At 55.0% G+C, this 53,937-nt stretch overlaps 2 protein-coding genes across 2 annotated transcripts; one reads left to right on the top strand and one right to left on the bottom strand.

Annotated features, from left to right (window-relative positions):
- Window positions 1–4,523: 4,523 nt before the first annotated feature.
- Window positions 4,524–13,097, top strand: FGFR3 (fibroblast growth factor receptor 3). Its single transcript, XM_008569166.1, has 17 exons — window positions 4,524–4,568; window positions 4,859–4,912; window positions 6,819–6,988; window positions 7,062–7,185; window positions 7,268–7,458; window positions 9,142–9,292; window positions 9,496–9,553; window positions 9,825–9,957; window positions 10,347–10,492; window positions 10,926–11,047; window positions 11,128–11,238; window positions 11,321–11,511; window positions 11,684–11,806; window positions 11,886–11,956; window positions 12,209–12,346; window positions 12,574–12,679; window positions 12,868–13,097. Exons 1-17 carry the CDS (start codon window positions 4,538–4,540, stop codon window positions 13,012–13,014), a joined length of 2,067 nt encoding a protein of 688 aa, XP_008567388.1. The 5' UTR covers window positions 4,524–4,537; the 3' UTR covers window positions 13,015–13,097.
- A 4,124-nt stretch (window positions 13,098–17,221) lies between these two features.
- Window positions 17,222–43,604, bottom strand: LETM1 (leucine zipper-EF-hand containing transmembrane protein 1). Its single transcript, XM_008569160.1, has 11 exons — window positions 43,458–43,604; window positions 38,987–39,130; window positions 35,832–36,035; window positions 30,128–30,247; window positions 29,185–29,316; window positions 28,538–28,681; window positions 27,720–27,851; window positions 23,342–23,476; window positions 22,282–22,469; window positions 21,180–21,318; window positions 17,222–20,213 (listed from the first exon to the last, which is right to left on the bottom strand). The coding sequence occupies exons 1-11, from the start codon at window positions 43,509–43,511 to the stop codon at window positions 20,064–20,066; spliced, it is 1,542 nt and encodes a 513-aa protein (XP_008567382.1). The 5' UTR covers window positions 43,512–43,604; the 3' UTR covers window positions 17,222–20,063.
- Window positions 43,605–53,937: the final 10,333 nt, after the last annotated feature.

Genomic DNA, 53,937 nt, shown 5'->3' with positions numbered 1-53,937 from the left:
CCGGCCTCGCGGGAGGTGGGAGCCGCGCGGGGCGCCCGGGCAGATGGCGCCGCCCCGCCCCGCGCCCCTCTCTGCGGCGGCGGCTGCAGCCGCCCGGAACAATGTCATTTTTTTATGAATGAAGGTGGGCCCGGCGCTTGAATGTGCGTGTCATTCAGCGGCGTGACAGAGGCCGTCCGGAGGTCAGCGCGCGCTTTTAACGCCTGCTCGGGCGGCCCCAGCTTCCAGGGGCGCCGAATGGGCGGCCGCGGGGGGAGCCCCGCATTAGCATTCGCATTCAGATAAAGATATTACTCCCTATGGCCCGGCAATGTCAACGAGCCCCGGGCGGGGCGGAGGCCCGCGCTGCTGAGCCTCTCGTGGGCCCCCTGCGGAGCGGGGCGGTGGCCTCCCTGCGTCCCCCCGACGGCACCTGGAAGCGCCTGCGGGCCCCATCCTGGGCGCAGAGCCTGCGGAGGCCGTGGTCCCCGCACCCCGTGAGGACCGCCGGGGGCGCAGGGCCTCCTCCCCCGCCCCCGGACTCGGGCTGGTGAAACAGGTAGTGAGTTGATAGGTCAATAAACTTAATCCGGTTCTTTAACAAGATGGGCCGGCCTGTAAAAATACAAAGACTTGGTGAAATTTACAGAGGACCCGGCTGGCGCTTTCCCCAGGAGCATAAATTATGAGCCAGAGCGGGCTGGGGTCAAGGGCCCAGCCTCGGCAGCCTCCGTCTCCACTTGGGACATGTCCTCGGTGGGGGACCTGGGGGTGGCCCCACCCCACGCAGGAGGAGTCTCGGGGGGGGGGTGCAGGGCCGTTCCCAGAGAGCCTCTGGCTGCATGCTCCCCAACCCTTCCTCTGCAGGGCTGGACTTTGAGCCCCGCCAGCCTCTGGGTGGTTCATTAACCTGAGCTGAGCCTCTGGCCTCTGGTGCTGAGTCTAAGAGCCCATTGTCACCGCTCCCCAACCCCCTCATGGCCTCAGGTCTCACTTGGGCCAGAACTGGGGCCTGGGGCGCCCTTTTACAGATGAACCTAGGGGGTGCCCAGGATTTTGAGTTCTCCCTGGGAGGAAGGGAGGCCAGGGGCCTAGCCTGGGCGATTTACAAGTGAATGAGCTGTGCGTGCAGCCACCTCTGGCTGGGGGGTGGTCTGCCAGCTGCCCCCAGGCTCCTGGCGCCCTCCTCAGCCTCAGCACCTCACCTGTCAGAGGGGACAGATAATGGCAGGGTTGTTGGGAGGATTAGGCCGGATAATCCTAATAAGCCCTCATTAGGCCTCCAGATCCTTTTTTTTTCTTTTTTTCTGACTTTGTTACAAAACTTTGCAGAGTGTCTTCGGCTGGGGAGGCCTGACCCTCGCCCTTGGCTTCAGGGCTCCTTTGGGGTGCCCCTCCTTAGGGTATTTTCAAGTACTTCCCTTACCGAGAACTGTGGAGAGCTTCATGTGTGTTCACACCAGAACACTTTCTTCCCTGACCCCAGACCCTCATCTCACCCCAAACCAAGTCCCTTGGGCAGCCAGCTTCAGAAAGGAGTCTGAGTTTGATGCTTGTTCTCTGGGGTCGTCCCCAAAACCCTTAGGATGGAGCACTGCTCCACCTCCATCGCACCCCTGTGCCCCCCATGCATCGGGGGCCTCAGCTGTAGTGACCCAGAACTGGAGTTACGCTTCCCTAGGCAGGGGACACAGCCCTACCAACAGGGTGGCCTGGCCCTGGCCTGATGGACATCCGCCCTGGGGCAAGAGACCCATGGCAGGGAGTCTCTCTCACCCCCCACTTTTACATGCTCAGTGGTGGTCTCTCTGGACCCCTTTGTGCAGGGTGGCATTTTTCCTTTGCCACAGTGGGGGAAACTGAGGCATGGGGCAGTGAGTGGCAGAATCAGGGAGACTCTGTAACTGGGAAACATGCCCCCAGGCCCAGCACCCCTTGTGCTACAGCAGTGGGCTGTTCTTGGTATGTGGCTCCCTGGTGGGAGCAGGTACTGTGAGACCCAAAGGTGGGGGTCCCCACCCCACCACAGGCACAGCAGGAGTTTTGTTCTCCATCATGTGTGGACTTCAGTGCCTGTGTGGGTGTAGGTGGGGTCCCCCTTTTGTTGGTCAAGAAAGAACTCTTCCTGGGGCTGCTGCGAGAAGTGGGGGTATGGGCACCAAGTATGTCTGGCAGCCCAGGGGCATGTGGGGGTTCAGCTGACCTGTGCCCCACCGCCACCACCCCAGGGTGGGCCAGACCCTGGCCCCGTAGGTCCCACTCATGCCCAGTCTTACACTGTCCTTCCCTCAGCCTCTCTCTGCCTGAGGTCCCTAACTCAGCCCCTGCCCGCTCTCCCCCAGACTCTGTGGGCCCTGGGATGGCATTGTAGGAGGTAGAGACAGCTGTCTGTTGCCAGCGGCTGAAGTTCGGGTCCCTGGCCCTGCTGTGCTGGCACCTAGTGGGCAGGGTGGGGGGTAGGTCAGGGGTTGGCCTTCAGCCAAATGCAGGGCCTTCCCCCATTCCCCTGGCACACCAGCGGGCAGGCCTTGCTGTCCTGGGGGCTGCTTGGTGCCCCCCTCACCCCAGTCCCTCACTGGACCAGGTTGAAGCGAATAGTTGTGCACATGGCTTGACCTGTTGTCGCCAGCCAGACCAAACCGGAACCAACTGGCTGTTGCCCTTGGGCCAGGGCCTGGGGCTGAGGCTGCTCAGCCTTCTGGGGGGCCTCAGGCAGCTCCTAGCACTGGGTGGTCCCACAGGACAGGGTGGCCAGGACTAGAGGGCTGGAGGTGAGGCGGGGCCCTCCTGACTGTAAGGCCCCCTCAGGTGCTGGCCCTGAGCTGTGTCCCTGTGGGACTCAGGCTCCCACGGGTACTCTGGGGGACGAGTGTGGAGCCTTCTGGCTGGAAGGATCCTGGTGGGCGCTGGGCATGTGGGGCCGACTTATGTGAGATGGGCAGAACTGGGCCAGGCCCAGGGAAGGAGGGACTGGCGTGGCTAGAGTGGGCAGTTAGGCCCTCGAATCTAGGCCATACGTCGACAGAATGACAACTAATGGTGCAACTGGCCTACCCGGGTCTGGGGAAGGAAGCCTGCCCAGGGGGACCACCCACCCCTGTACCGGGCCCCAAGCCCAGGCCACCCGCCTGCACTGGGCATTGTCTGGCCCTGGTGGGGAGGCCTGGCTGGGGGTAATGGTCAGCCCCATGAGTTCCTGGGCCCCCGGCCTTGGTGGCCTCTTGGGAGCTGGGCAGCCATTGGGCAGGGGGAGGGATACAGGGGTCACCTGCACACATCTGCCATGGGACATGTGTCCCCTAGCTTCTCACCATCAGGGTGAGGCGCCCAAGGCTCCCCCACCTGCTCTGGGGCTCCAGCTCTGACCTGCTCGCCTGGGTTCTCATCTGTGAGACGGGGGTCCCTCACCCCCTGCAGGCAGGAGCCCACCACCAGCCGTCCTTGTGGACCCACCCGGCCCCTTCAGCCTACTGACTTATGAGACCTAACTGGCCAGACCTGGTGTCCTGCCTGTATCTGAGACGTTTTCTCAGTGTGTGCTTTCCTTAGCCGACAGCCGTGAGGCGCTCACATATGACCTGCAGGGCACAGAACGGTCCCCGCCCACCTGGGGCTGTCATGCCTGTGCTCAGCTTCAGGTAAAGGGCCTCCCGTGTGCACTGTTGAGTGCGGTCTGTACACGATGCCGCCCGGCCCTGCCTCCTCGCCGGTCACTGCTGACGCGTGTTGTTTCCTCACCGTCCACCTGATCTGCTCTGGAAGCCAAGATGAGGGATTGGGGAGGGGTGCTGAGAGGGACCCCTCCTCTGAGTTCCATTTTAGCCAGAGGTCGGCCAAGTGTGGCCTGTCCCTGCCTGCTTTTGTGCCTCTGGGAGCTGAGACTGGATTTTACATTTCCAAATGGTTGAAAAAATCAAAAGAGGAGTAACAGCACATGATGCTTTGAAATGGGGAACTTCAGCGTCCACGAGGAGAGTCGTGGTGGCGCCGGCCGCAGCAGTCACCCATGGGCTGGGGCTGTCAGCGGAGGCCGCTTTCACACGGCAGCGGTGCGGCCGAGTCTCTGGCACAGAGGCCGGGTGGCAAAGCAGAAAGTACTGATGCCCCTGCCCAGTAAGACAGGAGCAGTTTGCCACCACCGGTTAGAGCCGCGCCTGGCGGGACCCCGGGCTCTGGGAGCAGATCCTCCTCTCAGGGCCTGCTGTGGCCCCTGCGGGCGTGTTTGTGGAAGGGGTGCCCTGGTGTATCCTGTGGGGGCATTGAGCCCCATGTGCCTGGTTTCAGGATGCCTGCCTCACCATTGCCCATGTCACCAGCAGAGCTCCCGGGGCCTGAGCCCGACCAGCAGGAGCAGTTGGTGTTTGGCAGTGGGGACACCGTGGAACTGAGCTGCCACCTGCCCGGAGGTGGTCCCGTGGGGCCCACTGTCTGGGTCAAGGATGGCGCAGGGCTGGTGTCCTCGGACCGCATCCTGGTGGGGCCACAGCGGCTACAGGTGCTGAATGCCTCCCACGAGGACACGGGGGTCTACAGCTGCCGGCAGCGACTTACCCAGCGCATGCTGTGCCGCTTCGGCGTGCGTGTGACAGGTGAGCGCAGGGGCCGGGGCTGTGAACTTCTCTGGGGTGCCGCGCAGCCCAGGAGATACCAGGTGGTGTGGCTGCAGCTCTTCCGCCCCGAAGGTCTCACTGGTCCTTGGTAGAGAGGAGGGTCCCCCCAGGAGGTGCTGTTTGAACGAGGGGCCCCAGCCCTGCCTGTGAGGGGCACCTGGGTTCCTCCTGGAGCAGGTCAGAGACTGAGCCCCGGTAGGGAGGCAGCGGGCATCTGGACGTGGGCGTCACGGCACCAGCACCCATGCGCACCCTCTCCATCACTGCAGATGCTCCGTCCTCGGGAGATGACGAAGACGGGGAGGACGAGGCTGAAGACACAGGTGAGACTAGATTCTGGGCACACACGGCTGCTTCCCATCCACCAAGCCCTGCCCTTAACAGGAAGATGGGAGACCAAGGCCTGGGGACACACCAAGGATCACAGTCCCTTCAGGGTGGAGGAGGGCCTGGGCTGTCGAAATGGCTCTGTGTGCCTGGCCCGGGGCTCTGGATGGCAGGCTGAGGACGGGAGGGGAACACCATTGCTGCAGGTGGGGATACTGAGGCACAGGGCTCTGGGGGTTCCAGGAGTGGCGAGGAGGCCAGGGCTTGCCTGTAGGGGACTCTGGTGTTGACTCTGGGTGAGGTGGGCCATCGTAGAGGTGAATACAGTGGGGCATGGAGGGCTCAGGTGGCTGCCGGGGGGTGAGCGGACCGAGGGGTTAAGGGTTTCAGAAGGTGACTGCCACAGTCTAGCAGGAGGGGAGGGTAGACATGGGGGGGCTGGGACTCATAAATGGGGTGCTGGTGGTGTTTCCCAGGGGATGGGCTGTGGGTGCAAGAGAGTAGGCCTGGTGACAACGCCTAGGTATTCAGCAGCAGGGTGGACTTTGCGCAGCCGTGGAGGGGCCATCATGGGAGGTGGGGCTTCTGGTTTTAGAGGTGCTAAGATGTGCACGTGCAGATGAGTGTCATCCTGGGACAGACGTGGGGGAGCAGTTACAGTTTGGGACCCTCTGGGATGGAGCAGGCAGCGGGGGAGGAGGAACCAGCCAGGGGAGGGGCTGCGTGGAAGGCGAGGGGACAGATCCGGGGCAGGAGCCGAGCCCAGGGCCCGTATGAGCTCTCCGAGTGGGTTGCTGCCTCAGGACAGCTTGGGGACTGAGGCTGGGAAAGGCTCCCCGTCCTGCCGAGCTGCAGGCTTCCTCTCGTTCCCATTTTCCCTTTGGCTGCCAGGTTGTTAAGAGCCAGATTTCCGCTCGGCCACCCCCAGGGCCCCTGCCCCCACATCCTGGCACCCTCCCCGAGTTCCTGCCCTCCTGACCGTCCCAGGCAGGTGTTTGGTGTTTTTGCCCCGTGTGGTCTTGGGCTGTAAGGGTCACTGCAGGGCTGACTTTCAGAAGACGCTGGCAGTGAGCAGAGTTGTGTCATTGTGGTCTCTGGGTCCTGGGAAACAGCCCCTGCCACAGCCTGCTGGGCTCTCTGTCACTGTGTAGGTCTCCACATTGCCCAGGCTTTGGAGGGCAGCAGAGAGCTCTAGAGGTGCCTTGTCGCAGCAGTTGTCCACACTGCTCCACCCGTGCCTCAGTGTCCTCCTCTTGAGAGATGACTGTGTCCCTGCCCATGGGTGGCAACGAGGTCACCACAGGCATAGGGCTGCCTCCCTGCCGTGGGACTCCAGCCCAGCTTTCCCACATGTCCCTGCAGGAGGGCAGCCCCCACCCCAGCCCCCACCCCAGGAAGGAGAAAAACCAGTTGTGCTGTGAGGGGGAAACCAGGACGGGTAAAACACTGGGTTCCCGCCAGCCTGGAGCACTGCACAGGGTGGCGTGGGTCCGTCAGATTCTAGGGGGTCTGTGCTGCTTAGCTATCTGCAAGACTTGACTTTGCGGGTGGCTGGCTTCCACCTGCTGGTAAACTGCTCCCAAGGCCTGTATTGGCTCATTCACCCAGGTGGGCCGTCTGCTGGGTCCTGGGCCTCCTCCTGGGTGGGCATGCTGCAGCGTGCCTCCCTGGGTGGGTGACAGCTCCCCTCGGAGACGCCCTTATGCCCTGAAGGCTCCCAGGCCAGGGTGGGACACCCTGAACCTCTCAGCAGGGGCAGCTGCGTGGGGGAAGCAGATGAGGAGGGGACACACGGCCCAATACATTCCCTATATGGGAGTGGAAACTGAGGCCGGGGGTGGGGTCAGATGGGCCTCTGCTCCCCGCCTTGGCTACGGCCTTCACGTTTACCTCCTCGGGCAGGGGCCCCTTACTGGACACGGCCAGAGCGGATGGATAAGAAGCTGCTGGCCGTGCCGGCTGCCAACACCGTGCGCTTCCGCTGCCCAGCAGCGGGTAACCCCACGCCCTCCATCTCCTGGCTGAAGAACGGCAAGGAGTTCCGCGGGGAGCACCGCATCGGAGGCATCAAGGTGGCTGGGCCAGGCCGGGTCGGGTGGGGCCTGCGCCGCTCACCTGCATCCACTCACCTGCATGTCCCCACAGCTGCGGCACCAGCAGTGGAGCCTGGTCATGGAGAGCGTGGTGCCCTCCGACCGCGGCAACTACACGTGTGTGGTGGAGAACAGGTTCGGCAGCATCCGGCAGACATACACGCTGGATGTGCTGGGTGAGTGCCAGCCGGGGCGGGGCAGGGTGCGGGCTGCGGTGGGGCAGCCCCTGAGCCCCTGTGCCCTGTGTGTGCCCCGTAGAGCGCTCTCCACACCGGCCCATCCTGCAGGCAGGACTGCCAGCCAACCAGACGGCGGTGCTGGGCAGCGACGTGGAGTTCCACTGCAAGGTGTACAGCGACGCGCAGCCACACATCCAGTGGCTCAAGCACGTGGAGGTGAACGGCAGCAGGGTGGGCCCCGACGGCACGCCCTACGTCACCGTGCTCAAGGTGGGCGCCGGCCGGCCGGCCCTGGTGGGCTGGGGGTGCTAGGGACTTGGGCCCAGGTGATGGAGCGGCTTCAGAGGAAGAAGTATGGGGATCCATGGGCTGGGGCGGGGAGCCGAGTCCCAGCGTGCGGCGCCCCTGCTCCCCACGGTAGGCAACCCCCTGTCCTGTGGTGGGACCCGGTTCTCCACCTGCTCTGAGGGTTGGCCTCAGCCACTGCAGCCCACAACTTGGAGACGGGCTTCAGAAGGCCTGCTGGGGTGGGCCCAAGCCCAGGTGACAGCGGTGATGTCCCAGGGCAGGAGTGGCAGCTGAGCTGTCCCTGCACCTTCTGGACCAGTGGCTGCTCCCAGAGCTGGCCCTGATTGGCAACGTCTGCCATGTGCGGTGTGTAGGGCCTGCTCACCACCCTGCCTCTCCCAGGCCCTTAGCTTCGTTCCCACGGCTGCAGGGGTGAGGGTCATCGAGTTGGGGTGGTTACGACACTCCAGGCTCAAAGAGAAACATCTGTTCAGAGATAAGATGGACTATCGGGTGCGGAGCAGGCACTTGGGGCGAGAGCTGGGGTCCAGGCCCAGCTGGGAGAGGCCACTGCTGGCCCTGTTGGGTGGTGCCTCCTCCCCGTGAGCTTAGGTGTGAGCTTAGGAGCGTGTGTTGTTTGACCCACTCACTGTTGCAGCAACCCAGCCTAGTCCCCAGGGGTGGCCAGACGGGTCACCGAGAGGGTTCTGGGTTGGGGGTGGGGTGGGCACAGAGAAGGTGCATCTGTGAAAGCACAACCCATCACCACGAGGTGCCTCCATGCCTCCTCCAGGCAGCCTTCCGGGCTGACAGCCCAGCCCCCGATCCGTTCCTTGGGGGCCACCTTGGGGTGTGCCTGAGCCAGGTCTCTTGTCCCTGCAGTCCTGGATCAGTGAGAAGGTGGAGGCCGACGCACGCCTCCACCTGGCCAATGTGTCGGAGCGGGACGGGGGCGAGTACCTCTGTCGAGCCACCAATTTCATAGGCGTGGCTGAGAAGGCCTTTTGGCTGCGTGTTCACGGGCCCCAAGCAGGTAACGACTCTGTCCCATGCCTGCCTGGCACGCCGAGCTCCAGCTCCAACGCCCCGGCCATGCGCCCGCACGCCCCGCACACCCCTCCTGCTCGCTCCCCACCCTGCGGCTCGCGTTCCGTGTGTGGCCGCCTCGGCAACACTGGCAGCTCTGGCCTCTGCTGTGACCGCCAGCTTCAAGCCCCCGTGGCCTGTGCTGACCCCCTCCCGCATCCCTGTGCTTGCCCCAGAAGGTCCTCTGTGCCCGCCAGGGGCCAAGCCCCACGCTGTTTCCACCTCTCTCTGGCTGCTGGTTCTGCTGCCTACTTGCTTCCTGTCAGTCTGTCTGTCTGCCCTCCATCTGTCCACTCCTGTCTTGACGCTAACCTTGCATGCTACCTTCTCGTGGCGCCATGCTGCCAGCCACCTGACGCTCACCTGGGACAGAGGACTCGCCGGTGGAGGGACTGGCTTCGGGCTCGGTGCCGACGCACGAGGTGGAGGGCCCTCGGCCTCTGTGGCCGTGGCAGGGCCGTGGTGGTGGCTGCGGCGTTTTCCTTGCAGCCCAGCCGGATCGTCGCCGTGTGGATGCTGCTGCGGTGCCCGTGGGGAGGTGCTGGCGCTCGCCTATCGCGCTCTGTCCTCTCTTTGTAGACGGCGGGCGCTAACACCACCGACAAGGAGCTAGAGGTTCTGTCCTTGCGCAATGTCACCTTTGAGGACGCGGGGGAGTACACCTGTCTGGCGGGCAATTCTATCGGGTTTTCCCATCACTCTGCGTGGCTGGTGGTGCTGCCAGGTACCGGTTCCTGCTGCTGCTCGCTCTGCATCTCTCCTCTTGGGCGCTGGCTCGGGACATGCCAAAGACGCAGGGGATGGGCAGCGGACCCCACAGCTCATCCTGCAGAGCCCCCACACCTGGCCCTGTGCCTGACGTGGTAACGACGTTACCTGCCGGCCCTGTCTTGATCCCAGAGGGCCCTCTTCGGAACCCACCCCCACTCCCAGCCAGTCCCCGGCGGCCCTACACTGCGACTTTGGCATCTCCTGGGCACCTGGTGGCGGTGTGGGTGCTGCTGGCTCTGCTGGGCTCCTGTCCTGGGTCTGGCCCTTCCTGGCTTACAGGCATTTCTGACTGCAGGACCCTTGAGAAGAGTGGGGATGTGGCAGCATCGAGCCCCCCAGTGCTGAGCCCCCCGGGGTGCCTGCGGCTCCTGGTAGGGTGGCCAGGGGGGCTCCCGAGAGGCTGGACCAGGCCCCAATGCCCGTGTCTTTGCAGCCGAGGAGGAGCTGGTGGAGGCCAGTGAGGCCGGCAGTGTGTATGCGGGCGTCCTCAGCTATGGGCTGGGCTTCTTCCTCTTCATCCTGGTGGTGGCAGCCGCGACGCTCTGCCGCCTGCGCAGTCCCCCCAAGAAGGGCCTAGGCTCGCCCACCGTGCACAAGGTCTCCCGCTTCCCACTCAAGCGACAGGTAACAGAAAGTAGATACCAGGTTCCGAGCTGCGTGTCTGCTGGCCTTGAGCTTCCCGGAGCCCCTCGCACCCCCGTGCGTCCCGGGACCCGGGCTCAGGGAGGCCCCATGGAGTCTGAGGCCTGGGCCCGCCTGGGATACATTTTTCTGCACTTGGGTGGCCTCACCCTTCCCATGTCTCTGGTCACCCTATAGGGAGCCTGGGTTACTTTGGGGCACAAAATGTTCCTTTAAAATCTCCACTCAACACCATGTGGAGGCCAGAGGACCCTCTTCCTGGAGGAGCACCTTGCCCTGTGTCCCCTGGGCTTGCTGTCTGTCCCCGGGCACCCCTTCCTCTACCCCACCCACATTGTGCGGCACCAACCTGCCCCTGCCGACCCAAGCAGGTGTCCCTGGAGTCCAACTCATCCATGAACTCCAACACGCCACTGGTCCGCATTGCCCGGCTGTCCTCGGGAGAGGGCCCCACGTTGGCCAACGTCTCCGAGCTTGAGCTGCCTGCCGATCCCAAGTGGGAGCTGCCCCGGGCCCGGTCAGTGGTGGTGAGGGCAGCATGTGCTGAGGAGCCTGGCCTGCTGTGGGTTCTGTGGAGGGGGTGGGACTGTCACCAGGCAGAGGCCTCACTGGATTCAGATCAGAGTTGGGGAGGATTCCGGGGCTGTTGAAGACATGGCAATTGTTGAGTGGGGGCTGGGGCTTTGTGGCAATGCTCCTGAGGTGGGGGTGCAGGGCCAGGACCCCCTGCTCTCAAGGCACCCTGTGTGGAGGGCCTGGCACAGGGCGAGAGGCCTGAGGGTGATGTCCTCAAGCAGCACTGCAGGCGACAGTGGAGGGCTTCCAGGAGGTGGTGGCACTGGCCTCGCAGGCTGGGCTGCAGTAGCAGAGTGGCACCTGGCCAGGGTAGAGGCACAGAGGCAGGGTATTGGGCAGGTGGGCGTGTGCCCATTGCCTCTTTCCACTGCCAGGCTGACCTTGGGCAAGCCTCTCGGTGAGGGCTGTTTTGGGCAGGTGGTCATGGCAGAGGCCATCGGGATTGACAAGGATCGGGCCGCCAAGCCTGTCACCGTGGCCGTGAAGATGCTGAAAGGTGAGGAGGGATGTTGCAAAGGGCGCCTGGGAGGGCCTGAGGGGCGCGGTGCCTGATGCACACCCTCTGTCCCTGCACAGACGATGCCAGTGACAAGGACCTGTCGGACCTGGTGTCGGAGATGGAGATGATGAAGATGATCGGCAAGCACAGGAACATCATCAACCTGCTGGGAGCCTGCACGCAGGGCGGTGGGCACAGCGACCCGCAGGACGGGAGGGTGGCAGCCCCTCCCAGGCCTCTGTGTCCCCTCTAAGGCGCCTGTGTCTGCAGGGCCCCTGTATGTGCTGGTGGAGTACGCGGCCAAGGGCAACCTGCGGGAGTATTTGCGGGCACGGCGGCCTCCAGGCATGGATTACTCCTTCGACACCTGCAAGCTGCCTGCGGAGCAGCTCACCTTCAAGGACCTGGTGTCCTGTGCCTACCAGGTGGCCCGGGGCATGGAGTACCTGGCCTCCCAAAAGGTGAGCAGGGGGCAGGGAGGCACAGGCCACGGGGAGGTCCCTCTCAGCTGAGGTGTGGGTGACAAGCCTGCTGGAGTTGTGGGGAGTGCACGGGCCAGGGCAGTCTATGGAGCAGGGATGGAGGGGCTGGGGATGGGTTGGCTTCAGTCTGTCCCCTGCCCCCTGCCCTCAGTGCATCCACAGGGACCTAGCTGCCCGCAATGTGTTGGTGACCGAGGACAATGTGATGAAGATCGCAGATTTTGGCCTGGCCCGTGACGTGCACAACCTCGATTACTACAAGAAGACCACCAATGTGAGCCCAGCTCAGGGGTGGGTGGGGCCCTGAGCCGAGAGGCCCCTGGCAACCAATGCCCCCGTGTCCCCTTCTCCAGGGCCGGCTGCCTGTGAAGTGGATGGCACCTGAGGCCCTGTTCGACCGCGTCTACACCCATCAGAGTGACGTGTACGTGTCCCCTGCAGAGCCCTGGCCAAGTGGGGGAGGGAGACAGCTGCATGGTGGGGCGCCACCTGCAGTCCCCGAGCCTGAGGCCTTGTCCTCTTGGGCAGCGTTCTTCATCCCCATCCCTTGGCTGGCAGCACCGCCCTGGCTGGTCCCCCTCATGCCCCCTGGTGTGCCTGACTGTGCTGGGGGTGGGGCTGCTAAGGGAATGGGCCTGGGGATCCCAGGGCAGCCTGACCTTGCCTGCCCCCATAGTTGGTCCTTCGGGGTCCTGCTCTGGGAGATCTTCACGCTGGGGGGCTCCCCGTACCCCGGCATCCCCGTGGAAGAGCTCTTCAAGCTGCTGAAGGAGGGCCACCGCATGGACAAGCCAGCCAACTGCACCCACGACCTGTGAGCACAGCGTTCCACAGCTGCCCCTCCACTGAGTCCACAGCGTTCCCAGCAGGGCCTGGGGCCAAGTTCACTGTTCCTGCAGGAGCCTCGGCTCCTGGGGCGGGGTGAGGGGCTGGTGGCCCCAGAAGCTGTTCCTGTGTAACAGGGTGGGGGTGGGGGGCGGCAGGCTTGGCGTGGGGGAGCGCGCCCGGCTAGGAGCCCGTACCTGAGCCCCCTGCCCGCAGGTACATGATCATGCGGGAATGTTGGCACGCCGCGCCCTCACAGAGGCCCACCTTCAAGCAGTTGGTGGAGGACCTGGACCGTGTCCTCACTGTGACGTCCACTGATGTGAGTGCTGGCTCCGCTCTGTCCCCACTTGGCCTTTCTGCCTCCTGGCATGTTGTGGTTTTGGAAGCACGGGAGCGGGGTGGGTAGGACAGGCCTTCTGGGGCACAGCCTGAGCACGGCTCTGCAGGCAGGCAGAGGGGTACACGCGGAGGGCACAGCACTGACTGCCCACCCCTCCCCCAATGCAGGAGTACCTGGACCTGTCGGCGCCCTTTGAGCGGTACTCACCAGGCGGCCAGGACACCCCCAGCTCTGGTTCCTCGGGGGATGACTCTGTCTTTGACCATGACCTGCTGCCCACAGCCCTGCCCAGCAATGGGGGCCCGCGGACATGAAGGGCCACCGGCCCTGCAGGCCAAGCCCCCACCAATGTGAGAGCAGACCCCAGCCCACCCTGCTGCTGCTGCTGGCATGCAGTCAACCCGGCCCAAGACCCAGTGTGGATGGATGCACAGACACACTGTCTGCGTGCGCATGTGTGTGTGTGTCTTTCTCTCGAGGCCCCCCCATGTGCAGAGATCCCCTGGGGTGCCCACACTGCTGTACGGTACCTCTTGACCAGTGCCAGCAGCACTGAGGGTCTTTTGCTCTGGGGGGGACCAAATGTAGAATGTAAAGGGGCCACCTGGGACCCCTTGGGGCAGGGAGCTGGGCCAGACTGCCACAGCCCTGCTCCCGTGCACACGTTGCCGCCCCACAGGGAGCAGCACAGGGTGGGCCCTGGCCCCTCTGGTGCCCAAAGCTGAGCCTGCAGGGATGCCCCACACGGCAACCCTCACCTAAGCGGTGCCTGGGCCTGGGGGTGAGTGCTGATGCACAGACCCCCCACTTCCCACACTCCCCTCAGAGACTGAAATTACGGGTACCTGAAGGCGGGAAGCCTTTAACTTCTATCCGAAAGGTTATTCCAGAAACAAGTGTATGTTTATATAGGTAGATGCTGTGTATATGATATATATACATATATAAAAAATATCTATATGGAAAAGGAAAAGGCTGGTGTGGCGGAGGCCAGGAGCGTGGGGTGCAGGAGGCAGGGCCTGCTCTCCCTTCCCGTGAGGGGGGAGGGTCATGGGGACTCGCTGTCGAGACAGACGAGACAATGCAGAGACCAGCAGAGGAGCAAGGGGCTCTTCTGGCACCACAGTTTTGTTTTAAAAATTGTACCTGGACTTGTGTATTTGTAAAGCTATTTATCGACTGCCAGCACCCGTGTCCCCGCCCCCATGCTTGTAGTGTTTATCCAGCTGCACAGCAGAGAATTTTACGTTTTAATTTATTAACAGCTGAGAAGGTTTATGCCACGTTTCAAGGGATTGCCCAGAATGTACGTCCAGCCCGCACCCCAAGGCCGGAGCTGGCCCCTGGAAGCCTAGGAGGTTGTTTAGTTGGAGGTGATTCTAGGGAGGATATTCTGTTTCCTTTGGCCTTCTTTTGCAGGGAATTAGATTTCTATAGGACTTCTCTTTAGGTTTATTTTTTTTGGACTTCAAAGCAAGCTGGTATTTTCATACAAGTTCTAATTGCTGTGTGTTCCAGGCAGGGAGGTGGTTTCCAGGGAGAGGCCAACCCTGCACACAGGTTCAGAGGTTGTTAGATGTTACAAGTTTATATATACCTATATATATATAATTTATTAAGTTTTTACAAGGTGTATTTGCTGTAGACTTAACACAGCTTACTCAATGCTTCTAGACTTTTATAGCCTGGACTGCTACCTTTCAAAGCTTGGGAGAGAAAGCCGTGAACTCAGTCTCGTTACTTTTTGTACTGTTAATGGGCCCCGAATTTGGGTGGCTGTCCCGTGCTGGCCAGCAGGCAAGGCGGTGGCTCAGGGCAGTCTCTTCTCGGGGCCTAGCCACATGATGGCCAAAAGTGCTGGCCCAAACCGGCAGACACGAATTTTATGAAGCCAGCAGACATACTGTCCAAAAAATAAAGAGAAATGCCTGGTTCCCATCTGCTTTGTGCTTTCGTGCCTTTTGCTGTGGGTCCTGGGCAGCTCCGTGTCCTCACTGTCTTCAGGGACAGTGTTTTCGTTTTCCCCGTGGGGAGGGAGGGTCACTAGCAGCTGAGGGAACAGCAGCCATTGGGGGTCCCCAAACACAGGGTGGTTTCCTCAGGCTCGAAGGGAACAGGCTTCCCGGGTCACACACCATCCCAGGGTTTCTAACCCAGGTCTGGACACCTGTAGAAGGTGGTCCTGGGGGGAGCCAGGCTGAAGGTGAGGGTGCTCCAGTGTATCCACCCGCCTGGGACCCTGGTGCTGGTGGACAGGACCTCAGGGTTGCCAGTGGCTTGGCCCCACAGGCAGGGGATGCAAAGAGCCTGTGTCTGGGGGCAAGGGGCACAGTGGGTGAGAGGAAGATGTGCTCTAGGCACCCGAGCATCTTGGCTGCCTGCAGCTCGCGGGGCCCTGCAGGGTTGGGGATCATGTCCAGGAACCTGTGGCTGTTTCTGAGGCCTCCCCACCCCCTGGATATGCTTGTCTAACATGGCCCCCTGGCTCATTCCAGACCTTGGGAGAGTGCTGTCTACTGGTGGCCACGCTCCTACTTCTGGCCAGCTTCCCTCCCTGTCCCAGGCTTGGCACCCACTTTAGGCTCCACTGGGTGCCATCTGCACCCTGGTGGCTCCTGTATCTTTAGGCAAGTGATGTGGTACTGGCTCTCGGCTAGTTGGGGCACTGAGGTCCCAGAGATAGGAACAAGCCCCTCCTTCCCAAGTTCACAACCCCAGCAGTGTGGGAGGATGAATGGTGGGGAGTATCTCTGAGGCTTCCCAGAGGAGGAATTGGGGACAGGCGGCCCAGGATTGGCTATCCGTCCCCGATTGACCTGCCCCGCTCAGGTCCTCCTCCTGTCCTGCCCTCGCAGCCAGTGCGCTCCCGGGCTGGGCTGGGCTGCGTGTGTGAGCTTTGACTCTGCCTGCCTTTCGCTGGGTTGGAAGACACCCTCCAAGTGAGGGGGTTTCTGGATAGGTGAGACTAGGGTCTCAGTTCTGGTTAACAGATACCGCCTAATGCCTAGGCCCATTCAGGGAAGCACTTGTGGTCTGGGGGCAGCCCCAGGCCTGGCGGCAGGGGCAGCTATGGTGATCTCCCAAGGGGCACCTTGCCCCCAGGTCCCCTAGCCTTGCCCAGACCCTTGCCCCACCCCCTCTAGTCTGCCCCAAGACCCCATGGTCGAGACCCAGTGGCTGGCTTGGCCCCGGGGACACCTGGTGATGGTGGCCTAGACTGGAAGGGAGGGGGGCAAGGCGGAGAGTGAGGTGGAGATTCTGGCAGGGTTGGACAGTGGAGAGGTGACTGCTGGGGGAAGGGACAGGAGACAGAGTTCTTGCCTGGGCTGGCAGATTGCTGGGCTTGGTGTGAGGGCCAGGGGCGCCCCCTAGTGACGGGATGGGCTGTATCCCTGCTGAAACCTGAGACCGCTCTCTACCCTGGGCCCTGTTGGACGCAGGGTGGGTGCTGGAGAACCCTTGGTAGGTGCTGGGTGGGTGCTTGGGACCACCAAGGGGCCTGGCCCCATGGGGAAGGGCAACTTGAGCAAGGGGTGGGGGTGGGGTTGGGGTTAGCCAAGGGCAGGTCAGCCCCTCCTCACCAGAGAAAGACCCTCCAGGTGGGGCACTGGCTGGGAAGAGAGGCCCAGGTCTGGGCAACCAGGACAGGTGGGCACTGGGAGCTCAATCCTTGTAGCTGCCCCACCAGGGGCTTTGGGGCTGCAACCCCCTGCTCGGTAAGAACCTGTGAACTGATGAGCAATTCCTACTGTCACCAAAATACCCAGGCCACAGTTAAACTTCCCGTTGCCCCACCATGGCGCTCAGCTGTTTAAATCAGGACCCCCTCTGGCTCTCCTCCAGTCCAGAACAGTCTGTACCCTGGGCCCCTGCCAGAGACTGGTGAGGGGATGAGTCTGGTGGAAGGCCCTGACTTCTGGACAAGCAGGTGGCTCCTGTGGGGTGCCCCAACTCCCTGCCCTGACAGCCCCAGGGCCGGCCACCTCCCAGGGTCTGGAGGTGGATCCCAGCCTCTCCCTGAGACCATCAGCTAGAATTCTCCCTTAAAGAGCTTCCTCAGAAGGCAGGAAACCACCAGATCCTCTCCTGTGAATGACCTGTTTCACAATCAGAAACTGGTGTCGTCAGCAGCGCCAGCAGGCAGGCAGCCTTCAGTCCCTACTCACAGGCAGCTCTTGTCCTGCTCTGATGCTCACTGTTCTCTGGCCAGTGGGTGCCCTATGCTTTCTGCTCTCTCTCTCTCGGAGGCCGTCCCCAGCAGCAGGCACCTCCTGCCCCAGCCCTACCTTTAAGTGGCCTTCCGAACTCTGGACGCTCATGAGGGAGACAGGCTCTAGCCCAGGCGCCCGCCGTGGCCCAGCTTGGCCCCTCGCTGCCTTCAAGCCAGGGTCACTGAGGCAGACAATCTGGGTGTCAGGTGTCTGGGCCTCCAGTGTCCCGAGGGTCCTCAGGGTGGGGAGAGCCTGACTAGGCAGCAGGAGCAACCAGCCTGGACGCACAGACCACTGCGAGGTAGACAAGTCATTGAGAAGGCGCTTTATTAGTCACCTCCTACATCAAACACAGTGTCTAGCACACCACCACACGGCACGCCAATGCCACAGGGCCCCAGGGCAGCCTGGCACACGGCATAATATCGGACATGGCGCAGGCCCCCTGAGCAGGGTGCACAGTCACAGGACAAGGGGATGCAGGTCTCCTGACCCCGCAGACAGGTCCCATGAGACAGGAGGTGGGACCAGGGCTTGGGCCCTCGGAGAACCCTCAGGGAAGGCAAGGCTCCCAGAATCCAGACCCACAACTGCATGCCCGACGGGAAGAGCTCACCCAACACCTGCCCGCAGTCCATGCTGCCCTCACAAAAGCAGACACTAAGACCATTTCCATCTTGACTTATGTGCCAAAAGGTCCAGAAATATTACTGAGCTGTTACAGAAACAAGGATTTGATGGTCTCCTAAAAATACTATTTCTACAAAAGGTGTTTGTATACGAACCAGGGCAAGGGCTCTCAGGTGGAGCTGGCCCCGGAACCCACTGTGAGAACCACTGCCTGGAGGCTGTTTTCAAGAATTACATGGTGCCCTTCATTTCTAAAATGTGTAGACTCTGATATTCCAAAATGACTCGAAGCCACCTGCCAATTTCCCAAATCCCTATGTAAGAAGTGGGCATTTGGGGGAGTGCAAGAAGAAATGCTGAATTCCCGCTGGGAATTCAAGTTTCATTTTCCACAGGCGTAGATGTCCCAGCTCCTGAACAGCCACGAAGGTCGAGCTGAGGTGCTGGGCAGTTATAAAACGTGGACAGCTGGAACCCATCACCTTTTAAAACCTTATCACACAAAACTGTTTCTGGATCCACCACTTCCTACACTGCCCCCGGACACTAATTTCAGCTGCCATAAAGTTCAGTACAGTAGAAAGGAACACACGATGAGGGGAGAGAGCCTGCCACCAGACCACAGCAGATGGAACCAAAGCTGTGACAGGCACCCGCTAGGGCCCCCGCAGCTCCCGGGGTGCACCGGCTCTCGAGGCGATGCCGTCAACTATGAGCGCAGGATCCAGAGTGAGGGACGGCAGGAGCGTCTGCCCATGGCAGCCAGCTGTTCTGCAGTGACAGCCAGCGGTAGGGTGGGGACATTGACAATGCCCAGCACAGGCAGCCAGCATGAGGACAAGAGTAGGGGCACAGCTGACTGGGCCCCAAACAGTTGTCATCTATGGGGACACATTTGGCAACCACAAAGCTTGTTCTCAAAAGCAAGTACTGTGACAACTAAACACCAGGCTACGAACTCAGGGTAAGACAACTCATAAATACCAGTAAAGCATCTAAAACATGCTTCTTTCTCAAATAATTCAAATAAAAAGCCTTTAGAACCCGACTGTTATTTTACAAAGGTTTACATGTGAGAATATCTTACTCTTACTTTGTCAGGTTTCTTCAATGGTCAAGCAAAAAACCAAGTTTCGAGGAACTGAGCAGCTCTCTCCAAGCGCTGCTGCTTCTGTCCGGCTACCTCGGCCACTTGTGTGCTCTGTTCCTGTGTCTTCCATATCCTGTCTGGAGCCTCCCTGAAAAGACCTTCTGCAGGTAACCGACCCAACTGCAGGACGAGCGCAGCCCACCCAAGGGGCTGCTCAGTGAAGAGCTCTGGACGCCAAGCCCATGGAGGCCACCCGGCTCCGCCTCGAGGGGCACGGGGCAAGCCCCACTTGGAAAGCCCCTCGGGATGCCGCTCCACTGTTGACCACATGACCACCCCCTCACTGTTTGGTGACCAGGAGCACGGCACCGTCTGCTTGTTCTAAAGGTGTTGAGGGACCCGATCCTACGCCATGCTAAGGGCTGAGAGGTGAGCGCTGCCATGGGTGTGGCCTGTCCTGTCCCCCCGTCACCCCCATGTGTGCTCAATGTCAATTTTACATGAGAAGCCAAAAGAACCCTATGCTTTACAGCAGGCTGGGCCCTGCTATGCTGGAGGAGGACACCTGGGGTCCCGAGGCTGTGGGCCCCTGCCCGGCCTACAGCAAAGAGCCAGCGACCTAAACCACAGCAGCACAATCAGCCACCCCAGCAGGGAACACTTTGCCGTCGAGGCCTCGGCATTATCTCAGCATAATTCACATTAGATATAACTCACGAGTTAGACAGACAAGCGTGTGTGAAAACTCTGTTCTAGTCAGTTGATTACGGAATTAGGCGCAAATCAAAGGTAAATCAAGAGCAAGCCCCACAGACACACCATGCGGGTCCACATGAGACACCTGTGGTCCTGTCAGGGAGAAACATTACTTCCAGAGGCCAGTAAGATGACAGGCACTTTTGTCCTAATAATTGCACAGACGGGACTTTGAAAATGTGTGTGAACAGATCTGTTATGCCAATATTTAGGAGTCAGAGGGACAGACTGAAGCATCTTCTCAGAACCAGGGAGGGCTACATCTGTGCTTATCTAGTTCCCGTCCCAGTGCTCCGGGGACGTGCAGGCAAACTGCCAGCTCCGCAAGGCGTCGGGAGTCACGCAGTGCTCACTCTCGTCCGGGGCAGAGCTGCAGTCACATGCTGAATTATGAGGGCCGGTGTGTGCCTCTGTGGCCGCTGCAGCGCCACCCAAGGTATGAGTCCAGACATGACACCCTGGAGAGGTTCAGGGTTTCCAGACTGATTAAATCTCCATGGAATGATGAAAATTTAAATCTACTTGGTTATGGTAATTTCTGATTTACTCCAGACAAAATATTTGATTTGCCACTAAGAATCACCTCAACAGGTTCACTGCCACGGTCATTCCCAGGTGGCCGAGCAGCAGGAGGGAGGCAGACACACAGGCTGCGGCGTCCCCGAGAGCTGGCAGCCTAGCTCTTCACTTCCACAGCCTCCTTCTCGGCCTTTTCCTTGGCCTTCTCCTTCTCCTCCACCTTCTCCTCCTTCTCCAGCATCGCCACGATCTCGGCCACCTGGCTGGTGGAGATGTGAATGTCTTCTTTGTCCACCAGCTCAATCACCTGTGCGCACAGAAAAGGAGGGTGTGACACAGGGCTGTGGCCACAATACTTGCCTGCTGACCCCGCAAGCACAGAGGAGGTGGGCACAACCCCTTCTGAGAGCTGTCCCCTGGCCGCCCTGGCTGGGGTGGCCATGGGCACTTAAGCGCTGCACTGCCTGCCAGGGTCCTCTGGCTGCCTGGTCCTCAGGGTACCAGATTTCCCCAGGGGCCAAAGGGCTCCACAGCCCCAGGCCTGGTCACAAGCAGCAGGGGAGGGGCTCATTGAGTGGGAAGCAAGCCAGCCAGACAAGCTTCCTATGTGCCTGGGGCTGCAGGGAGGAGGGCACTGCGGCCGCTGGACACGGCAACCAGGCTGTGCTTGGGGCCAGGCATGCCTTAGACCACGGCTTCCCAGGGCAGAGGGCGGTGAGTGGGGGCCCATGTCCCCACTGCCATCCAGACTAAGGAGCAGGCATGTGTGACAGTGCCTTGCTTTTAAATGGAACTACAAGAAATTAGCCAACATTTTTGGTGAACGTGCTGGATGCACAAGGGGCCATGAGGCAGTTTTTTTTGAGACGTACGTGATTCTGACAGGCTGGCCAGCAACCTCCAGGTCAGAAACCAGACCTCCACATGCAGGCCAGGTCCTGCTCTGAGATCTCCTGAAGTGCTGCACTTGGGAGCTCAGGCCTCGGGGGCCCTGACAGGTGTGCTCAGCACCCAGGTTCATCCTGCCTCCAGCTGGGTGCTAGGGGCCCGGCAGGAGCTCAGCGCCATGGCCCACGTGTGGCCCTTGTTCTGTCCTCTCCCCACTTCATGAATTTGTAACTTTCTAGTGTGACTTCAAAAGAGAGCAAAGGCCTAACAGAATAGTCACAGCTACTGACCAACCTCCTGACTGCTGGACCTGAGGCACTGAGGGGCGGCCACTCACAGGGAGAGCCAACCCCATGCAGGTGGCAGTGTCCCCACCGAGACCCACCTTGACAAGGTCGTCGAGGTCGACCTTGCCGTCCTTGTTCTCATCCAGCGCGGAGGCCAAGCTCACCAGCTTGCTTTCTGGAATGTGCTTGATTTGCTTCATGGCGTTAATGAGCTCGGTGACGCTGATGACATTCTCCCTGGGGGCAAAGCCTGCATTAGCTGTGGCCAGCTGCCCCACCACACGGGCCCTCACTGCCACACCCGTGACCCCAACTGGTCAGCCCTGACCCAGGCGGCCCCACATGAACCGGGTGACCTTCAATGCGGACCCCCAGGGAACACTGCCAAAAGCTCCCACGTCCTTTCTATTGGGATGCTCCAGCTCAGACACCAAGCACCACCCCTGGGTGCAGGGCCCAGTATTTCCTATGTGCATGCCCATCCCCCAGGGGGCCCCTCCTTGAGGCTGCAGCAGGGGGAGAGCCCTGCAGATGGGACCACCATGGCACCACCCGGAAACATGCTCTTGCTGTGGCCATGGTGGCCTTCCTGCTATCTGACCAGTGAGAGGAGACAGGCCAACAGATCAGTTCAAGAGGGGACACCACCCTCATCTTGGGGTGGACAAAGGCCCCCCAGGGAAGAAAACTGGAGCCCAGGCAGGCACTTTGTGGTCAGTCTGCCTTCCCACGTCGTGGGGTGTGGGGCCCTGCACGTGCGGGAAGCACCAGTACAGCGCTGGCCCGTGGGAGCGCAGGGTGTCACTGTAGCCACCATGCAGGAATCTGGGACACACTGGTGTACAGAGAAGGCACACTGCCTGTGTGGGGGCATAATCCAGTGTGTGTCAGGGGAGCCAGGAGGAGCAGCAGGCCGCAGAGTGCTTGATGGTTTGTGGAAACAGGAAAGGGCAGGGTCTGGGTCGTGAGGGAGAAATGAACCTGAAGGCTACCTGTGTAAAGAATCACAGAGGTGTGGAGACTGAGCACAGACTCCCCCGGGATCTCTCGCTAGAACCACAGGGTCAGAGGAGGAGCAATTAGGCACCGAGGCTAAGACATGCACTGTGGAGTAGGAAAGGCCCAAGCTCAGGTCCCAGCAGAGCACCTGTCAACCGAGTAGCCCTCCCAGTCGGCCTCCCGTACCCCTGCCCCACTCACCCCGCGGGCGAGCCCTGAGCTGGGCCCAGCCTGCCAGCCTGCTGACCCGTCTCCAGCTGTGCGATCAAGCCGTCGATCTGCCCAATCATCTGCTGCACTCTCTTCGTCAGTCTCTTGCTGGCTTTAGATTCTTCCACGTACTTTTCTTCACCAGTCTTTGACAGTTCCTTCTTGATCTCTTGCAAGTCCTAATTAAATTTTTAGTTATAAAATGTTTGTCTTAAAAAATTGCAAACTTGGGCCGGCCCGGTGGTGCACTGGAGAGTGCGCCATTGGGAGTGTGGCGGCGCTCCCGCCGAGGGTTCGGATCCCATGTGGAGACCGGTTCCCGCTCACTGGCTGAGCGCGGTGTGGGCGCAACACCGAGGGTTGCGATCCCGTTGCCGGTCCCCGGTACGGGTGTGACACCGAGGGTTGCGATCCCGTTACCGGTCAGTAAAAAAGACAAAAAGGAAAAAAAAAATTGCAAACTTTTGTAACAAAGGAAATGGAATCTATTCTGAATCTCAACTTTCTTCATATTTGTTAAAGAATAAATAAATGAATGAATGAACCAAGAAATCCTAAGTGTCATCTTAAATTCCAAGTCAGCTTTCACCCATGAGCAAACATCGCAGGAAGAACTACCATGTAAGAAGAGGAAGAGTCTCTTTTGGGGAATCACGAATGAAAACGAGACTTCATTTACCCAGCGCCCAAATTATTCCTGTGATCAGAATCTACCAGCTGCATGCCTATCATCTGCAAGGGCACCTGGTACATTCTATGGGAGTGGCCCGGTCAGAACTGCTGTTGAAATGTCACTGGGTTGGTTTTCTCCCCACATACCCTTTGGTCAGATTATTAAACACTCCATGGACTGACTCCAGGGGCTGACGAAGCTCTTCTTTTACTCTTTTTGCAGTCTCTGTCTTAGGAGCAAATCCCACCCGCCCAGGTGACCAGGCTGAGAACACCCGCCCCGGGGAGCAGCTGAGAGAAGGGCCCGCCCGTGTCCACACTGGCCCTGCTCAGGAGGGAGGTGCCAGGACAGCGGGCCCCCTCCCGCAGCCCTGCCCACCTGGCTGTAGTCCTGGACATCCTCCTTCAGCAGCTCGAGCTCCTCCTTCTCCTTGGTGAGGGATTTCTTCTGCTCCTTCAGCTTAGAACAGGCATCGCTGAGGATGTCAATTTCCTCCTTAGTTATTTCCTCTTCCTGGGAAGAAAACAAAAGCCTAAGGGAGAGGAAATAATTGACTCTTTTCCCCTAAAAGAGTTTATGGCTTTTCTGTTTGTTCTTATGACAGGGTGAGCACCTGGTAACAGAGTCTCCACTAAAACAGGTGCTCACTGGTAACGTCCACTGGGAAGTAGAGCTCAAGGCCACGGCTAAGCCAGTCACATGCATGAAGTGCCTGTCTGCACTCTGCTCCCAGTGCCCTAGGATGCTGACCCACAGTTTCTTAAAGTGTGTGACTGGCTGAGCCCAACATATGCGAATACTTGTAACATCCTTGCCACAGCCAATAGTGAACACGCCAGTCACCCCCAAACGTCCTCAAGACCCTTCAGGGTCCCACCCCCCGACTCCCAGGCAACTGCTGATCTGCCTTCTACCACTATGGACTAGTTTGCATTTTCTAGAATTTCACATACACAGGATCATCCAGCATATACTTTTTGTCTGACTTCTGTCATTCACTCATTTTGAGGCCTGCCCATGTGGCGGTATGTTCCTTTAAATCTCTGAGGGGCCACACCAAACCTTATTCATTCATTTTCCTGTCGACAGATATGTACCTTGTTTCCTGTTCTCAGCCACTATAAACACGGCTGCTTTGAACACAGGTGTACCAGTCTTTGTGGAGAAGTGCCAGGAGAGGGATGGCTGATTCACAGGGCAGGGGCACAACTCTGACTGCTTCAGAAACTGTCAGGCGGCCCCCCCAGCAGGCGCGAGTCTCACAAATGCTCGGTCGAGCGCTCCGAGTCTGTGGTTTTAGTCTCGCTATAGCGTGCAGTGCTCCCCCGGGTGCTTGCTGTTTCCATTTCCCCGGTGACTAGTGGCATGGCGCTCCTTTCCAGCTGCTCCCTATCTGTGTGCCTCTCCTGTTCAGTACCTGCTCAAATGTCTTGCCCATGTTTACAACCGAGCTATTGTCTTCCTACTTATGAAGCTGTCAGAGTGTTCTTTATGTACTCTAGAAACAAGTCCTTTGTCAGGTTGCATTTTGCAAATATTTTCTCCCTGTCCACAACTTGTCTTTTCATTTTCATAAGTGTTTTTTGAAGAAAAAGCTTTAAACTTTGATTAAGACTAATGTATTGATCCTTTTCTTTGATGGATCATGTTTGTGTGTTGTTATTTAAGAAATCTACAACAAACCTAAGGTTACTGAAATTCTCTCCTAGGACTTTTTTTGTAGTTTTAAGATTCTACATTTAAGCCTATAATCCTTTGAGTTATTTTTTATATTGTACGAGTTATGTAGGATCAAGTTTTTTTTTTTTTTTTTTTTCTCTCTGTATATGGCTATAAAATTGTTCCAGCATAATTCAATGAAAAGACTGTCCTTTCCCTGATAAACTGTCTTGGCACCTTTGTAGAAAATCAATCAACCCAATCTGTATATGGGTTTATTTCTAAACCATTTGTTTCCATTTGGTTCATCTACTTACCTGTCTTTATACCAATATCACAGTCTTGATTACTATAGCGATATAAGTCTTGATATCAGGCAGTGTAAATCCTCCAACTTTTATTATTATTTTATAAGAATGGTGTAGGCTATTCTAGACCCTATGAATTTCCATGTAAATTTTAGAATTAGTTTGTCAATTTCAACAAAAAAACCTGCTAGGATTTCAATAGTCTTGAACCCATACATCAGTTTAAGAATTAACATTTTAGCAACACTGAGTCTTCCTACCTTGAGTACATTAAACATTCTCCCCACTTATTTACCTCTCCTTTAATTTACCTCAGCAACATTTTACACTTAAAATTCAAGTACAGCTCTTGCATATCTTGTTTTCAATTTTACTCTGAGGGTATGCCACTGTAAATGACATACGTTAAAACTTCCAGTTTCTGATCATTCATCAGTACAGAGAAGCACAATCGATCTCTACATGATTCCAACATTTGTGAAGACAGTTTTTCCTCTCTCTTCCTTTCTGATCTGCATGGTTGTAATCTGCTCTGTGTTGCTAACTGCCCTGGCTGGAGCAATGCTGAGCACAAGGGCTGAGGATGGACCCCCGTCAAGGCCTCACCATGAAGGAGGATGCCAGCTGCTGGAGTTGCTGCCGGTCCTGTTGATGAGACTGAGAAAGTGCCCTTCTACTTGTGGGCTGAACCTCTGGTCATCACGTGTTCTTTTTGCAGCTGTCGAGCTGACCCACGCGCTCTTCTTCAGTCGGCCAGTATGGTAACCACACTGATTTTTAAAATTTTAAGCCAATTTGTATTCCCTGGACAAATCCCATGTGGTCACGATCCTTTTCACAGAACAGTTGCACTTGATTTACTAAAAAGCTTGTTAACGTTTTTACAGCGGCGCTCATGAAAGAGCATCTGTCGTTTCTTACATCTGCTTTTGGCGTCAGGCAACGCTGCCTCACAGGACGAGCTTGGGAAGGCTCCCTTCTCTTCCTCCTTCTGCCAAGAGCTGATGCAGCTCTGGAACTCTTTGCTCCTCAATGTCTGGGTTCACCAATGGCTTCACCTGTGAAGCACCTTAGGCCAGGGTTTTCTTTGTAGGAAGGTTTCCAGCCACAAACTCAACGTCCTCACTGGCGGTGGAGCTCACTGGGAAGACCAGTCTGCATGGCCAGTGGGGACAAGCGTGCATGCCTTCTACTCTACATGTATTTTTTCAATGAACCAAAGTTCTCCACTATAGCTTTTTAAAGGTTTGTGCTTCTAAGAAATCCTTGGCAACCCTTAGTTCATAGGCTCTCCTGGGAGTTCTAAGTTCCCTTCTACATCTAAGTCTTTAATCTGGAGGAAATGGGAATCAGGTTGCTGTGAAGTCAGCCAACTGCCCACCCTCTGCTTTGCTGGGACCTGTACCCCTTTGATGGATGTATCCCAGTCCCTGACACCTGACAGCCCAGCTCCCAGCTTTGGCAGGAGTACCTTTGATCCCAGCTCAGCCAGGTTCCCCACGATCCACCCCCCACCCGTGACCTCCTTCCCCCAGCCTGCCTGTCTCAGTGTCTCCTGGGCCTCAGGGCCACCAGCAGATAAAGACCTGCTTTCCACCAGCCTCTGCCCTCCATGTAAGGAAGCAAAGACCCTGAATTCCATCTCCTAGCAGGCTCATCCCAGGCCAGTCTCCAAGAGAAGCCCCCACAAGGCTTTGGTCAGCCCTGCCCCCTCACTCCCTGACACCCTTCCCAGTGCAGCACGTTGGGTGTCACAGCTAGTCCCATGCTCTATACCCTCCTCTTCTCACAGAGACCCCAGCCTGGACCTTCCCGAGATCTCTTCTCTCTATACCCTCCCCAGGGGGCCGCCACTTCCCCACAGGCCTGGAGGGGGCTGGTGCTCTTCCCAGCTCCGCAAGCCCCTGTGGTCAGGCTTGTCTCTGTCACTGCCCACCCATACTGCTCACCAGAGCCTGACACTCAGGCCTCACCCTTCAGCCCGAAAATGCCCACCCTCGTTCACCTGTGTCTAGGGGATGCCATGTGCCACTTCCTGGGTGGTCTCCCCTCTCTGACCTCTGAATGCGGAAGCCAGGCCAGTCTGTCCTGCTCTGGACACTCACTGCTTTGTGACCTTAGGAATCCCCAGGCTGAGACGCCCCCACAGGCAAATCTCCCACACAGGCCTCACTCTCCTCCAGCTGCCAAATCGCTTCCATCTGTCTGGTAGATACTTCCTCTGCCCATCACACCCCTGAAACCTGCTCCTATGTTCAGGGTCCTCCCAGGGGTTCCAGAAAGAAGGCACCAGAGGGCATCCCATGTGGGCAGCATGGGGCCCAGAAGCAGCTGAGGACAGTGAGGCTGCCCAGAGATGAGCGATCCTAGGACGAGCGGAGTGTCACGGGCTGGCAAGAGTTCTGAAGGCACCTAAGCCCAGGTCCCCAGCAGAAGGTGACACTACAGTGGGCCTCTGTGGAGGAAGCTCTGCCTTGAGGGATCACACCAGCATCTACCCCCGCAACCCCCTCATTGCCCGGGAAGGCTAACAAGGGCCTAGAAACTCCCCAGTAGGTGGCGGCACCTGCCACACGGGGCACAGTGGAAGTCCACAGCAGCCACACCCTCCAGGCCCCAAGCCAGAGCCATAATGAACTCACTCCTCTCACACCCACCAAGCCTCCCAGCGACCCCTGGCCTCATTTGCACCTCTTCTCCCCAGGGACTGCAGGGGTCCCGTGGCCTGTCCACATCCCTGCCCCGGTTCCTCAGGAGCTGGGTGGCCGCCATGCGTGGCGATGCATTACCTTCAAGCCCTCCAGCACGGGGGCAGTGTCCTTCAGGGCCTCTGAGGGCAGAATTACATCAGGCACTTCTGGCTGCAGCTCAGCCACTGGCCTCCCAGGGGCAACTTCTGTTCTTTCCAGCTCAATGTCCTTCTGAAATGCAAGGCCATGGAGTCACTGCGGCTTCCTGGGGCTCCTCACACAGCATGGACATGCTACTAACAGAGGCCACACTCTGAACTGGCCTGCTAGTGCAGCAGCAGGTGGTGTGCCTGCTGTGAGCTCTCCTTGCGGGACCCTCCATGAAGCTGCCATGGAACTGAGCTGTCTGAGGCCCCTCCACAGAGCAGGTCAGAGGATCCTGTCTTGTCTCTGGTCTCCTTAAGACTCCAAGCTGCTTGTCACTTGCAGAGCAGGAGGCCGAGTCATGGGTGGGTGAGTGTGAAGGACCCAGGAGAAACCCAGTGCCTGTGTCACAGCACAGCTTCCCACTGCTTCTGTGCCCAGGGAGCCGAGTGTAGCCCAGGACTGGGGGAGCCCAAGGCTCCTGCACCAATGCCCATCACGGCAAGGCCCGAGCAGAAGGTGGGCACCCGTCAGGCACTGAACTGGCCCCTCTGTGCTGACTAGTGCCTGCCAAGGGTGAGATGGCTGAGCCATGTCCCATCAGGGGAGCCCCTAGAGCTAGGCAGCCCTGCCGCCACTGTGCTGACTGTTCTAGGAGAAAACGTGTGAGGCCGGAACTGCAGGGGCCCAAGTATGTGGACACAAGCGAGTTCCCAGCAAAGCTAGCCTGAGATGGCCTTGGGTCCCTCGGGGCAGGGCTGGCTGCCACCTACCACGGCCCCTGACTGCATCTGCAGCTCTTTCTCGCGGTGCTCCTGCTGGATGGCCGCCTCCTCCTGCAGCGTGGCCTCCAGCTTCGCCTTGTTGTCCACCTGCTCCCCCTCCACCGCAGCTGCTTTCACCTGGGCCTCCTTTGCCTTCAGAGAGAAGGGGGCATGGGTGAGTGGGCCCTGGGGCTGCCCCTGACCTCTGCCCCACGTCTGAGTACTGTCACCTTCTGGACTTCACACAAGGGAGACAGAACATACTGCTGGTGTGCTTCCCCCGCCCCCCCCAAACTACTGGGAAGTGGTGAAAGATACTGGGGGGGAATCTTCCACATCTATAGAAATGATACCTTGATATTCAGAGAAGGACATACATAGACACTAGTGGCAAAAACGTTAAATGCTGCGTTTCAGATCAGCCACGTGTGGCCAACATGTGGCAGGGTCACAATTGCTGTGTGTTCCAAGTGACTGTGCCACGTTGGGGGGGACCAGACGGGGGGGGCAGGGACAGGTGAAGGGAGAGTGGGTGGGGGCTCCAAGACAGGCTCCCAGGGCTGAAGAGGTGAATGTTCCCACATCTCTCCCTCACCCCAGAAAAGAGGGGCCACTTCCAAAGTGATGGGCACAAGGGGTCTCCCAACAACACATACCACGATATCTGGGAGGGTCTGCAGTGTAGACTTGAGCTGGTCAGCAGGTGAGAGGGTGTCTGGGAGGTACATGGCTCGGGACAGTATAAGCAGCGACGTGGGGATCTCCTGGTGCAGATGCAGGTCCAGCCACTGCAACCCAAGACCCAAACTCACTGGATGTGTGGCTTCCGCCCCAGCCCCACAGGCCCTGGCCCACCCACGTGTCCTGCCAGGTGGCCCTGAAACTTTCTCTTGCTGTCTGGTTTGGTTGGGGGAAGAGGAGCTGGTAGCAACAACCAAAAGAGAACTTGAGTAGATAGAGTCATGAAGTCACTGGAATGAGCTCTCCAACAATGATGTTTCAAGGCCTAAAAGGTCTACTTGTTGCTATATTATATGACTTAGTGTCCACCTTAGTTATCTAGGCACTTGGTTTCTTTTCGTTGTTGTTTCTTGGCACTGGCCCGTACAGGAATCAAACCCCAGACCTTGGTGTTATCAGCACCACACTCCAACCGACTGACTGAGCTAACCGGCCAGCCATAAACTAGACACTTGAGATGCCAGAGAATCATGGGTGTCCCTTGGCTCAGCCCCCAGGGCTCTAAGAACTGTAAGCAAGGTTCTTTACTTAAAACTGGCCCAGGCAAACTCCCTGCAGGGGACCGATAAGGCAGCCTCACTCGGTTCATTCCACACTCAAGTGTCTGCAGGTCTATGATGGGCCAGGTGCTGTGCCAGGCTACAATGGTGACACCAAGACAATCCTCACACAGACAAAAAACCATGACAGTATTTCAACACAGACTGAACATGGCAAAATATGAGAATAAACCTAAGAACAGGGGAACGTGCTGAGCAGAGTTGAGACAGGAAGGAAGCTGACAACACTGAGCGCCAGGACTGCCCAGCAGGCCACCGCCACTAGCCCCCGCCCTGGCCGGCCCCTCTGGCTGCATACCTGCCTCAGCTGGCCCCTCAGACGGTCTTCCGTGACACCCAGGGCCCGCATGCCTCGTGCCCGACATGCTGCCTGCAACTCCTTGACGTTCAGGCTGTCCACCCCTTCCTCAGCGATCAGCTGGAAAAGAAAGTCAAAGAATTATCATTTTGAAAGGTCACCAGGATTACGGTGATTCACATAACAGGTTAACACAACTGGGAATAAACCTCTAATAGGCTTTGCCAAGCCAAAGACAAACCACCACCTCCAAAGCCCAGTTGTGCGCTTGAAGTGATAGGAACTGCCTGCCAGAGGGCTGGGATCTTGGGCAGCACAGACCGGCTATGAGCAACCGCAAGACGCAGAGGCCCCCCAACCCCAGCCCCGCTCAGGGAGGAGGTGCTCGCACACAAACCTCCTCCCACGCTGTGGCCCAGAGAAGGGCCCGTCTGTGTCTAAACGGACAGCAGAAGCAGCCCTGCCCCAGCCCCTCCCGCTTCCCGCCATTTCCTCTGATCCCCACGGCCCTCCACCTGCCAAAGCATTCTCAGTGTTCACAGGACGGAAAAAGGACGGACGGAGAGGAGGGGAGGGGGAACCAAACACTGTGAAGACACATCCTGACCTCGCACCCCTCAGCCTGAGGAGTCACAGAGACCACATGGGGAGCAACAGGCAAGGACAGAAGAAACACGTAACAGCAGCTGCTCGTCTGTGTGGGCGCCTCCCAGGGCCTTCCTATACCTGTCGCCACAGGCAACCCACTTAACCTCATAACCACCCTATGAGGCAGGTAGAACCACGATCCCCACTTTTAAAATTAAACACTTTGACATCATCACGGATAGACATGCGGCCGAAACAAATAACACAGAGATCCCACAGGCCCTTTACGGGTCCTCACCGGCAGCATCTTACAGAACTGCACAATGTAATAACTAGGACACTGACATGATCCAGGCAGGACAGAAACCACCGCCACCCTTGGGGCTCCCTGAGAGTCCCCTGAGGCTCCTGGCCATCGCGAGGCAGCGCCCCACATGTGAACGCAGCAGCACGCACGGACAGACATCTGCGTGCTTTCCGGTTTGTTAGAAATAAAGCTGCTTTTTGTGTGTCCTCTTCTCTGCCTTCCTGGGGGTTACCTGAATTCTATTTGGACTTCTCTACAGTGGTCGTCTGTGTCTCTCCGAGCAGCATGTCTGCGGCTCCTCTGGGGTTCACGCTACACACATCACTTCATCACAACCCGTTGGGGCGAAGCGGAGGACCTTGCTCTGCCCGGCTGCAGCTGCAGCGGGACAGCCTGGTGGGTCTCCTCTGCCTACGTGGGAACCGGGAACTGTGCCACCCGGCGCTTACTGCTGCCGCGGCTGGCGAGCCCACTCCAGCAGACACAGGACGGGAAAGCCTACGTGCTCCCCACGCTCTCCCTGACCCTCCAAGGTGCCTTCCCCTACCGTTTCCCTTCTGGTCAGAGAATCTCCTGTAGCTGTTCTGTCAGGGCAGGTCCTGGTGACAGGCTGTGAATCACCTTCATCTGAGAATGACTTGACTGCCCCTTTGTTCCTATGGGTTTTGCTGGATACGGGATTCAGTTGACAGTTCGTTTCTTTTAGCACTTGAAAAATACCGCCCCCACCTCCTCGGCCCCTGCAGTTTCTGAGGAGACACCAGCTGCCATTCAGAGCACTGGCCCTGTGGTCAAGATACCACGCTCTCTCTGCTTCCAAAAGTGTCTTCGGTGTTCATTAGTTTGACTCTGATGTGTCTTGGTGTGCATTTCTTTGCGTTTACCCAAACAAAACGAAAAGAAAAACATTTGGGTTCACTTAGCTTCTTAAATTTGTAGACCTGTCTTTTACTGAATCTGGAAGTTTTCAACCATTGGTTCTTCAAGCCCTTTTCCAGCCCTGCCCTCTCCTCCTCTCGTCGTCTCCTCCTGTCCTCCTGAGACTGTGACGACACGGTTGTCAGATGTCGAGCTGGAGAAGCACGCCGAGGCTCCGGCCGTTTCTGCTCACTACTTCTGCTGTTTAGACGGGTGACTCCTGTCGTTTCATCTTGAGCGCACCGATTCTGTCCTCCTCTCCGTTCTGCTGCAGAGCCCACCACCGAGCTTTCATGCCAGTTGTTGTGTCTTCCAGTTCTGAGTTTTCATGTGGTTCTTCTTTCTATATTCTTTTCCCCAAGACTTTGTATTTCTTTGCTGAGACTATTCTTCACACATTTCAGTCTGTAATAGCTTGCTGAAGCATTTTTATGACAGCTGCTTTGAAATGTGTCTGGTGTCTCTAACATCTGTCATCCCTGTACTGACGTCTGCTGGTTGCCGTCTCTACTCACTTGGACAAATGTCTTCAGTTGAAACCTGAAGATTTTGGGTACTACATTATGGGAATCTGGATCTTATTTCAATCTTCTGTCTTAGCTGGTCTCCTCAGATGCCCCTCTGGATGAGGCAAGGGGTGTGTTCTAACTTTAAAAGATTTGCAATTGATGATTTGGCATTTGTTAATCACAGGGCCAAACTAAGGGCCAAGACTGTTGACATCTCTATGTGGTCCAGCTCTCACAGGCGAGCCACAAACCCTCCTGCCTAAACACGTCTCCATCTGGCCACCTCCTGGAACACTAGCAGTGAAGGCACAGCCCCAGCTCTACGTGGGCACTCGCTTTCCCTCTCTCTCCCCCATCCTCACTTCCTGCTCTCTGTGGACATCAAGGTTTCACAAAGCCCCAAGTGACACGCTGTGCTGTGTTTCCAGAAAAGCTATGAGTAACAAACTTCTCTCAACCTCTCCATGCTGTTGCTTGGTGGCATCCACACATTAAATCCTGGGCACCTTTTAGAACAGGCAAGGGTGCTGCCCCGTCACTGCCAGGCTAGGGTGGAAGTCTGGGTCACTCCTGGGTGGGGCAGGTGTGCCTTCTCTCCCACGAGGCTTCTGCTGGCAGCACAGGTAGAGGTGGTCCTGTTACTGCTGGGCAGCAATGGAAGTCCTGGCTCTCCACCTAGCCTCTGCTGACGCCATGGCGGTCGGGGGCTGGGGTGCCCCGATATATTCCGGCAAAGGTGGAGGTACAGACCTCCACTCAGCCTTTGCCCTGATTAGTGGAGGTGACCAGCCCCTCAACTTGCACATCAGAGACGTAGGTAGGCCCTTCCTGGAAGAGGACAACACCATCCGGAACTCTAATTTTCCACAGGCAGTGCCTGCATTCGAGAAAAACTTACTACGAACAAACAAAACCAAGAGAGAAAACAAAACACTGACAGATCACCTAGTTATGAGAGTAATCAAACATGAAGTATGATTAGTGTGCTCCAGAAAATAGATGATGGGATGGACAATTTTACCTGAGAACTGGAATAAAAAAAAAAAAAAAAAATTTCCTGGATTGAAATTAAGAACTCATAAGATGGGTATAGGAGTAGATTAGACCCAGAAGAAGAGAGGATCAGTAACCTGAAAGAAGAAAAGGATGTAAGACACAGGAAAGTGCACATGGGATGTGTGTGGACATGGGACAGAGCATGGGAAGGGCAGAGCTCACAAGGCAGAAGAAGCCAGGTGACTGGTCAGCAGGGTCAGCACAAAGACGACACACCCAGGCGCAGTGTCATGAAACCGCCAGAAACTGAAAACAGAGAGGAATTCTTGGAAGTTGCCAGAGAAAGGAGACATGTCCTCAAGGGACAATGACAGGCCCAACTACTGACCTCCCATGAGAGATGATGGAGCCGGGAGCCAAGAGTGGCGTTCTTGAGAGTGCAGAAAGGACAGACCGCCAGCCTGGAATCCCACACCACAGAAAATGCCCCACAAAAATGGAAGAGAGGGCCGAGCCCGTGGTGCACTCGGGAGAGTGCGGCGCTGGGAGCACAGCAGCGCTCCCGCCGCGGGTTCGGATCCTATATAGGGATGACCAGTGCGCTCACAGCGCTCACTGGCTGAGCGCGGTGTGGCCGGTCTCAAAAAAGGACAAAAAAAAAAAAAAAAAAAGGAAGAGAAATCAAGACACACTCAAAACACACAAAAACTAAGAAAATTCCTCATGGCAGACCCAGGCCATATAAATATTAAAGAGAAATCCTTAAGTTGAGGAAAATAAAGAGGTTTTTTGCTTTTTGTGGCTAGCTGGTGTGGGGATCTGAACCCTGGACCTTGGTGTTATCAACACCACACTCTAATCCACCGAGCTATAACTGGCCAGCCCCAAGTTAAGGAAAAGAACCTGGATGGGAACACGTAAGTGCAGGGAGGAAGGAGCGACTTCAGCCAAGGGTGAGTGCGCAGAGGTAGATGAGCACAGGCTGCAGAGGCAGAGCAGCACAGGGGCGGGAGCAGGGACGGGCAGGCAGAACACTGAGGTGCTCGCAGTGGCCGGGAGGGAGTAAAAGGACGAGTCACGGAAGCTTGCCGTTCGTAAACGCAAGGAAAGCTGCTCAAGTAACAAGCTTATAAAACGGGGTGGGATAACTAAAGATACTAGATTAATCCAGAAAAAAAGTAAGAAAGGAGATTAAGTAGAACCTAGAACAGGTAGGACAACTAGAAAAAAGTCAGACTAAATACCCCAGTTGAAAGACAGACATTGTTGGGCCGGCCCGGTGGCACACTGGATAGTGCGCCGCTTGGGAAGCGTGGCGGCGCTCCCGCCCGAGGGTTCGGATCCCACATACAGACCGGTTCCCACTCACTGTCTGAGCGAGGCGCGGGAGCAACACCGAGGGTTGCGATCCCGTTGCCGGTCCCCGGTCCGGTACGGGGGCAACACTGAGGGTTGCGATCTGTGGCCAGACACAGAAAAAGACAAAAAAGACAAAAAAAAAAAAAAAAAAAAAAAAAAAAAAAAAAAAAAAGAAAGACAGACATTGTCAAACCAGATTAAAACAGTAACAAACACATTACAAATAAGAGGACACAGGAAGCTTGCTGGTGGAAGGATGGAAGAAGACCCACCCAAAGGAAGCTGATGTAGCTATCGGAATAACAGACGATGCAGATTTTAAGGCAAAAGCATTACTAGAGAAGAAGAGGGACATTTCATTAATTCTCCTGGAGACCGGCACACTCTGGGGCACACCCAGAGCAGGGCCAGGAGTGGGCAGGCCAGGTGGTGAGGACACCGCAGCACCTGCGACCTGGGGGCAATCTGGCTGTGGGGTCAGGACTTGTATCTGACCTCCTACTATTTTATTCAGGAAGCCCAGTTCTGGGTCACTATTTTTAAAGAAATTATCAACAATCTAGGGCAAAATTAAAAGATATTTATTGCAGTGTTGTTTAGAGTAGCACGAGATTAGCTAAATAAAGCACTGATTCAATAAATTATGATGCATTCATCTAATGAAATGTTAAGACAGTCACTAAAATTCATCTCTCCAGTGAGTACCTAGTGACACGGGAGGCTCAGTGTCAGACTGAGTGAAAAGTTGCACAGGCTGTGTGACCGCAACGTTCACTCCAGTACATACAGACACACGTTCTGTGAGTGCATGTGCAGGGTGTGGCGGGCAGAAACGTGTAAACTTCTGTCAATAGTCATGATCTGGGAACCACAAGATAACCGTGCTATTGTCTTCTTCTATCATTCAGCATCTTCCAGTTTCTACAATAAGGACGCACTGCACTTGCCATCAAAAAACAAAGGTACAACACCCGAGAAGCAGCGCCAAGCCTGTGTGGTCGCATGTCCCTGCATGTCTGCGCCTCACCTTGTCGTCAGCCTTTATGGACCTCAGCTTCATGGTGAGCTGGAAGCGCAGGAAGTTGTTGGTGCCGATGGACTGGAGCTCCAGCAGCTTACAGAGCGCCACCAGCTGCGGCCGAGTGAGGTTATCCAGAGTCAACTCATCTTCAAATAACTTGGAGAAGCGCATGATTTCCTCGTTGCTGGGTCTTTCCCCGGTCTCCCGGATCTGCAGAGGCAATAGTGAGTATTCTCCACTGGGTCAGAGGTGCTCTCCCAGCAGCCTCCCACAGGCTCAGGACTCATGCCTAAAGTGGGTTCAGAGACACGGCACCACCCACCTCCAACCTACGCTCCCCCGAGGAGCTGCCCCTCACACCTCAAGACTCAAAGTGCTGACTTCAGCCGGAGCTGGGCTGAGACTGCAGTGGGCGGGGGCAGTCTGGGCTCGCCTAGAGTGCTAGGTGGGCTTTGGTGCAGGGGCATCGTTTGGCTCCTGGGCTGTCCCTGCCTGGGCCAGCAGAGCCAAGGCTGCTGTCTCTGGGGCAGGCGCCCACGAGCTACCAGGTGCAGGCCCTGTGAACCCTCTTCCCACCATGACAGTGGCCATAGAGCAGTATTCTGGGGCCCTTGTGCCTGTGCCCCAGCTGCTTGGTGGTGGGAATAGGGCACTTCTGTGTGCACCTCTGTCCCCTACCTGGAGGGTCTGAGCGCCAGGGGAGTGGGCAGCCATCTCAAGGCCCTGGCCTGCTGGCGTCTACTCTCTTGCCCTCTAGGAAGTGGGTAGAGCCCCTCAGCTCAGACCACTTAGGGTTCTTTGGGTGGCTGCCCACATTTCCTCCTGCCCAATAGGCAAGCCACCAGCTCAGTCTCTGCCAAGAGCCAGACGGGGACAGTCCCAGCACAGAGGACAGGTGTGCTCCTGAAGAACACTGTGCATGGCACACCCCAACTCAGCTGGCTGTGAACACCTCCTTCTCTGCAGCCAGTGGACACACAGTGGCCTGGAAAAGGCTGAGTCCAGGCCCTCCTCCAGCTGCTTCGTGGCAAAATGTCCCATCCAAGCTTCCTGCCTCCCTTCCCAGTTTCCATCTTGCCAGAACCCCAGGGGTCCTGAAATGTTGCTGCCCCAGGCTCCCTTGCAGGAGTCACTGTCCACTCCCTGGTGGACTCAGCAGTCCCCATGCTGTGCTCACCTCCTCCTCACAGATAACATTTCTCCATCCCTAGAGTGGAGCTTGGAAATCTTTCCCATAAAGGTCCAGGTAGCAAGTGCTTTTGGCTTTGGGGCCATGGAAAACACTCACTTCTGCACTGCAGCGTGAAAGCACCAGAAAACACACACAAGTGGGCTAGAATTTGTTGACACCTGGTTTAAGCTTTTCTGTGCTTCAGACACATTCTTCTGACTCCAGAAAGTAGCACAAGCCCCTCAAGCTCAATGACCCTGGGCCCATCCCTCTCCTCTCATCCTCAGGGACTCTGTCATCTCCACACTCTCCCTGCTCCCCCAACTCAGTGCCACAGGAATTCCTCGTGGCCCATCCCCTCTCCAGCCCCTGCTGCTGCCACAGCCCAGGCCTCTGATGAGCCCTCTCAGGACCTTCCTGACTGGCTCCAGCCAGATGGCGGATCCTGGAAGAGGAGCTCAGCCTGACCACCTAGCACATTGCCCCTTCAAGGTCTCAGGTTCCTCATCTGTCAAGTTCTTCCTCCCCTGGACTGCTGCACAGTCACAAGACACGATGCCCAGTGACTCTGAATGTCAGCTGGGCTTGAGGCTCAGCAGCAGCAGGCTTCGCCTCACTGAAAGCACGTGCAGGCCAAGCTCCTAACAAAGTCCACCTGTCGCCTGGCCAAGCCTGCTGGTCAAACTCCCTAAAGGAACAGCCAGTGCCTGCCTGGGAGCCCCCTCTCTGCTGAGTGCCACAAAAGAGGAAAGAGAAAATTGAGGCACGCTCCTCAGACAAGGCGCAGTGGCACTCTGTGGCTCTAACCAGTGGAGGCCACAGGACCTCAGCAGCATCACAGCACCTTCTGGAAAAACGCAGAGAAGTCTTTGGTGGCATTGCCCTTGGCTGCCTTGTTCTTCAAGGCCATCTCCTCAATGGTGTCCTGGAGGAACTTGGCCAGCTCCAGCTTGACCCGCAGCTCCTTCTTCAGCCTCTCCTCCTGCAGGGCAGAGAGAGTGCGCTGCACTGCCTGGACCCCGCCCCAGCCACCACTGCTTCCCTGGGGAGCACAGCCCAGAGTCACATGCTCTAGCTCCTCTGCTGGTGACCACAGCAAGAGAGCACCTCACACCTCCCCCGGGTACCCACCACTTTCCCCTACCTCTCGCACACTGAGATAAACAATTTCACAGAAAAACACCTGCCCTCATCCAAGTGACATACATTCTGAAACTTTCTCTTCTACTTCATAATTTAAAAAAATTACAGCAAGGGTCAGAAAGTTTTTTCCAGAAGGTAAAGCTTTTGGACATCCTGAGTGTGTGGTCTAAAACAACTAAACTCTGCTGGTGCCTCTCAAAAGTGCCCCCAGACAATACACACACAAGTGACTGTGGCAGATGCCTGTAGGACCTTACTGACAATGGACGGGGGCCAGATCTGGCCTGTGGGCTGTAGTTGGCCAACCCTGTGCTAGACAGATCTCACGACCCACAAATGGATCTCCCCTGTGGCATGGACACTGGTCTAGAAAAACCATATTTTATTTATTTATTTATTTTTTAAAGATGACCGGTAAGGGGATTTTAACCCTTGACTTGGTGTTGTCAGCACCATACTCTCCCAAGCAAGCCACGGGCCGGCCCTGAAAAATCATATTTTAAAACACAAAGAGGGCCAGCCCATGATCACTTGGGAGAGTGCGGTGCTGATAACACCAACGCCACGGGTTCAGATCCCTATATAGGGATGGCTGGTTCGCTCACTGGCTGAGCGTGGTGCTGACAACACCAAGTCAAGGGTTAAGATCCCCTTACCGGTCATCTTTAAAAACAAAAAAACACAAGCAGAAACAAATCCATTAAACAGTATCCATTAAATAGCCACAGCACAGCAGAAGGACTGAATTATGAAAACATAAAACTTCAAAAACATCTGACAGCTGGAACATCAGTCACAGACTCTTGGCCTCACTGTGAAATGAGCTCGCTGCCACCTTGCCCCTCACCTTGATGGACTGGGTCTCAAACGTGGACGGCAACATGTTGGGGAAGAGCTTCACAGCCACAGGCAGCAGGAACTCCATGAATGGCACCACCACGAAGACGAGGAATGGGACCAGGCGGAAAAGGTCAGCGCAGATCCTGAGAAACTGGAGAGAGCGGCTCCATCAGAGGGACAAAGCAGGCACGGGGTGGGGGCTTTGAGCATCTCGCCTAAAACTGTTTACAGGCACAACCATGGGCAACCACTCCCAGGAATCTCTATGAGCTCTGGGTTCCAAAACCAGTTAGACAACTCCCGAAACCCAGTTATCTGGAGTGTCCAAACCATGCACTAATGGCCTTCAGAAAAGTGGGGTGGGATGCTAACACGGAGGACACTGGTGCTTTCAGTGAGCCATTCCGCAAGGGCATCTGCGATGGCCCTAGGCTCAGAGGCCAGTCCACTGAGGATGGTAACTGCAGGGGAGGCTGAGCTACACGGTCCACCCTAAAGGCTCTGTAGAAAGGAGAGTTGGCTGTGCGCTCCTCCTGCGCCTCCACAGACACTGAGATCTAAGGCTACACCACAAAGCAATAATTTGAAACGAACACAAGTGTTTTATCAATATAAATAAAGTAGTGTTTGATGCCATTAAAGAAACACACAATTTGAAATAATCAAATCCCTACCAATAGTGAACATCGCTGCTGGGTTCTCGAGAAACTCCCTTCTCTTCAATCCTTATAGCACTCTTTACAGTACTGCTCTTCCTAGGAACGCCGCTTACCGCACCGCTCCTCACAGTGCTGCTCCCGATAGGACTACTAATCACACATAAAACTTTCTAGACTGTCTTCAACCAAAAAAATTCTCTTATTCAAATTTTCATCTGTATTTCTACTACGATTATTAATTTGATGCTCTCTGGAAGAGTGACATCATTTCTAGAAAGGTCTTAATTTTAGGCTTGTCTGTTGTCTCTCATGTGCAGGTGACCCACGTGTGGTGGAGAATGACAAGTGATGCTGTCCCATCTTGGGTGGCACAACAACCACCCTCCCTGGGTGGTGTTCACTTGGTCCAGGTGTGTTCTGTACAGTTTCTATCTCCCCTTGCAAAAGCGGGCAATCTATGGCAGACATCCCAAGACCATGCAAATGTCCCTCTCCTCAGCCTTTCTCCCCAGCCTCTGACGGTCACAGAACAGACTTCCTAACTCTCTGTGCCTACCATCTGAAGTAAAGGAAGAACCTGCTTTCCTGCACACTCATTTTTCTATGTATTATCAAAACAAACTCATGTGTTCCTCTACTTTTTCACTTGTTTACCAAATAGTACTGTCTGTACTTGTACTGTAGTACTAAACAGTACAACAGTACTATTGTACTGAAGTACCAAATAGTACTTCAGGCTGGCACCTGTATTTGTTTATATCCTCCATCAGTTTTTTTTAAATGTACCATAACATTCACTATAGTCAATGTACAAGTCAATGATTTCTGGTAAATTTATAGAATGTGAAACCATCACCAAAATCCAGATTTACAACATTTTTGTCACACCAAAAGGTTCCGCTGTGTCCACCTGCAGTTAATCTCCATTCCCACTCCCAGCCCTAGGCAAGCATGATTTGATTTCTGTTTCTATAAATTTGCCTTCCCTCGACATTCCATACACAGGGAAGTGCAATATGCTCTTTCGTGTCTAGCTTCTGTAACCAGGTACATAACATTTAGGAATGTTGTATCCTCCTTCATAAACTGATCTCTTTAACATCGTGACATGATCCTCTTTATCCCAGTAATACTCTTTGTTCTGAAATCTTTGTCTAAAATTTACGTGGCCATATCAGCTTTATTTTGACTAGCGTAGCACAATTTACACCTTTTTTCATCCTTTACTTTTAATCTATTTGTGTCTTTACATTTAAGGTGTGTTTCTTATAGAATGCATATAGTTGGGTCTTGCTTTAAATCCAATCTGACAATCTCAATCATTTAATTAATAAAATTAAAAAAGGCAGCTAGGGGGTTGCTCAGTTGTAACCACGGTGTTGTAACACCAAGGTCAAAGGGCTTGGATCCTCACACCAGCCAGATGCCAAAAAAAACAAACCCAAAAAAAACTAAAAAAGAAAACCCATTTGATTATCTAAGTAGATGCAGAAAAAACATTTGGGGAAAAAAAAAAAATCCAAAATCTGCTACCAATACACTCTGATGGAATTTACAAAGAACTAAAACTAATAACGGATTTGGTAAGTCTGCAAGATACAAGATGAATACATAAAGATCAATTATATTTCCATATACTAGCAATCGACAATTTGAAATTGAAATTTAAAAATTCCATTTACTCACGATAGCCAAAAGGGAGAAGTAACCCAAGTGACTATTAGCAGATGAAAGATTAAACATGGTCTAGCCATACAATGGAATAACGTTCAGCCTTAAAAAGGCAGGAAGTTCTGACACATGCTGCGACATGGACAAACCTTGAGGACACTGTTTTAAGCGCTGGGGAGTTAGTGTTGACCCTATTGCTGTGGCCTTGACACTGTCACTTTATTTATTTTATTTATTTATTTATTTATTTTTCCTTTTTGTCTTTTGTCATGTCCGGCAACGGATCACAACCCTCAGTGTCGCGCCCGTACCGGACCGGGACCAGCAACGGGATCGCAACCCTCAGTGCTGCACCCGCACCTCGCTCAGCCAGTGAGCCGGAACCGGTCTGTATGTGGGATCCAAACCCTCGGCGGGAGCACCGCCACACTCCCAAGCAGCGCACTGTAGCAGTGCACCACCGGGCCAGCCCCAGACACTGTCACTTTAAAGCATTTCCTGCTTCAGCAGATATCCTGGAGGGACCAGAAACACACCTCCTCCCACTGACTAATGCAGCACCACAGGGCCCAGAACTACACACAAAACAACTTCCCCAATGCCTCTATTCCACACTCAGACGTGTCTGTCATTCTCTATTTAACATAATTAGCAAGCATTCAATAGCACAAAAACTTAAATCGCAGCACTTCGAGTCTGTCTTCCACCTAAACACTATTCGCACAAAATTAGAACTGATATTTTGTTCAAATTCAAATCACCTAAGAGACCCAAAACCAAGAAAAAATAGCACACTCCACAAACCCTCTTCTTAATGCTGACAACAGGGGACCTGCTGCCACGGCAAACAGTGCATCTCTGCTGGGACCTCACCTGTACTTACTCATCTGCTCCAACTTTTTTTTCTTTTTCTTTCTTAATGTCTCATCTTCTTCAATGAAGCAGAAAAAAAAAAAAAAAAAAAAACGGAACTCTCACAGCAACGGGAAGGGAGAGGGGCAGAAGGAGATCCCAGGCGTAAAGTATGACCTCGTAATGAAGCCACAGTGGGCATCACACTGATAGGACAGCTCTGAAATTCCAATATGACCCCTTCCTCATCAATCACTCTCTCCCTTCTAAATCTGCCAGTTAAACAGACTTGTTCTCAACGGAGTTCTTGAGAACAAGTATAGAATTAGAAGCTGGAGTTACTCTAAGTAACAGCTAATTCCTGAGATGCATTAAAATAGTCCTCCTTTCCTCACTGAGGAATCTTTCTTAGCCAACTCTCAGCAGACTGTCTGACGGAAGAGACACTTCTGCACCTTTCCTTTGCGGGCACTAGTGCCACTGTTAGAACACAGAGCTAGAAGCCGCCCCTTGTTCCTCGGAACTCACTACTAAAGAAAAGAACAGGGAGAGTAAAAGGAAGAAAAGCTTACAGCGTGACTGTCAGTTACTTCACAGACAACTGAGAGACCTGAAGGTCTGCAGGGGAAACATCTATTTCTGAACACATATTCCTTTTGGAAAAGTGACTTCTAATAAGTATCACAAGCCATGCTCAGCATGTGAGAAGTCAAGTGGAAGTTGCAGCTCCGAGAGAGCACAGGAAGAAAACAGGAAGAATCTCTGAAGAGCAGTGAAGGATAAAAGGAGCTGGTGCACAGATGCTGAACCAGAAGCTTCTGACAGCCCCAGTGCTGGTGATCCAGCAGGTTCTAGAACCAATGGCAGACGTGCAACCTCAGAGTCGGGAGCACGGACCCGAAGCAATAAATGAAAACAAACTCACCCAGAGGAACACACAGGGCCCTAAAGACAGAACTAGGAGCAGTGAGACAGAGAAGGCAGCCCACCTGCAGCAGGGATCCCACAGTGTGGACGCAGACCTCTCAACAGAAGACAGAGAAACCAAAGCCGGGGAATAGCATCAAAACACCAAGAGAAAACAGATGTGTATACTGAAAACCACTGGCAGAAGAGAAATCAGAAAGTCAGCAGTCGGCATTACAATTCAGTTGTGGCAATATAGGGGAAGTTCACTTTTGTATAAGTTTTACTGCTTTTTTTCTTTACCAAAAAAAGCAGAAAGCAAGCCCTAAAAATATTTGTTAAGCAACCTACAAGGTGAAAAAAAGACAACCCTGGGCGCATCCCCATTACCTGCCTGCGCTCCCGGCGGGTCAAGGTGTGGCCGTTGAGGATGCGCCAGAGCATGCGTGCAGCGATCTTGGTGTCGATCCAGAGCAGGCGGAAGCCATGGTAGTAGTGTTTCAGCTCATCCAGCACCTTCTGCCCGATGGACTTCTTTACCGCCACCTCCACAGGGGGGCTATACACGGGGCCACCTTCCTCTAGCTTCTTGTTCTTGTCTTTCAGGGACTTGAGGGACTTTTCCACTACAGAGTCCTCACCAAGGGAGGGCGATGAGTGCCAGCCACGCACAGGAAGGTACTGAGGTCCTGTTACAACCAAACCCGCCGAGCCAGGGGTCCAGGGCACTCTTGCCACCGTGTGTGAGTGTTCGGGCCTTGGAGTCCAACAGCTGCGGGGACTGCCTCTGAAGGGAAGGTACACAGGGTGGAGCGGAGTGCAGCAGCCAAAAACAACATTCCTTGAAAAAGCAAAAAAGGGAAACCAGCAATGAGGAGCCAGCACTTGTCTCTGACTGCTCAGCACCAAATACTGACAAGAGCAGCAGAAACCCCATGCCACAACTACACACACCACGCCCAGCTGCTTCCTGATGCGTGAAACACCCCCCAGGAGCCCCTCGGAAGGGGCTTGTATGTGACACCAGGATGATGTGATCCAGCTGGACCTTCCCCACATCCAACAGCAGCACAGGGTTGCCATGTGCCACACAGACGCAGGTTGGACATGAACTCAACTGGCAAACACTTGACCCTTTAGGACACAACCCAACCTCTAGGTGGGTCGTGCAGGTCCACTCCCAACGACTTGGGGATGCGGGGTGCATTTCTTTGGGATTTAGGGGAAGACAGGGTGTGGAGTAAGGAGTTTGTTGAATTTGTAGGTCCTCTACCCTAACAGGTGGCTTTCTGTAAAGGCCTGTGGCTCTTGACCAAGACCTAAAAATCAGCGAGGATGCTCACATCAACAGACTCTGACCTGGGCACCAGTTGACCGGAGGCATATAAGCAAAATGGCAAAACTCAGAGAACGAAGCCCAAGGCCCATCTCCTCCTGGTCTCCCCCCACTGCACACTCCACTCTGGCTCTGGCAGGCCCTAAGCCCCAAGCCTCTGCAGCCGCCCCCTGCCTGGATGCCCCCAGCTCACACCTTGCCTCACTGTGGCTTCTCTGGCCGCCCACCACCACTCTGCTGACACCTGGCCGTCTTACAGATGAGATGTGCACTGTGTCCATCATGCCCGTTCTCTCTCCACTGCAACGTGGGCTTCCTGAGGGCTGGAGACCTGGCCTGAGGCCTCCCAGGCCACAGCTGGAAGGTGTTAGTTCAAAACCTCAGACCCTTCTCTGTCACACCCCATCAGGCCCACGGGACTGCCTGGGCCCTGGGCAGCCAGAGCCGGCCAGTCTGTTGCTCTGGGCCCCAAGCTGCTGCTTTCTTGGTCCCCACCCACAAAATGCCTGTGTGAGGAGCACCACTGTGGCTTGAGCTTCTTCAGCACAGCCTGTGCCTGGCCCAGAGCCTGGGGTTTGTACACAACACAGAGAACCTTTTCTGATGCCAGTATGGTGCCATGATGCCATTTACAGTCCAACACTGAAACAGTTGACCCGTGCAATGCTCTTTCAGGTTCATAATCTCCTACTCATCTCACCTGGCACGTTTGAAACCTCTCCCCCAGCTCATGCAAAAATCCACCCCTGAGCACCATAGGCTCCAGCTTACTCCAGAGGCCCCGCATGCCATGTAACCAATGTATCCCAGCTTCTTCTCACCTCCATCATCTCTGCACCTGGCTCAGCACCAGCAGTGAGGGCCTGAGCTCTGCAGCACACTGTCCAAGCTCAAATTCTGACTCCACCACTTACTGCTTTGATCTTGGCCAAGTAACTTAACCTCTCTGTGCTTCAGGAACTTCCTTTGTAAATGTGTATGTTAATATGCACCAACTACCCAGAACGATATCTGGCACACAGCAACACCCACCACAGACATGGCAGCTGCAATTACTGCCCCATCAAAGCAGTGGAGAAGCCACCAATCTAGGCTGGAAACAAGGTGGGAAATCCCCAGTCCTGCTGTGGGACCAGCAGGCACATGCCTGTCTCGGCCCGCAGCCTGTAGTAGGCAAGTACAGCTGGCACGGCACACTGGTCCAGAGAGGCTCAGAGCACAATATGTGCCGGCTTCAGTGTCCAAGCTGCTGGGGCCCACAGAGGCTGAGATCACTGCCCAACCACTTGCCAGCTGCAAGACACAGCCCACTTTTGTACCTTCCATGCCTCAGACCAGCCTTCAAGTACAGGTGATGGCAGTGCCCACACACAGGAGCAAAGGTTACCTCCTGTTTTCATCAAGCTGAACTGTCCAATTTCCCAGCCCTCAGATAGCAAGGAGAAGCATGGCTTCCACAAGAAGGCATGGCATGAGTAGTCACAAGGCGGTCGACGGGCAAAGCTGTGACGCAGACCAAGCCGAGAAGCACACCACACACTCGGGGAGGGCCAGAAGCCCCAGCTCTGCCCATCTTCAAGCACAGTAAAGACATTACTATTACAATCTGTCCAGAAGGATTTACCTATTTTCAAGAAGCATAAGATCACACAATATTTTAAAGATTTCCACCAACACAAAACTAATCTAGGTGCTGCAAGCTTCTGGCGAGCAACTGGGACTGACAGCATCACCAAAGAAGGCTGGCCCTCTGTGCCCCAACGCACCAGAGCTCACGGATGGTGGTGACACTCCCCCTAGAAGCACCTGCAGGCCATACCTTCACAGGAGCAGTGGGCCCGGCTTCCCACCACCCCAGTCACTAGGCCTTCTCCCGCCTTTTCTTTTCTTTCCTTTCTTTGATAAATCACCTACAAAGTAGGGGGAAAACCACTCTGAGCAAAAGCAACAGTTCAACAAGAAACACATGGCTGCCAGAGGCGGGAGGCCGTTCACCAGCATTAAGAAACTCAGGCACAAGTTAAAGTCACACGTTTTACTTTAGGATGCTGACTCCTATGTCCATCTCAACCCGGACATCTTGCCATTACCTTCAAGAAGAAAAAAATTAAGCAGTGCCTTGCAGAGGAGCAGCATTTCTCGTTAGCTACACAGGCACCTGGACAAGCAGGTGGAAGATGCAGGTGGAGGCCCAGACCTGCTCTCCTCCCACAGTACGTTCCTGACTCTTGTGAAGTTGCAAAAACGCCACAGGTACAAATGCCTGTGGGCCACTGTAAAAATCCACAACTATGCCAGTTGTTGAGTAAGGCAAATTATAACTAAAGCCAAAATGTTTCATTATTTTAGTTATACTAAGGTTCCATTTATATTGTCAGAGCTAGGGCTCAGACCCTTCAAACCCATTGTATAGACTGGGTCCCCAGACTCCTCACATGTAGGAGGTCCATGCTAAGTAATTGGGAAAGATCCCGGGAGCTGTTGGTAGACCACACAAACTCAGTCCTCGGCAGCAGCTTACAGGTCCGGCAGTGGTGGCCACCTAATGGAGGTTCCTGGGGACACTGGCAGCAATGGCCTCCAGCCTCCAGCAGCGGTAGAGGCCTCCTCCATGGCCATCCCAGGGGTGGGGGGCACTGTGGATGAGAGCCACTCATCCTTTATACTTAAGTCCATAACCCAGGACACCTGGGTGCACACGCGCAGTTACATTAGACAATAACCAAGGAACACCTGGGCACAAGTGCATATTTACATCAAGTGCTTGGCAAGATTCTGAACATCTGAGGGGCCCTGACCATTTTCCTATATTTTCTCAACAGTCACTACCAAAGGAGAGCTCCCGGTGAGGCAGTGCTGCTTGTTCCCAGAACCTCCTGCCATGGGCTGCACTGGCTGAGCCAGGGAGGATGCCAACCACAAGACACCACCTTCAGTTCTTCATGGACACGATGCCAACAGGGGCAAAGTTATCCCCAGCAACAAAAAAAGAAGGAAAAAAAGGAAGGACAATGTAGCAAGAGCCACCATGACGAGGACGGATCATTCCAGAAGTGCAGGGCAACTCTCTACCCAGAAACCTGTGGTTATGGGATTACACAGTAAAACCATGCTCGCTCTCAAGCCACTCACTCCCTCAACTGGGGAACAGCAGGCTGTCACAAGAACACCAATGGAGCCCAGGACACCCCAACAGCTCATTCCAGTCCTCGAGGAGGCACGTTTCAGAGCTTCGAATTCAGCGTGACTAAGTGCCAAGCACATATACTAAAGGGACATGTAGTCACTGGGGGCCTGACGCACTGCTCTGTGATCAACAAAGCGATATTTCTGCAGCAACTGTTGTCAGCATTCACACTGAGTTTTAGGAATAGAAATGGCTTCACATCAGCTTAGGCTTTCCCACCAACTGGGGTTTGAGTCTGCTGGCTTTCAGAACTGCTGTCCATGGTTTGACTGCTTATTCAAAGTGCTGGGTACTGCTTCCCTGCCTCTATTCCTATGAGAAAGAAGGTCAATAGTTGCTAGATAATATCTATAATGTCTTGGATCAAAAATGCTTCATCTGGGGCCGGCCCGGTGGTGCACTGCTACAGTGCGCCGCTTGGGAAGTGCGGCGGCGCTCCCGCCGGGGGTTCGGATCCCACATACAGACCGGCCACTCGCTGGCTGAGCAAGGTGCGGGCGCGACGCCGAGGGTTGCGATCCCGTTGCCGGTCCCGGTCCGGTACGGGCGCAACACTGAGGGTTGCGATCCGTTGCCGGTCACGAGAAAAGACAAAAAAAAGGGGGGAAAAAAAAATGCTTCATCTATGGGCCGGCCCGGTGGCGCACTGCTACAGTCCGCCGCTTGAGAGTGCGGTGGCGCTCCCGCCGAGGGTTCGGATCCTACATACAGACTGGTTCCCGCTCACTGGCTGAGCGAGGTGCGGGCGTGACACCGAGGGTTGCGATCCCGTTGCCGGTCCCGGTCTGGTACGGAAGCGACACTGAGGGTTGCGATCCGTTGCCGGACACACACACACACACAAAAAAAATGCTTCATCTACTCACCCTTCAGGGATCTGGATCATTTCAACTGAAGACTGCCTGAGATTGTAAAATAACTTTAAAAAAAAACTAGTACGAATGGCTACCACTTGCAACTAGTTATCAGTATGATTCAAGATTTTTTTTTCCTTTTTGTCTTTTTTACTGACCGGTAACAGGATTGCAACCCTCGGTGTCGCGCCTGTACTGGGGACTGGCAACGGGATCGCAACTGTCGGTGTTGCGCCCGCACCACACTCAGCCAGTGAGTGGGAACCGGTCTCCACATGGGATCCGAACCCTCAGTGGGAGCGCTGCTGCGCTCCCAGGCGGCGCACTCTCCAGTGCGCCACCGGGCCGGCCCAATGATTCAAGATTTTTTATATCATGTAACCAAAATAAAAAAATTTTTTTGGCAGCAAGACTTTACCACTCACCCATAATTCCTGATATGAAGCATAAGAGTTCATCAAAACAGCTTTACAATTCTCACTGTTTAACTTTTCAAGGAAATCTTCAAAAGTGGGACCTTACAAAAAAGGCTATGTTAATAAAGCACAGGTTTTATGTTTTAGTATGAATCTTAAATGCTAAAAAGGAGCTTGACAAATCCAACATCCATTCCTAATAAAAATACTCTAAAATAAGAATAAACAGACATGGCAGAAAGTACTTGAACCTAAAAGCTAACAATATATGTAATAAACACTAGGATCCTCTACTTTTTGCTGTTCTGATACAGATCTGGCTACTGAGGAAAGAACTGAAACCACGCCAGAAGCGAAAGCACTCCGAAGGAGGAGGCAGGTTACTACTGCAGACCCAGAAGACCACAACCATAACACTGTGCTGCTGGCAGGGCTAAACAAGGAAACAGAGTGGTAGAAGCAGCCAGACACAGGAAAGTTACACAAATTAGTAACTTACATGCCAGCAACAATCACTTATGAAACATAATACAAAGTGATAATGAAAACAAAAAATATGTGGGAATTATCTTAAGGCAATGCATATGGCCTATATGAATGTTGGGAAAATATAGGAAAATGGTCAGGGTCCCTCAGATGTTCAGAATCTTGCCGAGCATTTGATGTAAATAAGCACATGTGCCCAGGTGTTCCTTGGCTATTGTCTGATGTAGATTCATGTGTGCACCCAGGTGTCCTGGGTTACGGACTTAAGTATAAAGGACGAGTGGCTCTGATCCATAGCACCCCCCGTCCCCAGGACACTCCGGGGACAGGGAGGCTGCTACCGCTGCTGGAGGCTGTTGCTGCCAGTACCCACAGGATGCCCAGAGAGGCCTCCGCCGCTGCGGCTTCTGCTGCTACTGCTGCTGCTGAGGAATGAGCTCCTGTCACCTGCCAATTGCTCCTGGGATCCTTCCCAATTACCTAGCATGGACCTGTGTGTGAGGGATCTGGTGACCCAGTCTGTACAGCAGGTTTGAAGGGTCTGGGCCCTAGCCCTGACAATACAAATGGAAATCTAGTACAACTAAAATAATGAAACGTTTTGGCTTTAGTTATGATTTGCCTAACTCAACAAGTGGCGTAATCATGTAGCTTTACAATGAATTAAAAAAAAAAATCATACAGATTAAAAAAAAGCGACATACCTATTTTCTAAAAGAGGAGAGCAAAGGCCTTCATGAAGAAAACAATTTAGACTTGGAAAGAGTACATGTTATTTCAAAGTCAATGCTGCCAAGTGGTTTGATGGGTTTAATGACATTTTAGTTACAATCCCAAATTTTAAAACAAAATATTTCAAAAGTTCATCTAGAATGACAGACAAGAAATCAAAGAAGGGAGGCCTGGTCCCCAGCAATGAATGCCCTGGGAACTCACTGGGGAAAATGGCAGGTGCAGGTAACAGACACACATTGCCCAGGAATTAATGGTGGATGCCTGGGCAGGCTGCTGGGGTCACTGATCAGAGTGCCTCCCCCCAACACACCTGAGTGGATTTGAGCAGAACAGAGTCCACGTAGCAATCCCGTAACCTGCATCAGAGGTCAGTACTTCAAAACCAGAGACTTCACACTAAAACCCAGATTTCTGGCTTCTTCTGAAAAACCCAAAGAGCGGGCCCTATGGGGCCACATCCTCCTAGCAACCATGACCTTGACTCCCATGTCACAGTCACATCCCCAGCCACCCGCAAATTAGTGTATTTCAGAATAAAATCTAGAAAAACACACGTCAGCAAGAATAAAGATGTTCTACGCTCATATACTAATGTCTCCATCATCATAGAAAATAAGATTACATGGTAACAGTATTGCAACTATCAGAAGAGAAACCTAGTTAAAACTCATGCCGGCCTGCCAGCCACCAAAAAACCAAAAAACAAACAAACAAAAAACAACAACAACAACAAAAAAACAAACCTCAAGCCCTGAGCCAGACAGGAGTGCCCTGGCAGCAGGCAAGGTCTTCAGGGGCTGCTGTGGGAGGGCACAGACCAGGAAATGCTTCTCAACAGGAGCTTTGTCGATGTCTGCACCAAATGCCACTCATGCACCCAGCAGTTCCAGCTGCAGAAACACTCCCACATACTCAAAAGCCATGCAAGCCTAGCTGTTCATTCTGGCACTTCACAAGAGCCATGAAACTTAAAATATGCTTGGGCATGATTTTGCTTTAATAACAACCAAGTTTTCATGTATGACTTCTGTAGTCTTTATTTTAGGGAATTAAAGTTATCTCAGGAACACTGTGCAGAAAAGTTTTATAACTAACAACCTTAAAAGGATATGAAAATCTGCAGGCCCTTGAATCTGTGAGGATGGACAGGACTTGGGGAGGAGGTGGGAGTTTCTGTCTTGGGTGACCAGCTGGGGTGGTCCTGCCTCTCACATATGAAGAAGCAGAGATGTTAGATGAGAGAGAAGATGAGCTCCATGTGGGTCACTGGATTAAGCATCCAGGAAAGAGTAACAGTTTCTTATAATAGGGGGTTGCAGGAGAGCACAGTGGCCCTGAGAGAAGTTCAAGTCCCTGTGGGATAGGGGAGTGCAGATGTCATTCCCTCCAGGATGTCCTCTCGGACTGGCCCACTGACCTGAGAGCAGCCTCACTGTGCTATGCTGTCACCACCTGTTAATCATTATTTGTCATCTTCTAGAAAGTGGATGCCAAAGGGAAGGGCTAAGCCTACCATGTGAAAAATGTGCCCCCAGAACCAGGTAGGGGGCATGCCATGTGGTCACTGCTCAGTCACCATGCACCTTGAAGGAACAAATGTGTCTCCAGGGAGGGTTTGCCCTGTGTTCATAGGGATCCCAACCTACAACACTGCATGGCATGTCCAAACAGCTTGTTGCACAAATATGCAGAAAGCCACTAAGAATGGCAGCTATGTGAATCACGGAAAAGACTGGTCACACTAAGCACATGAAACTGTGCATAGGCTGTGATTACAACTGCATGTGTTAAAAAGAGATACGTAAGAAGATCAGAATAAAATACACCGAAATGCTAATGATACTTGTAACTGGCTATTGGGATTATGAGTGTTTATTTTCTAAAGACTTACTAATATATGTGGTTATCACTTTCAAAATAAAAAGATAAAGGTTTAAAAGAAACAAAAACAAAGTACAGGAAAGTAGAATATACTGTTTCCCTCAAAAAGTAAGAGCCACACATCACTCTCCGGCATGTTCAAATAGGTGCAGAGAGGCCTGGATTTACTTACGCACGGTTTCTCAACCCCAAGGTTCTGGTACAACTGATACAAGCACGATCACCCAGACTACCTACAACAAAAACAAAGAAAAAATAAGTACGTCTCAAACCACGAGATTTATACTTGTATTGATACCATCTTTTAAGGTCTGAAAGAGTACCAATCTTTTTTGTAGAAACCTTTACGAAGAAGTTTCTGGAAGCCTGTCCTGAGTATTGGAAGGTTTCAGAGAGTCACTAAGTGAAGGGTCTGCCCCAGTTAGTATTTCAGGGTAGTCCTAGGGAAAGAACGGGAGCCTGAAGCAGTCGCTAGCTTGGCATACCCCGTGTGGGAGGCCAAGCAGGCCAAGTCCCAGGGAGGGAACACTGGGCTCCCCAGCCCAGGGCTCATGGAGGCCAGGCCTGCAGGCTCCCACCAAGTAGCACTGGCTCTGGTGGGCAGAGCCCAGGGCACACATTACCCCCAACGTACAGAAAGCCCTGCAGAACAAGCAACAATCCCAAGGGGATGAGGGCTATGAGAATGACCAGAACAACACATTTCTTAGACGTTTTCCCTAACTCACTCTAGTTTCCATAAGCATAAAGTCAGAGTTCATTCACACCACCGACATTCGGGGCCCACTGTGATCAAACCACTGGGGACAAGACAGGTACAGGGCTGGTGGGACCACAGAGGAGCCGGCAGGGTGGCAGGAGGTATCCTGAGATGCCCATCTGGCCACATCCCTCGAGGCAGTGAGGGGAGTGAGCAGGTTCGGGTTGTGCAGAACCCACTCACACTGGCCCACCATGAGGGGCCATTGGGTGAGAAGGAACAGATGGAGAAGGCAGGTGCCGACCCTGTTGGCAGGGGACCCTCTGGGGTGAGGACATCATTAACAGGAGGCCACACTCATACTTTTATCACAATTCCTAACATCCCAGTCGGTACAGGGAGAGCTCTAACAGCAAATGCACAGACCGAAAGCTGTTCAGGTTCCTGCCTTCCCACCACTCCAAAGGTCTAAGCGGCCGACCAACCATTACTGTTAAAAATGATAAGAACTAGGTTTCCAGTGCTGTCTTTGTAATCCGTAAAAAACCTTGAAATAAATTATTTGACTTTACTCTCTCACTCTTACAGGGCAAGTTTTATCTTTATGCCAACCTTGCAAATAAGGCACAAACTCAGAAGGTTAACTAGCATTAAAGTGAGTAGAGAGAGCGCGCGCGTGAGCGTTTACTCCCAGCTAGGCGCAGGCGCCTTCTGCTAGGGTCCCCGCGGCATGCACAGCCAGCTCCGATCCCACGGGGGCCACGTGCAGGTGCTGGCTTCAGGTGCCACGGACCAGGAGGGCTCCTGCAAAGCGACAGGTCCTGCTCGCCAACGTCTGCCCTGGCCCCGGGGCAGCCTCGTCTCCGAAGCCCTGAGCGTGGCCAAAGGGCACGACCGTCCTCGTGAGTAGACGCCACCTTCCGCCGAGCTTCAGTCACGGAAAGGCGCACCCGGAGCTGTCCCAACCCTCCAGAACTTTCCCAATCCCTCTTGAAGGCGGTGACCCGCGGGGACCGGGGCGCCTGAGGTCATAGCACGAGGCACAGTCCCAGCGACCCCACCCAGCGCCAGGCGGCCCAGCCGCAATGGGGCTCAAAGGGCGGGCAGGGGCCCGGGAGGCCGGGGCCACCGGCGCAGAGGCAACCGGCCCGACCCCGAGGGGCGCGGCGCGGCAAGTGGCCCCCACCGCCGGCAGCGCCCCGCTGGGCCGTGCGGGATGCCGTGCTCGCCCGACCTGCCGCCTCGCCTCTGGGGCCGGACCCCACACCCCACACC

This window comes from Galeopterus variegatus, unplaced genomic scaffold (assembly GCF_000696425.1).
Source record: "Galeopterus variegatus unplaced genomic scaffold, G_variegatus-3.0.2 Scaffold26, whole genome shotgun sequence".
Lineage (NCBI taxonomy): Eukaryota > Metazoa > Chordata > Mammalia > Dermoptera > Cynocephalidae > Galeopterus > Galeopterus variegatus.
Note: the sequence above shows the minus strand (reverse complement) of the source record. Positions and strands in the feature narration are given on the sequence as shown.

Excerpts from the sequence above, each read along its gene's own strand:
- FGFR3 (XM_008569166.1), top strand. The coding sequence starts at position 4,538 with ATGCTGTGCCGCTTCGGCGTGCGTGTGACAG. Across the intron at positions 4,913-6,818 it reads GGACGAGGCTGAAGACACAG|GGGCCCCTTACTGGACACGG; the intron begins GTGAGACTAGAT and ends CTCCTCGGGCAG. Across the intron at positions 11,239-11,320 it reads GGGAGCCTGCACGCAGGGCG|GGCCCCTGTATGTGCTGGTG; the intron begins GTGGGCACAGCG and ends CTGTGTCTGCAG.
- LETM1 (XM_008569160.1), bottom strand. The coding sequence starts at position 43,511 with ATGCTCTGGCGCATCCTCAACGGCCACACCTTGACCCGCCGGGAGCGC. Across the intron at positions 23,477-27,719 it reads CCGTGCTGGAGGGCTTGAAG|GAAGAGGAAATAACTAAGGA; the intron begins GTAATGCATCGC and ends TTTTCTTCCCAG. Across the intron at positions 20,214-21,179 it reads ACCTCGACGACCTTGTCAAG|GTGATTGAGCTGGTGGACAA; the intron begins GTGGGTCTCGGT and ends CTGTGCGCACAG.